Source organism: Nuphar pumila, chromosome 10, assembly GCF_984573655.1.
Source record: "Nuphar pumila chromosome 10, dmNupPumi1.hap1.1, whole genome shotgun sequence".
NCBI classification, from domain to species: domain Eukaryota; kingdom Viridiplantae; phylum Streptophyta; class Magnoliopsida; order Nymphaeales; family Nymphaeaceae; genus Nuphar; species Nuphar pumila.
Window position 1 is genome coordinate 109,219,904 of NC_143258.1, and position 72,089 is coordinate 109,291,992.

At 37.6% G+C, this 72,089-nt stretch overlaps 1 protein-coding gene across 1 annotated transcript; it reads left to right on the forward strand.

Moving 5' to 3' along the window:
- Positions 1-7,052: 7,052 nt before the first annotated feature.
- On the forward strand, positions 7,053-39,225 carry LOC149827856 (FAD synthetase, chloroplastic-like). The gene is made up of 5 exons (XM_090018276.1): positions 7,053-7,228; positions 19,536-19,711; positions 30,375-30,510; positions 38,200-38,375; positions 38,456-39,225. Exons 1-5 carry the CDS (start codon positions 7,170-7,172, stop codon positions 38,947-38,949), a joined length of 1,041 nt encoding a protein of 346 aa, XP_089874402.1. The 5' UTR covers positions 7,053-7,169; the 3' UTR covers positions 38,950-39,225.
- Positions 39,226-72,089: the final 32,864 nt, after the last annotated feature.

Genomic DNA, 72,089 nt, shown 5'->3' on the forward strand with positions numbered 1-72,089 from the left:
TCTAAATGTCCGTTCTTTGATGACTATGTGAGGACAACTTGGACAATCATCGATAATGGGTCAAATTAATTCGGTTTGGATCGTATGACCCGATTTGTCTATCATTTTACATGTTTTAAGAAGTTTATTATGGTTTTTTGCTCGGATATGGATTCAATTACGAAATTATATCGAAAATCATGAATTTTTGCCCTGAATATGCATTTGGAATTGGATTTTTGTCTCAAATATGGATTTTTGCTCTGAATATGGATCTAAAATTGGATTTTTTGCCCCTAATATAAATTTTTGCTATGAATATGGATTTCAAATTGGATTTTTGCCATAATATGAATTTTTGGCCCCAAATATGGATCTTGAATTAGATTTTTGCCCCGAATATAGATTTTTGCCCCGAATATGAATCACAAATTGAATTTTTGCCCCGAATATGAATCTCAAATTGGATTTTGCCCCAAATATGGATATCAAATTGTATGAGACTCTCTCTCTCTCAACGTGATACTAACACATTAAAAACACATTTTCAACTTTTTAATATTGTTAATGTTATCCATAAGTTATATATTTTTTAATGTTTTATATATACCGATATCCTCTCAACATGCTCTCCATATAACTAAAATTTAAAAATATTGCAAGACTTTTCTTACTTCCAACACTTGAAATTCGCTCTACCAACATAAGTGGTGATCATAAATACCGACATTGTTGGCGTAAGAAGGCAAAATAGATTTTTTCAGATTTTACCAGTGCTTATTGGCCATGACCCAGACATAAAATATTGTAATTTATCACAATATTTCCAAGGGCTGATATAATACCCCAAAAAACATGATGTTTTCAAAATATCACATTTTCATCATATACTAGCACAACAAAAATAATTTTCAGTTATTTTAATATTATCTATATTTTTCGAGTTTATATGCGTATATACCATATTTTTCAAAGATTTTTTCTAAAAAAACCAAAAACTTTTAAATTTCATGATTATTCCAAATTTTGTCCATATTTTCCTTTTCTTTTTTGTTTGAAAGGCAAGCTGGGGTTAGGCAGACCCCTACTAGATATCTCTTAAGCCACATGTGGCAGAGGGATTCGAACAACCTTCGGCTTCGCACAAGAGCTCACTTACCACATGGGATACCACCTCAGTTTTTGTTGATATTTTCTTGCAAGAACAAGATTTGCACCAAAACCAACAGGGCAACACTGTATAAGTTGAACCTAACCACATTAGTTTTTGGAGACTCGATTGGACATTGTAATCTAGATTGTGGATTGCTCAAATTCTAGTCATCAAAGGCAAAAATGTGTCACTATCTTCATATAAATAAAAATGTTAGTTGCACATGCACATGCATGTGCTTGCACGTGCACACACACACAGATAGCAGCCAATCAGACCATCACAACTGGCCTCCACCACCACAAACCACAGACATGAAGTTGGTGTCATGTTAACCATGTGAGTATTAGCAAAATCAGCAAGACCAGAAATGTATTAGCGAAATCAATAAGAGATAAATAAATAAATTCTGGCTATAGAATTCACAAATATTGGAGAAATGAATTTACAAGTTCAGAAACCTGATTCAAGACTAAAAGAGAAAGATTTTGCACAGAAGAGACATTTTCTTCTTTGTAATTCTTTCTTAACGGTCGGTTCCACTTAGTGCTTCTAAGTTCTAAGGTTGGTTGATCTTTTCTTTTGTGTTTGCCTGTGATGAGTTGCTAGATAAACCTTGTGCCTTCAACATAAAAACCTATTAAGTATTTGCTTAGAGGTCGATTGCTCTATAATATGGACTTGCAAGGTATCTGGTTGTTCCACATATGGTAAGGATGCTTCATCCACCTGAAAATGGTTGATATACTCACAATAGACGATGCATGCGTAGAAAATTCAATTTAAGAGACCCTTCACTGAGGATAAAATGTGTAAGCTTTTCAAGCTTCTAGAATGCAAGTAAACATCACCTTAGAGTTAATGTTTAGATGCCTATCAATTGCATCGGCTTCTTGTCCAATCCAAGAAGAACTTGAACCAACCTCACATAAATTATTTTCGGTGGCATCAAAATAGTGCAAGAGTTCATCAAGCATTTCAAAACCACTTGAGTCAGCATATGTAAGATTTGAAAGATCATTCATTTTCTAAAAAGGATCCATCTTCAATCAGGATATTAGCATCAGAAGCATCAAAATATGCAAGAGAGTTATTGATTGTTTCAACAGTAGAACAAGGAAAAGATAATTCAATTCCAAGTAATAGCCATCTTCAACAGGTTGGCACACCTTCACTAGATCCGGCATGGAAACATTGTCAACAGGGCCACGTAATACATGTGGATCAACATCCTGCCATTCAAGGAAGCATTGAGCACTTTGATAAAAAAAAATGTTGTATTCATCTAATTCTGGTGCAGGTAGTTTATTTTTGTGCAGAATGCAGGATCCTAAATTCTGTAAGAAATGAAAAAATGTGAATAAAATCTCAATGGCTGTGTTAGAAATTTTCTAGAAAACCTATAGAACAAATCATTCTAACTGTTAGGGGACAAGACTCAAACAAGTAAATATGGAAGGATTAGAACATTAGGACATGCACAGATCATTACAAAGATCAGAATCAACATGATGCACATAAATGAAGCATACAATGTGTTTTGCTCTTATCATGCACAAGGTTTTTTTAGCATTTGTGACCTCATACTCTCATCATTAGGGATAATCCATGTCCAAGTAGGGCAGTTAGCAAGTCCAATAATGCAGTAACAAAGTAGACAATGTAGAAGATCCAACTCAAACAAGATCTTAACAGCTCTTCACAAATTTAGTTAGCATAGACTCATTTTGGGGCAGCAGTGAACAGAAGATCCTAGTTTGAGACTTTATGTGAAAAAAAACTTTCACAATTCATATAGTTCAGCAAAAAGGTCATTTTGCAGACAATGTTGGGATCCACATGTGTTTACCAAACCATGCTGACAACTTGATATTGACACCAACACTTATCACTACCATCATGTTAAAAGTGTATCTTTGAGCATAGCTAGATGGAGCAGATTAGGTCCAACCATTTGCAGAAAGGTAAAAACAACAAAAACATAAATACAAATTATTTATAAAGATATAAGACAAGGATCTCCTCACAATACTAGAAATCACAAACTTCAGTAATATGAAATTTAGATTTTTCAACTTGCAACACTACAGACTTTTACTGTTATACACATACATAGAAAGCCAATTCTATTGACTTAATTTTTAGACAATATAATAAACAAACTGCTTCAAGGTCAACTACTATATTACAAATCTATCCCAAAACGGTTGTTTCATGCTCCATCCAAAGATATTTCTGTCTATAAATATCTCAAGAAACACAAAGAACTAATAGATCTCCTAAAAGAAGTGAGTCAAGCCAGAATGATGGTCCAAACCCAGATGCAATAATTATCACTTCAAAACCTTAGATGCAATAGTTATCAACTACTACATTCTTATTGAGACAAATACAAATCAATCATCCAAATCCATTATGATAACAATTTTCATTCTTGTATGTTTAAGGGATGCTAAAACTGTGTAGCAAACTATCATATGCATTATTGTGGTAGATATCATGCGACAAAGCCCACTATCAGCAATTGACAATATATTCTTTTACTGAAAATAACCTCACAAATCTTACATGACTATGCAACAAAGCCCACTATCATCAAATGGAAGTACACTTTTTTCCCTTGAAAATAACCTAACAAATCTTAAATGAAATCCACACTCAGAAATTTAATTCCACATTTTACTTATTGTAAGGTTACAAAGTGAAAACTTCTCCAAATGACAAGTATTTTGGCAGCAACCGAAGTCAAATATTTTTGGCATTCAAATGCAATTTGTACTTGAGCTAAGAACTATAAAAAATTGTAATCACACTGAAATTCTTGTTTAACTAAAGTTATCAGCTATACATAACTAAGGGAAGCCATCTTCCTATGCAACATTTGAACCTGTCACATAGACAAATAGGCACAAGAACTAAACATAGACATGCTTGGGATGACATGAGGGTTTAGTGAAACTAGGACATGAAAACATGGTTGTACATTATACATACACATCATGTACATATGAGTATTTATATTCAAAATTCTTAATCTAAAGCAATAAAGCATAAATATGATTATCATTCAAAGTGAAAATCCTTGAACCATAATTCTAGATCGTTAAAATTAAAAAATTTAAATAATAAATCACAAGAAAAAAGAAAATGTATGATGTGATTTGCACCACTCACAACCTTTGTAAGTTCCTCTTCTCTCCCACAACAGAATGCATAATATGAAGCTAAAACCACAAGAAAAAAGGAAAGATCCCATGTTTGTCTTCAGACTTGATAAATGAGGCCATTAACACTAGAATTTGAAATTAGGCCATCCAGAGACACATTTCTAAAAAGCACAAACTGCTTGAACAAGTCTTACTTGCAAGATGATGTAAGTCTAATCTAACCCATTCAGTATTTCTATGTTTGCATTCATAATCATCACCATTGATCACAGAACCTCATTGTAACTTTGCATTTGATGACAATACAACACATTTTTCATTTAAATAACCTCAAACATAGCCTTGCTATAATTGAAACTAATAAGAATAATGGTTAATTAAAAAACATAACTAAATGAAATAAATGAAACAAAACCTAAGCAGAAGTAAGTGAATCAAAGAACAAAAAAATTATGGAAGCAAAAAATATGAAACAAATTATTGTGCAAGAACAAATGGGCACAAATTAGACTTCATACCTAAAAAGGCTTGTAAATAAGTTTAGCTATGTCATAGAGGCATTTCACCAAACGCTTGGTGGGCACCTCTCAAACAACCTCAAATAGATTTTATAAGCACATTCAACAACACGAAAAGTTTATGAAATATAAATAATTCATCTTAATAGTGAGTTTCAGGAATTTAACTCAACATATAAGAATAATAAATATAAAGGTCAACCCCTTAGATTCAACAAACAAAAGAACCCACAATCAAACATTCACACGGCAAGTTAAGGTTACATCAATCATACCCCTTCATTCAAAGAGAGAGAGAGAGAGTTACGAAAGAGACTTAGCTCCAACAAGAACAGTGCTGGCCAAGAAGGCTTCTCAAGTTCGTGACCTCAACAACACACAGTGGAACCAAATCTTAGGTCTCGTTCGGCCGTTCCCTCCGAGTGATGTCTCCTCCAATGAAGGTAGCACACACAAAGGGCTGAATCATGAAGGAAGAGATGATCACTCCTTCTTCTTCACGGATTTGATGTTTCTTTCAAAGGCAACCAGCCCCTTTCCCATTGCAGCTCATGTCTTTTTGTATTTGCTGGAATGAAGGCGTATGAGAGAGAAGAGATCAAAATGAGATGAGAGAGCGAGATTCCGATTTCCCTCATCCTCTTCATCCACTCAAATATCTCTCTCTCGTGTTTCTTGCAGAAGAAATGTCATCGTCTTCTGCCTCGCCTCCACTGCCATGAGGGAGAGAGATGCATTGATGGGGAGAGAGCGTCGAGTGAGAGAGGCATGCTCATCGAGAAAATTTTGTTCTTCTCGTTCCTGTTACTTTTGTAACAGGGGGGAGGGTGGAACAAAAAGATCACATGTATAAGGATGCGGCAGACGCACGGAACGCCGTTCGCCGCATCCAACATTTGTTGAAAATTGCCGTTCCAGCGAGATTTCTATCTGAATCACGCTGGGAACAACACATCAAACATACTCTTAGTACCAAAGAGAGATATGAAATTATGGACAACTTATTTACAAATTGTTTATATGTATATATATTAGAGAGTGAGAGAGAGATTATTTAAATGTGACTTTGATTCAATTATAGGTTACTTAAAAACTGTTGAGAGCAATTGCAATAGCTGTTGTATGTCATATTTGTTTCCTTTTTTGGGTCGTATCAAATTTGACATTAATTCAATGTATTTGGTGGACGAGTTGATTTGCAAACTCTCCAGTTATTTAGTTTGTTTATATACATATATAGAAAGTCGTAGATGCCTACCACTTCTGTGCCTTATGGAAGTGGACCAGCCTAAGGGCTTCTTTAACGAGAGCACATGCGATGAGCCTCCATCGCACGCGTCCATCGGCGTCTAGCCACTTGGGTGGTAGGCAGCTACCACCCATTATATATATATATATATATATATATATATCCTAATTTTTCAAATGCGCAATCAGCAGCGATTTCTTTTTACCAGCTGAAATGGCCTTTAGTAACACATAACTATGTTTGATTACCGGGGCTGTTTGATTGCGCATATAAACTTCTTAAACACAGGAACTTGATAAAAAAAGACGGAGCCCAGAACTTTGTGACTAGAAGAAGCTGTCAATTTTAATTTGAATTTGACATACTAGAGAAAGTATGACTTTTTCTTCACACAATTTCAAAATGATTCTTCCTCTTTCAAATCAAACAGGCTGAAACATTTCTTGGATACAGAAGTTACCAGATAAATTTCCTGTAGATCAGAACTCAGTAGAGTTGGGCAATAAAACGGCCCTTTAGGAATAGTGCAAAAACCAAGAAAAAACTCACCCCCAACCCAACACCCATTGTAAAATTTATTAGCACACTGTGTCAATTTTTTTTTGGTGGGCGAAACAAAGGTCTGGTCCGTCTGGATAAGATAAGCAACACAAAACCCAATGCCCAAGTGTGACAACCAATCAAGGGTTTCACAATTTCCAACCCAACCAGAAACCCAGATCCAAACCCAAATCCAAATAGATAGGACCTGATCAGAGATCAGATGAACATATCATCTGCATCTGCATTCTGCAGTGGCCATTTCGGACCCTGAGCGTGTATGAATTGGAGCCACTACAGGGTCCTCACTATCCCACTCCCTGACCCTTGAGCAATGATAAAAGCAACACCATTCGTCCTCTGTTGTGCAGAGCAAGAAAAAGTCTGCTTAGCACTTTCCCCAACAAGGGAAGAGCACTCCGCCACCATGCTGGTGCCGTTGGTCCATGAAGAGATGGGCGTTCCCTGACATGTGAAAGTGCTATTGTCCAAGCCAGGACTTTTTTTAACAAGAAATCTTTGCATTGAAGAGTGTTGTTCTCTCCACCACCATCGTGGGAATAATGGGTTTTGCTTCTCTTTCTCTAAGGCCTCTAGCAGAGCCCCTGCTCTGCAGGAACAGGTGTGGTTCAGCACATTTTCTTGAAGCTTTTCATGATTTACTGCATGCCTGTTTAGCTCTCTCTCTCATATGAATTGGACATGCTGTTAAAGACAATTTCTTCTTCCCTATGCTCTCTCTCTCTCATGGAGCATGAAGTAGTTTTTCATTTGATTGATGAATCGCATCTTCCTCTTTTTATTGGTAAATAGTTGGTTCAGTTGAATTTCATGGATGGACATACCGTTAAAGAAAATTTGTTCTTCCCTATGCTCTCTCTCTCTCTCTTATGAAGCATGCGGTGGTTTCTAATTTGATTGGTGTGTCGGGCCTTCCTCTTTTTATTGGTAATTAGTTGGTTCTGCTAAATTTTATGGATGAGCATACTGTTAAATGGAATTACTTCTTCCTGTGGTCTCTCTCTCTCTCATGAAGCATGCAGTGTTTTTTCATTTGATTGGTGGGTGTCGCCTTCTTCCTTCTTTTATTGGTACTAAATTTCATTAATGGGCATACTGTTAAAGAGAATTGCCTCTTCCTTATACTCTCTCTCATATGTAATGTTTTTTCATTTGGTTGGTCGGTGATTCCTTCCTCTTTTTATCGGTAAGTAATTGGTTCAGTTAAATTTCATGGGTGGACATACCATTAAAGAGAGTTACTTCTTTCATTTTCATTGTCTCTGTCAAAAATGATGGATTTGTTACGGAAGGTGCCACGTTGGCATTGAGGAGGCGTGGTGAGCCTGTAAATCAAGCAGGTACTTGTATTCAGGAAGGTGATCCTGTCATTCAGGAAGAAGGTGGTAATGAGCTAGTGAATCAGGAAGGTGTCCAAGCAGAGCAGAGGCCAAGAGAAGCAGGTATTGCAGTTCAACAATCAAGGGAGGCAAGTAAACAGCACCTGCAGGAAAAAGCCATTCTACAGAATGGCAACTATGAAAAAGGCAAAGGACCAAAATGGCAACAGCAGAGTGGCACGCCCCACATGGTTAGTCATGTTGTCTTTCAAGGAAAGCCTAGCCATGTAGTCTCTCAAGGGAAGTCTCCAAATCTAAAAAATCTGGAAACTAGGAAACTACATTTTGAAGAAAATATACCTACCTACCTACCTTGTAAAGCCTTGTAATGTATTAAAGACTCTCAACCAAAGTCGTGTGACATAGAGAGAAAGAGAGTGAGAGAGAGAGAGAGAAATATAGGAAACCGTGTAAGAGAGGAAGAAAAAAAGGAAGAAGAAAATAAAGAAGAGAAGTAGTTTCATGGGCATAGGCACATATTGTTGAACCATATAAATTCTGTGTGCTTTTTGTGGTGTGATTGTGTGCCTTCAGACTCTCATTATTTTTACATGGTATCAGTGCAAGTACGATTATCTTTGTAAAATCGTCCCTTTCTTGTTGCTTTTCTGTATTGCTTCATAGTTCGCTCAACCTTGTCTTCCAGTTCAAGCATGTCCTCTAGCCTTGCACTGTCTCCTTGTCCTACCATGCAGTGGAATGCTTTTTTAAGTCTTGTTTCCATCAAGCTTGATCAAACAAAGTATCTGTTATGGTGTTCACATATAGAATCGGTGATGTATAGTCAAGACCTAATCAAATTTATTGATGGGTTTCACCTACCTTCAAACCAGGTTTCATTCAAGGTGAAAATAGCTGATCAATTGGCCTTCAACTGGATAAAGGCTACAATGTCTAAGCATGTTCTTGGCCAAATAATTAGGTTCCCTATTGCTCAAGATTTTTGGCTTGCATTGGAACGTTCATATTCGTCCTAGTCCAAATTAAGAGTTCTCCAGTTGAAAAGAGAAAACCAAAATGTTAAGAAATATGATAGGTCCATGGTGGAATATCTTAATCATGTGAAATTTATTGTTGATTCTCTAAGTTCTATTGGTGAAGAAGTTAAAGATGACGATCTTATTCTTTTTGCTCTTAATGATCTTCCTGCCGAATATGATAGTTTTATTACCACAATCTTAGTTTTTCAAGATAAGTTACTTTCATTTGTTAAAATCTTTGACATGCTTCTCACTCAAGAAAAGAGACTTAAGTTGTTTATGCATAAGCAACTACACCAAGTTGAATCGACCTCTACTGCCTTCTTTTCTCAAAGCGATAGAGGTCGTAGAAATAATTTTCGTGGCCGTGGGGGAAGAGGTCCGGATTAAGCAGAGGCCTTCAAAATAATTTCCAATCTCATAAACCATTTTTTAATCAAGGCTCTAACTCCAATCAAGATGGGCGTGTGGTCTGTCATTTTTGTGGGCATAAAAATCACAGTGCTCATAAATGTTATGACATACCCAAGGCTTTCGCGGCTATGGCCTAAGTTCTCCTCAAGAGCAACAAATTACATGATTTCAGAAGATCATGGCATGACTGATAAGAAAAAAATATCAAGGAACAACCCTATCATTGTCAAAAATAGTGCAAGTTTACCTATTACAAATTTTGGTAACATCACTTTTAACTCAAATTCAAAATCTTTTCTTTTAAAGGATGTCTTGCAAGTTCCAAAAATTAAAAAGAATCATTTATCTGTGGCCAAGTTCACTGGTGATAACAATTGTATATTTGAAGCACATTTGATGGGTTTACTCTGAAGGATTTGCAGAAAGGAACTATCCTCAAAAGAAGACTGAGTAGGGATGGCTTGTACATGTGGTATGGATCATCGGTTGGGACATCCAGGGAAGAAAGTGTTGGATACACTTAGGAAAAACAATATTTTATGTTTTGATTCAGACAAACTATCTAGTTTTTGCTCTACTTGCATGGTTGCTAAAATGCATAAACTCCCTTTTGATCATGATGAATTTCATGCTTTAAGGCCCCTTGAATTAATTCATGCTGATTTATGGGGACCTTCTACATGTTCATCTAGAGAAGGTTTTAGATATTATCTACTTTTGGTTGATGATTATTCAAGATTCTCTTGGATTTTTCCGTTATCTAGAAAATCTAAGACTCAAAAGTGCTTTGAAAATTCCAAAAACATTGTTAAAAAACAACTTGGGTATGAGATCAAAATTTTCCATAGTGATAGGGGTGGTGAGTTTCTTAGCAAAAGTTTCTCTGATCTCTTAATAACATGTGGTATTAAAAGGTAGTTGTCCTGTCCGCACATACCACAACAAAATGAAGTTTTTGAAAGAAAGCATAGGCATGTGGTTTAAACCAGAGTTACCGGAGGCGCCTAGGAGTAAGGGGAAGCGCGCTTCCCCGATATGTGTTTCAGAAGAGCGAAACGTCGCGCTTTCGAAATGCGTGGGGAAGCGTCCCTCTTTTTTGGGAAGCGCGCTTCCCCCTCGCTTCCCCATTTTTTTTCATTTTTTCGCTTCCCCCTCGCTTCCGGTTCACTTCCTAGGTCGCTTCCGAGACGGTTCATAATTTTCTTCTAAGTGGTCCCATGCTTCCCCGCTTCTAAATTTTTGAAAGTGCCTCGCTTCCCGCTCCCACTTCCCGTATCGCTTCCCGCTCCTGCTTCCTCGACTGGTAACTCTGGTTTAAACAAGTATGAGCCTAATGATTTATGCTGCCATAAACATGAACTTTTGGGTTGATGCTTTCCGTATAGTGGTTCACATCATAAATAGATTGCCAAGTGCCACTTTAAATGATAAGTCCCCTTTTGAAATAATATTTAAAAGGACCCTATGTTATGGTTATTTTAAGGTTTTTGGTTGCACATGCTATCCTCATCTTGTTCTCTATAACCAGTTAAAACTCTCTCCCAAGTCCGGGCCATGTGTTTTCATAGGTTATGGATCCTGTCATAAAGACTATATTTGTTATGAACCCATATCCAAACATGTTTTTATTTCTCGTCATGTTACTTTTGATAAACACCGTTTTTTGTATGCGGGAACACAAGAACCCACTACAACCATAGAAATGAACTCATGGCTCCGCAACCAAAATTTCAAAGAGCATTTTTCATCTTCGTCACCCATAAACCAGCCTATATACCTCCACCATCATTCCCATGAGCCTACGGTCTTGTCCCATGGCTGTCCGAATCAAACTGAACCCGCTAACCTGTTAAATTGTATCTCATGTTATATACATATATTTTTATATGTATGTAACGAGAGATACATATACATATATGTATCATGCATATATATATATATATATATATATATATTCCTTCATGTAATCCCCAGGGGTATTTTTGTCTTTTTACTATTTTATGCATATTTACATTTGTAAATATGTTTGTAATTTATTTCTCTTTTTTTTTCTTTTCTTTTTCTTTTCTTTTTTCTTTTTTCTCTTTTTCTTTTTCTTTTTCTTTTTCTTTTCCTTTCTTTTTTCTTTTTTGACTTAGTCAACATTGGAGGGGGTCCAACACTAGACGTTGGACCCCTCCAACGTCTAGTGGGAGCCCCTCCAAGGCTTTCTCTTCTCTATAAAAGGGGTTGAACCCCTATTGTAAATGCTATTCAATGCTTGGAGCCTTGTTCTCTAATTGTTCAATAAAATTCTTTATATTTTTGCATTTGTGTTCTTCATTTGTACCTTGGGTACATTTTGTTCTAAGTGTTCTTGTGCCTTTGTGCACATATCCCTTTGTGGAGTTGGAGCTTGGGTTGCACACTACCTCTTTTTGAGATATTTTCACATGGTATCAGAGCAAGGTTGGTGATAAAGGATCGTAGGATTCTTCGTTTTTAGAGTGCCTCGAAAAACATGCCTTCGGTGTTTTGAAGTTTGAATTGGTGGATCTTGCTTCTCCAATATTTTAGAAGAATCTTACTTCAAGTAAGACTTGAAAATCTTTTTGTGGTACGTATTTTTTCTCCACTCTTCTCTCTCTAATGGGTGAAAAAGAGTCGCATTTTTTACTTGGTTTTAAATTAAACGGCTCCAACTATCATGTTTGGGCCGGGAATATGGAGGCTCACATTAAGGGGAAAGGTCTTTGGGGATACGTCAAATGAACCATTTTCGAACCCGAACCTAAGATCACCATTATGGAGAGAGGAGAAATCAAGGTTCTTGATGATAAAGAGAGAGAAAAAGCCTTTGAAGAATATAACAAAAAGCATGAAGAATGGGAGATGAAGAACTACAAAATTCTTTCATGGTTCTTCTCTTCCGTTCAAACAAAAATAAATGCCAATATCTTGAAGTTCAAGAAAGCGTTTCAAGTATGAGAGTATCTTGAAAGAATGTATACTTCAAGAGACTTGTCCCATAAATATTATTTACAAAAGAAGGCATTAACTCTTCAACAAGGTAAAATGACCGTTAGAGAATACTTTGCCGAGTTATCCACGGTTTGGGATGAACTTGCTCTCCAAGAACCTAAATGGAGTGGAGAGGCAATTGAATTAAGAGCCAAACAATTAGAAGATCACTTCTTCAACTTTTTAAATGGGCTTAGACCCGAATTCGAACAAACTAGGTCCTCTTTTTTGTCTTCGTTTTCTTCTCCCCATTGGAAGATATGCTTACCAAACTAAGTGGAGAAGAAACTAGACTGGGGATGAATAAAACCAATCAAAGTGTGTTGGTCGTTCCTTCGAAGGATGAGGATGAGGGTGCTTATGCCGTATCAAGACCGGGGAATAATGTCAAAACATATAAACCCTCTCACTTCAACAAAAATCAAGGAGGAAGAGAAAATGGTGGGCATTATGGAAGAAGAGACTATAGCAAGATCATATGCCACTTTTGTAAAGAACCGGGACACATTAAACCGGTATGTTCTAAATGGAAAAAGATGGTGGCTATGTCTACAACTTTCCAACCAATCAAGGAGGAAGGACCTTCAACCTCCAACCATGACACTTTATCTCTAAATCAAATCATGGAAGCTCTTCAACCTCTTCTCAAGGGATCCGTCTCCGGAGCCGCCATGATCACCTTCTCTCCTCCTGGTAAGACTCTTTGGCTCTTAGACTCGGGTACATCCTTTCATATGACTCTAAATGCTTTTGTTCTTTCTAAATACTCAAAGAATTTTTCCCTTTCTTTTGTTTATACCACGGATGAGACTTCTCTTGAAATAAAAAGAATTAAAGATTTTAAAAAACAAGGATTTTCTATTCCTAAAGTTAGATTTATCCCAAAATTGAATTTAAATTTGCTTTCCGTCTCTCAACTATCGGATCATGGGTGTGATATCAAGTTCTCATCAAATAAATGTTGGATACAGGATCGCCGGTCCGGGAAGTTGATTGGGGAAGACTTTAGGAAGGGAGATCTATACTTCATGGAATTTCTTCAAATTCCAAAACAATCTTTTTGTAATATTGTTCAACATAAAGATATAAATGTTTGGCATAAACGCCTTGGGCATCCAAATATTGCCAGGCTCTCTCATTTACATTTTGCTAAAACTTTATGTAAAGGCAATTTCAATTGTAATGATTGTATTCTTGGTAAAATGAGAAGCTTACCTTTTGGACAAAAAACTATGTTTTCATCTAAGCCTTTTGAAATTATGTATTCGGATGTATGGGGACCGACACCCGTAGTATCTAAAGGAGGTTTTTCATATTATGTTATCTATGTTGATGACTTTTCAAGATATAGTTGGATTTAATTCCTCAAGCATAAACATGAGGTTTTTTCTACCTTTAAGGTTTTTCATATGATGATACAAAATCAATTCAATAGTAAATTACAAATTTTTAGAATAGACTCCGGAGGAGAATACCTTTCAAATGCGTTCAAAAGTTGCATTGAAAATAATGGAATCGTTCATCAAAGGTCTTGCCCCAAAACACCTCAACAAAATGGACTAGCCGAACGAAAACATAGACATATAATAGAAACTATAAGGACCTTACTCATTTCTTAAAAAAATCCAAAAAGATTTTGGGCCAAAGCGGCTCTTGCATCGGTTTATCTCATAAATCGACTTCCTTCAAAAAATCTGAATCAAATATCCACTTTTGAAACCTTGTACAAAAAGGAACCCGACTATAATAGACTAAGAATTTTTGGTTGTAAATATTTTGTCCTCACCGATAAGAATGATAAACTATCTTCCAAAGCTATCCCTTGTGCGTTTTTGGGATATTTCGAAACACAAAAAGGATTTAGGTGTTATGATATTAAAAACGACAAACTGTATATCTCAAGAAGCGTAACCTTTTTAGAAAATATGAGTGGTTTTGAAGAACATAAAACTCATGAAGATAATGCCGACTACTCTTTTTTGTTTGAGTTATTATCTAGGAACAAAGATTTATTTAGCGATAATGAATTAAATGAGGATGAAGACTTAAGTGAAAGTATTCCACAACCCATTCAACATGAAGAAGAAATAACAATTGAACCAATTACCTATACACGTAGAGATAAAAGTACTTTTAGAAGTGCAATAGAGAAGTATAGTGACCTTAGTGAACCTTCCAACCACTCTCGAAGAACCGAAAGACCTAGGAGAAATCCTTCTAGATTTATATCCTATGAATCCTTCTCCCCAAAACATAGGGCATGTCTCAGTTCCATTCACTCATATCAAGAGCCTAGGAATTTTGAAGAAGCTAAAAAAATGATAGAATGGAGAGACGCCATGGATAACGAACTTAGAACCCTCAACAAAGCTAAAACTTGGACCTTTCAATATCTTCCAAAAGGAAAGAAATCAATAGGATGTAGATGGGTTTTTAAAGTCAAAACCAAGAGTGATGACACTCTTGAAAGATATAAAGCCCGCTTTGTTGCAAAAGGATATAGCCAAGAATACGGTATTGATTACGAAGAAACCTTTGCATCCGTTCCTCGGATGGTCACTGTAAGATGTTTGATCACCATTGCATCTATTAAAAAATGAAATATTTACCAAATAGACGTTAAAAATGCTTTTTTAAATGGGGATCTTAATGAAGAAGTTTACATGGATTCTCCTCCTGGCATGGACATACCAAAGGGAAAAGTCCTTCGTTTGCAAAAAACACTCTATGGTTTAAAACAAGCTCCTAAGGCTTGGTATGATCGATTTAATGAAGTTATGATTCAAGAAGGTTTTTCTTCATGCTACACTGACACTGCTCTGTTTGTTAAAAGGTTGAATGCAGGAATTGTGATTTTATTACTGTATGTTGATGACATGTTAATAACTGGTAGTGACATAAAGGGCATCAAAAGTATTAAAACTACTTTAAAAGAAAGGTTTGAAATGTCAGACTTGGGGTATTTGACATACTTTCTTGGTATAGAGGTAGCCTACTCTCATGGAGGCTATTTCTTGTCTCAAACTAAACTTGCATGTGAGATTCTTGACAGATCAGGTATTTCTGACGATAAAATCTGTGAGACTCCTGAAATTGTGGGATCAAAGATAAAGATCAATGATGGGATTCCTTTGGAGGATCCTACTCCTTACCGACAACTTGTGGGGTCTCTAATGTATCTTAGCATCACAAGGCCAGACATCTCGCATGCCGTGCACACTGCAAGCCAATTCCAGCATGCTCCTACGTCTGTCCATATGGGCGCCGTTCTCCGAATTGCCAGATACATAAGGGGAACCTTAAATAAGGGAGTCTTTCTTTCCTCGTCCTCTGAGTTAAATTTAATTGTATATATTGACTCTGATTGGGGAGATGACCCAAATAACCGTCACTCCACTATAGGTTTTTGCATTTTTTTAGGTGAATTCTTAATCTCATGGAGATGCAAGAAACAACAAAAGGTGTCTCTATCATCCACAGAAGCAGAATATTGAGCCATGACATCCACAACCATGAAAATTGTGTGGATTCATCAATTCTTACAAGACATGGGGATTCATATTCAAGGACCCACTAAGTTATGTTGTGACAATAAGAGTGCAATCTACATTGCCAAAAATCACACATTTCATGAACATACAAAGCATATTGAGATGGACTGCCACTACGTTAGAGAAGCATACTTGCAAAGAGTTATAGATCTTCCATACGTGACCTCGGAATATCAGTTAACAGATTTCTTCACTAAGGCACTCTGCTCTCCCAGATTCAACTTTCTTCTTGACAAACTCTCGGTCATTGCGCTCTAAGTTTGAGGGAGGGTGTTAAATTGTATCTCCTGTTATATACATATATTTTTATATGTATGTAACGAGAGATACATATACATATATGTATCATGCATATATGTATATGTATCTATCGTTATATATATAAAAATATATTTTCCTTCATGTAACCCCAAGGGTATTTTTGTCTTTTTACTGTTTTACGCATATTTACATTTGTAAATATGTTTGTAATTTATTTCTCTTTCTTTTCTTTTCTTTCTTTTTCCTTTTTTCTTTTTTTTTTCTTTTCCTTTCTTTTTTCTTTTTTGACTTAGTCAACATTGGAAGGGGTCCAACACTAGACGTTGGACCCCTCCAACGGTTAGATTTCTAACCGTTGGAGGGGCTCCAACGTCTAGTGGGAGCCCCTCCAAGGTTTCCTCTTCTCTATAAAAGGGGTTGAACCCCTATTGTAAATGCTATTCAATGCTTGGAGCATTGTTCTCCAATTGTTCAATAAAATTCTTTATTAAGTGTTCTTGTGCCTTTGTGCACATATCCCTTTGTGGAGTTGGAGCTTGGGTTGCACACTACCTCTTTTTGAGATATTTTTACATAACCAAGCAGAAATGCATCAGTCGTTATATGAACCTGAACCTAATCAGCCGTCCACTCAAACTGAGTCCTATGAAATCACTACTGAACCCATTTTAGACATCCCCACTTTCAGTGATGGAATCAATCTTGTGGTTGATATCTCTTCCCAATTTCTTTTACAGACTCATTATATGATCACTCATTCCCAAGATGGCACCAGCAAACCTAAAACCTTCACTAGCAAACCTAAAACCTTCACTGATTGTCTTCATCTTATTTCTCAAGCTCTTATTACTGAATTAACTCAAGATGAGAGAGAAGCTTGTAACCATAAACAAGCTTTTCAAGATCCTAGGTGGGTTCAAGCCATGCAAGATGAGATGGGGGCTCTTTACAAAAATCATACATGGGCTTTAGTGACACCAAAAGAACAACAAAATATTGTTGAATGTAAATGGATTTACTGTATGGAGTGTCATGCTAATGGGACTATTGCTAGGTATAAGGCTAGACTCGTCACTAAAGGGTATATAGTCAACAAGAAGACATTGACCATTTCGAAACTTTCAGCCTTGTGATCAAGTCAACAACTATTAGGGCTGTATTGTTGTTGCCTCTGGTCAAGGATGGAAAATTCGTTAGTTAGATGTTTAACAATGCATTTCTGCATGGTTTCTTAAAGGAAGATGTTTATATGCCTCAACCTGGATTTGAAAATAAAGAGTTCCCACATCATGTTTGTAAACTGACCAAAGCGCTCTATGGTCTTAAACAAGCTCCTCGAGCTTGGTTTGAGAGGCTCCAAAAATTATCTGATTAGTTTAGACTTTGTGGAATCCAAGGCCGACTCATCCATACTCATTAAACAGACCAATGACTTGGTTTTGTATGTTCTTGTATATGTGGACAGCATTATTATTACAAGCAATTCTCACAGGGATGTTGAGTTTTCCATAAAAGATCTAGGAGAGCTGCATTTCTTAGGAATTGAAGTTCATAAAGTTTTTACTGGTCTCTTGCTCTCACAAAGAAAATACATTTATGATATACTGACCAAAACTCAAATGAATAAATCTAAGCCGATGGTCACCCCTGCTTCTCCCAACGCGAGTCTATCCAAATTTGATGGTGAACTCATGATTGATCGGACTCTTTATCAAAGTGTTGTTGGGGCACTCCAATATGCTACTCTTACAAGACTAGATATTGCCTATGCCGTTAATAAAGTTTGCCAGTTCATGCATGAGCCCACTTTAGATCACTGAAACCATGTAAAAAGAATTTTGTGATATTTAAGGGGGGACACTTAATTTTAACCCGCAATTCGTTAAGTCCAACTCCTTAACTTTATCTGCTTATTCAGGTGCAGATTGGGCTGGTTGCCCTGATGATAAAAAATCCACCAGTGGATATGTAACTTATTTAAGTCCTAATGTTATTCCATGGAGTTCCAATAAGCAGCACAGCCAGATCTAGTACTGAAGCTGAGTATAAAGCTCTGGCAGGCGCTGTGTTTGAACTCATGTGGTTGAAAATTCTCTTAATGGAGTTAGAACTACATCAACTTTCTGTTCCAACACTGGTGCAACAACTTTGGAGCTACTTGCCGCTAATTCTGTTTTTCATGCTCGTACAAAACACATTGAAATTGACTACAACTTTGTATAGGAAAAAGTGGCTAAGCAAGATATTGTTGTCAAATTTATTCCTTCTGAAGATCAACCTGCAGATATTTTTACTGAAGCTATTGCAAGTCCTAGGTTTTGCAAAGTTCGAGGCAAGCTCAATCTCCATAAATTGGAGATTGGCTTGAGGGGGCATGTTAAAGAAGGTGCCTCATTGGCATTATGGAGGCGTGGTGAGCTTGTAAGTCAGGCAGGTACTTGTATTCGGTAGGTGGTAATAAGCCAGTGAATCAGGAAGGTGATCCTGTCATTCAGGAAGAAGGTGGTAATGAGCCAGTGAATAGGGAAGGTGTCCAAGCAGAGCAGATGCAAGAGAAGCAGGTATTGCAGTGCAATAATCAAGGGAGGCAAGAAAACAACACCTGCAGGAAAATGCCATTCTACAGAATGGAAACTATGAATAAGGTAAAGGACCAAAATGGCAACAACAGAGTGGCATGCCCCATATGGTTAATCATGTTGTCTTTCAAGGAACGCCTAGCCATGTAGTCTCTCAAGGAATCCAAATCTAAAGAATCTGGAAACATGGCTAAAATGGATTTAGTATACAATTAGGAAACTTCATTGTGAATAGAATATACCTGCCTATAAAGCCTTGTAATGTATTAAAGGTTCTCTCTACCAAAGTCGTGTGACAAAGGGAGAAATATATAAAAATGTGTAAGAGAGGAAGAAAAAAAGGAAGAATAAAATAAAGAAGAGAAGTAGTTTTGTGGATGTAGGCACACATTGTAATGAAAATGCAAAAAGAGTACAAGTGGGTGCCTCTTATGGGCATACAAGAACACAAGAACATACACAATCAAGACCACTTATGGGTCAATACAAGAGTACAACCACACAAGCCGCTTAAGAGCTAAAACACAAGTAAAAAATATAAGAATATTATCAAGAGAATGCTTGTGAACAAAAAAACCCACATGAAGATTTCTGAAACATGAAAATACAGTGGCATTGGTATGGGTGGCAACTTTATTGCTCCTAGAGAATGGAAATTTTTGAATGCATTGATTTTTATTGTGATGCTTCTTGGCATTTCATGTATGTCAATTTACAAAGTGTTTTTGTTATTGTCTTGTATAGCTCATGCATATGTTGCAGACAGAGAGGCTGCTTTGCTGGTCGTAGGATGCTGAACAGATCATGCTTTTCCATGAAGATTACCAGCTTGTGCCACTCTCAGAGTGCATATATGAATTCCAAAGAAGTGGAGGGTAAACTTCTGATAAATTGTGAACCGGACCAGGAATGTGTACTTGGTGGGTATGAGTTTTGCTTTTTCCATGATTGTATGCTTGTGCTGTGCTCTTCTTTCTTTTGTTCAGTTTTTTCCCCTTCTCTTATGCTGATTTCCTTAAGATAAGGGGTTTATTGGTTTTTGATAGATGGAGTGAAAGAGATTGATACCTGAAAGAAATTGCCCATCTGTTTTAGTTTGTAGAAAAGGTTACAAGCCATTCCTAACTAGAAGCTATGTCACATAGGTACTGGTGTGGGTACGTGTATGGAGGGTACGACACAGCTATTTAAAAAAATGCGGGTACGGGGACACGGCTATATATATTAAATATTGCATAATATAAAATAAATTCAAAATAAACTGAATATAATCTAAATATATATGCTATATCTAAAATATATATTATATACTGAAAATATAAAGTTATAAACTGAAAATATAATTATAAATTATAAATTGAATACAAACTTGAATGTACGGAGGGTAAAATGGTGTGTCCAGGTGTCGACGCGTGTGGACACCGGGACACGCATGTCGACATGGGTACGGCAGATAAAATGGAGTGTCCGTGTGACATAGACTAGAAGGTTCAAGGTTCTATAGGTTGCCCCCTTGGCTGATACTTTACAATCAGATTTAAAAATCTGTTTTGTTAGCTGTTGCAAGCAAAGTGAGGATGTATCTCATACCTGAATAATTGGATTTTTGCCTTCGTCTCATACTCTTCACCATGTGTTCTTTAGAGATGTTTTGTCTATATTCTGAATAATCTTCCTATGCCCAACTTATTGACTGGTGTAATTGAGAACATTTCTGGACAGCACTTCTATCTTTCCAGCTGCAAAAGTGTGACGTAATTTTTCTAAAACAGTTATACCTAATTAAGATGTTTTTCATTCTTTTAATTTCCTTCTCTGAAAATGGACACTGAGGCTGACACAGAAATATCTCCTTTTCAGATTTTTATTTGTCATGGAGTTATGTAGAGCTACTAATCTTCCAAAGTCAGGGGCATATGCAAGCCAACTTGAGCCTGAGCCTGGGTTTTGTGAGCCTAGCTTGATAAGCAATCAAGCAGAACCTACTTGTTTGAGTCGAGCTCATGCTGAAGCCCCAGACTTTTCTGAACTTAGTATATGAAAAATAGAGGAGAAATGGGAATTCAATTATAACCCTCCTCATCCTAACCTACAGAAATGCCTGCTCAAAGAACATTAGCTTTTATAGTATGAGTATCACTGATAGAAACTCTATCTGTTTATTTTATTTGCTTAATGAGCCACAACACATATTACATATGCTCTTAAATATTATTAAACATACATAAATACTATTAATAGGCCCTGTTAATGCTATTGCTAGACAGTTAAAATTTAACAAGCTCATGTTCTTAAATATTCTTAGACATACATAAATACCACTAATACACCCCAATAATAATATTACTAGACCTACTTAAAATTTAACAAGCTCTTGATGAGATCATTATGCTTTTGATGAGCATAGGTTCGGGTTTGCTTAGGCCCATTTATTAAATCAAACAAGAAAAACCATAAGAGAATTACTAGAATAGAATAGAAAGATAAAAGAGAAAATAAAAATAGAAATATGTGGCCGTATAAAGAAAATGTTGTAATTATCGTGTCGGAACTGGTATCAGATGGGCCTTAGATACGTGTGTATCACACCACATCGTAAGACACAAAAAAAATTCAATTTAAAAATCACAAAAAAATTGAAAAAATACCAAAAAAGGAGGTTGAAGAAAAAAGAACATGAATATAACCATTATGAGTAATTAAACATACACATGCAGTCTAGCATTTAACAAAAGTCACAAGCATGATTGTTTGATATCAAAGTCACGCATTATTTTGATAACAAAAGTCACAATAATCAGCTACACAGTTGGATTTCATTCCTACTTCCAAAGTCTCCCTCGTTTTGTTATACTTAAGTCCTAATAAATTTCTCTTTGCACACTATGATCTACAATTAGTTTCTCTATGGAATTTAGGATGCTCTTCACCACTTCTCTGTCATATAGGAATGTGGGGGAGAATTTGATGGCAAGATTCAAGTAATAGGCAACATGAAGTGTTGATGGAGTTGGTCAGTCCACCTCTCATCAATCACCTTCCAAACTAGCATATAATAATCTTTTGCCCTTGAAATCATCTCTCAATATGCTCTTTTGCACTGTCCATATCATCATACAAGTAGGGCATAGTTGGCCTCTCATCAGTGTCCACTCTCCTCAACACTTTCACAAGTGATACCGTCATCCTAAAAAATATACTGCACCTTTTTCAAAAGTCCATAGATAAGACTATCTCCACTATCTCAGCCCCAATAGGTTTCTACACAATCTTTGTAGCATTCCACTCATCTAAAGCAAACATTTACTTCAATTCATTTTGATGAATGACAAGACTCTGAACAATCAAAACATTCATAGCAAACCTTATTAATGCAAGGCATATCAACTCAGACCTCTTGGCAAACCTCCTCATCAAGTTTAGTATGTCCCAATGATTATAGATGCATTTTGTTACTTTCTTGCACATCTCAATGATCTAAAAAATGCCATCAATCTCACCAATATCTTCAAGCATGAGATCAATGCAATGAGCTACACATGGGCACCAAACAAAACTGGTATAGTGATCCTCCATCACCTTTGTAAAGATCACAAGCAACTCATTTGTCATCTTTGTCCTGTTAAAATATGTAATCTCATATCTCATATGTAATCTCATAGGCAGCTCATGTATCTCATATGTAATCTCATAGGTAGCTCATGTAATCCCTTGTAATATTTTTCTTTTTTTCTAGTTAGTTTTTAGTTTGATTAGTTCTAGTTAAAACCCAACTAGAACTAACTTAAATCCCCATTTTAGGACCCTCGTAGGCTTCACCTTTTTGACTAGTAGAAAGGCCTTTTTGACCAAGTCAAAAGGGTGCAGCTCCAAGGGAGCCGTTGGACTCCCAACAACTCTAATAGAGCCGTTGGGAGTCCAACTACTCCCTTGAGGCTCCTCTCATTCCCTCTATAAATATGGGGTTATTCCCCTTGTACAGATCATTCTCTTGAGTGTGGGATTTTATCCCAAGTTTAATAAGGGTTTATTTTTTCTATTTTTGTTGTGAATACCCTCTTTCGGGTATGGTGTATGTTTTGTGTTGATGCTCTCTTTGTGAACCTTTGCGATTCTTGTAATCTCATTGTGAAAACTTGTTGAGAGGTATTTTTTATGGATTGCATTTTCTTACATGGTATCAGAGCCAGGTTGGTGGACGTGCATTGGGAAGCATGCCATTCAAGTATTTCTTCAAGAAAGTGAAGGCTCTTTGAAGAATTGATTGTGTGTAGCCATGAAAAGCTTGGAAGGCTACCCATTCTTGTTTTCGTGGTAAAAATACTCCTTTTTTCTTATTTGTTCCTCTCTTCTCCTTTCCTTCTCAAGATTGTAAAATGGATGACAATGATAATGTCACCATTAAGCCCATAAAATTAAACGATTCAAATTATGTAACACGGGCTTCTATCATGAAGCACCTCATTTGGGGAAAAGGTCTATGGGGCTTAGTTGATGGAACCGACGAGGAACCTCAACTAACTCTCACCAAAGAAGGAAGTAAATAAGTACCTCTTTTGGAAGTTAAAAAAAATAAGGCTATCTCCACGTATAAGAAAAATTGGAAAGAATGGTGAATGGGTCACGCCAAGATCATGTCTTGGCTAATCTCTAGTGTGGATATAAAGAAGTGTTCAAGTCTCGCAAAATTTGAACACGCCAATGATGCATGGGAGTATCTTAAGAGAATGTATTCTCTTAAAGACATTGCTCATATTTGTAACTTGCAAGAAAAAGTTCGGAATATGGTTCAAGGGGAGAAGAGTATTAGGGAGTACTATAATAGCCTATCCGAGCTATGAGAAGAGTTGGCTCTTCTTGAACCAAAGTGCCATTGCCCACAAGATATTGAGCTTCACCAAAATCAAGTAAATGCAGAGCATTTCTTTCAATTTATCAATGGGTTGAGACCCGAATTTGAAACAACCAAGTCCGCTCTTCTACATCGGAGAAAGGTTTCCTCTATTGAAGATACAATTGGAGAGTTAAGTATGGAAGAAAATAGACTCAAGAAGCGAGTCACCAAGAGTGATGATGATACAATTCTAGCTGTATCAAGACTAGGCAATCACATTCGCACTTACAAACCACCACATATTGGAAGGACGAATAATGAAAGACAAGGAGGTGATTTTGAAAGAAGAAAAGTTATTTGTTATTACCGTCATGAACCAGGACACGTTAAAACTTACTGTCCAAAGTTGAAAAAACCTTATGAGAAGAAGGTAGCTACTGTGGAATCAACGAAAGAATCAAATGAAACGTCCATTGGAAACATGTCTCTAACTCAGCTGGTAGAGGCACTACAACCTCTTCTCAAAGGAGCTTCTTCCTCTGCCGGAGCCGCCATTTCTTCTGTTGGCATCTCCGATCCAGGTAAACCTCTATGGCTTCTTGACTCTGGTGCTTCGTTTCACATGACACCAAACATAAAATTGCTTTCTCAATGTAATAACTCAAGTTGATCTAATGTCTTTACTGTGGATGAAACAACTCTTGAAATTAAATGAATAGGGAATTTCAAAAATAGTTCTCAAAACTCAAAAGGATTTTGTATTCCAAAAATTAGATATATTCCTAAACTAAATTTAAATCTCTTATCTATATCTCAGCTAACTGACCATGGGTGTAATGTTTCCTTCTCTTCTCATGCTTGTCGGGTATAGGATCACCGGTCAGGGAAGCTGATTGGGGAAGGCTATAGAGAAGGAGGCTTGTAATACATGGATTTTTTGGAAATACCCAAGAATACATTATGCTGCAATATTAAAAAATTAGGCTTGGATCTTTTGCACCAAAGATTTGGTCATCCTTGTATGTCCAAGCTTCATTTCTTTCCAAACATGAAAAAAATTTATAATCTTGAAACTTTTAAATATGAAAAATGTATTCTTGGAAAAATGAAAAAATTACCTTTTCATGAAAGAACCTTTGTCTTTACTCGACCACTTGAATTAATACATTCTGATGTTTGGGGTCCTGCACCAGTTGTGTCAAAAAGTGGTTTTTTGTATTATGTAATTTTTGTAGATGACTTTACACAATATACTTGGATTTATTTTCTAATACATTCTGAAGTGTTTTCATTTTTTCAAATATTTCACAATATGGTCAAAAACCAATTTAAAAACGATATTTCAATATTTCGTACTGATTCAGGGAGAGAATTCTTGTTGACTGAATTTAAGGAATATTTGAACTCATATGGGATTTCACATCAAAGATCTTGTCCTTATACTCCTCAACAAAACGAGTTAGCGGAAAGAAAGCAGAGGCACATTATAGAAACCTCTAGAACTCTTCTCTTCACACATCAAGTCCCTAAAGTCTTTTGAGCCGAAGCTATTTTAACTGTAGTTTATCTTATTAATAGAATGCCCTCATCTTCAATAAATAATATCTCTCCCACTGAAAAACTTTATAAACAAACTCTAGATTATTCTAGACTAAGAGTATTTGGGTGCAAATGTTTTGTTTTTACATATAAGAATGACAAATTTTCTCCCTGTGCTATTCCCTGTGCCTTTTTAGGATATGCTAGTCATCAAAAGGGCTACATGTGTTTCGTTCCTAAAAATAACAAATTATATGTTTCAAGGAATGTGTCTTTTCTAGAAAATGAAAGCTTTTTTGAAAATATAAAGTCTACTGAAATAAATGAGTATTCCTTCTTGTTGGATTTAGTTCCAAAGAATAGTGAAAGAGAAATTGATCTAGATGATCAGACGGATATGATTGATTCTGATCCAATTAACGATAGTCAGGATTGTATTCAATACTCTAGGTGAGGAAACTTAGAAAGACGGTGTGCCCTGGACAAATATACAAGGGAACAAGAAGTTGCTTCTTCTAGAAAATCCACTAGGATCTCGAAAGTTCCTGAAAAGTTTGTGTCTTACGAGTCTTTTTCACAAAAACATCAAGCCTTTATTGCCCTAATTCATTCATATGTAGAACCTCCCAGTTATGATATAGCCAAGGATCAACCAAAATGGGTCGAAGCTATGAAAGTCGAATTAGAAGCCTTAGAAAAGGCAAACACTTGGACCATCCAAGATCATCTTCCAAACAACAAGAAACCTATTGGTTGTCGCTGGGTATACAAGGTGAAAACTAAGAGTGATGACACTCTTGAAAGATTCAAGGCCAGATTAGTGGCAAAGGGTTATTCCCAAGAATATGAAATAGATTACGAAGAAACCTTTGCCCCAGTAGCTAGAATGACTACTGTTAGAATCCTAATAGTTCTAGCATCGATAAAAGGGTGGCATATTTTCCAAATGGATGTTAAAATTGCTTTTCTAAATGGAAATTTAGCGGAAGAAGTATACATGGATCCACCACCAGGTTTGAATGTTCCCAAAGGGAAAACTCTTCGCCTAAACAAGGCTTTGTATGGTTTCAAACAAGCTCCAAAAGCTTGGTATGACAAGTTTAGTAAGGTTATGCTTGGTTTTGGTTTTAGTTTTTATCTTACTGACACAACTCTGTTTGTTAAGAATTCTAATGCAGGTATTATCATCCTTCTACTCTATGTTGACGATATGATCATCACCGGAAGTGATAAACATGGAGTTTATGATATTAAAAGATTTCTCAAAACACACTTTGAAATGAGTGATTTGGGTTTCTTGAAATACTTTCTTGGTATAGAAGTTGCATACTCACCTAAGGGATGATTGCTAACTCAATTTAAGTTTGCATTGAATATTATTGCCAGGTCAGGTATAAAGACACATTGATACTCCTGAAATTGTGAATGTCAAGATAAAGATTGATGATGGAGAACCACTTGAGAATCCAACTCCATATAGACAACTTGTTGGGGCTCTATCGTATCTGTCCATCACAAGGCCTGACATTGCACATGTCGTTCATATAACCAGTCAATTTCAGCATGCCCCAACTTTTGTTCATATGGGCGCAGTTTTGCGCATTATTAGATACATTAAAAATTCTATTTCTTGAGGTTTATTTTTATATGTTTCTTCTAATTTAGGATTGCTTGCTTATACTAATGCAGATTGGGGTGGTGATCCAAATGACCGCTACTCAACTACAGGTTTTTGTGTCTTCTTGGGAGAATCCTTGGTGTCATGGCGATGCAAGAAGCAACAAAAGGTCTCTCTCTCATCAACAAAAGCTGAATATAGGACAATGGCCACAACCACTATGGAATTAGTCTGGCTTCGACGTCTTCTTTCTAATATGAGAGTTGAAAGTTCAAAAGCATCAAATCTGTGTTGTGACAACAAGAGTTCTATCTACATTGCAAGCAATTAGACATTTCACGAACGCACCAAGCATATAGAAATGAACTGTCATTATGTTCGAGAGGATTTTTTGCGCGGCACCATCAATCTTCCCTATGTTGCTTCAGAATATCAGTTGGCCGATTTCTTCACCAAGTCTCTCGCTGCTCCTAGATTTCACTTTCTCTTAGGCAAACTTTCGGTTATCCAACCGTAAGTTTGAGGGGGAGTTTTAAAATATGTAATCTCATATCTTATATGTAATCTCATAGGTAGCTCATGTATCTCATATGTAATCTCATAGGTAGCTCATGTAATCCCTTGTAATATTTTTCTTTTTTTCCAGTTAGTTTTTAGTTTGATTAGTTCTAGTTAAAACCCAACTAGAACTAACTTAAATCCCCATTTTAGGACCCTCATAGGCTTCACCTTTTTGACTAGTCAAAAAGGTGCAGCTCCAAGGGAGCCGTTGGACTCCCAACAGCTCTAATAGAGCCGTTGGGAGTCCAACTACTCCCTTGAGGCTCCTCTCATTCCCTCTATAAATATGGGGTTATTCCCCTTGTACAGATCATTCTCTTGAGTGTGGGATTTTATCCCAAGTTTAATAAAAGTTTATTTTTTCTATTTTTGTTGTGAATACCCTCTTTTGGGTATGGTGTATGTTTTGTGTTGATGCTCTCTTTGTGAACCTTTGCGATTCTTGTAATCTCATTGTGAGAACTTGTTGAGAGGTACTTTTTGTGGATTGCATTTTCTTACATGTCCTACCCGACATATCAATAAATTTAAAAAAACATTACACATTTAAGACAAGAAACAAAAAAAATGAGCAGATTTTGCTGTCTCCTATCTATCCATCTATCTGCCATGATGGTTCAGCCTGTAGTCTTCTAAGACTCTCTGAACTCACCACACCACTGCTTTACTTCTGCAATAACTTGCTCAAGAATCCTTTGCCTAAATCCCTAATAAGAAGGCATCTTGTAACTAAGCCCTATATTGGCTATTGCATCAGCCATAACCTGAAAATTAGGGTGGCAAAATTTGACACGACCCGCCAACCCGCTTCTTAGCAGGGTTCGGGTTTGGCTTAAATGGGTTCGTGTCATAAACGGGTCGACCCGCCTAACCCGTTTATTAAACGGGTCGGGTTCGTGTTAAGGGTATGCCAACCCGCCAACCCGGCTGACCCGTTTAATAAACGGGTTAGGCGGACGGGTCAACCCGTTTACTCGAACCCGATCCGCCAACCCGTTTACCCGATTCCGACCCGCCCGCTAACCTGCCCGCCAACCCGCCCGCTAACACGAACCCGACCCGCCCTGTTTATTAAACGGGTTAACCGTGTCGTGTCGGGTTACCCGTTTAATAAATAGGTCGGGTTCGTGTTTGCCACAGCCGACCCGTTTAATAAATAGGTCGGGTTTGTGTTGAGGTATGCTGACCCGCCAACCTGACCCGATTGCCACCCCTACTAAAAATGATGAGTTTGTAGCATTGAAGGGTGTGCAAGTTTCATAAAAAAAAATGCTCGACTGCTAGATTTGCCTGCTCGATCATTTGCTTGGAGGTTGTGGTAGAGCGTATATCTGGTTGGGCTCCTGGGTTCGTTCTAGGCAGGAAATAAGTACCAATCTTATATCCTACACTCGCAAAGCCCCTCTCTCCTCCCCTCCTTCCCCTACTACTACCGCCACAGGTGGTGCACGCCCAGTACCACTACCACTACCATCTGTCGCCACCTTCATGCCCTTATCCTTCTGATGTTGTATCATCTCCGATGACTCCTTGGTAGGGCCACTTACACTGTAGGTTGCCTCTGGAATTTCTGGGTCTTCCCATATCCAACCCCCAATTTTTGCCGACTCCTGTTTCTCATTCTCTTCCTTTGGTTTTCTTGCAATAGCTCATTCATCTACCATTTCATAGCTTCTGACAACTGTCTACAATTGCATGCGTTCACATTTTGCTTTGTGCTGGATAAATGATGCTTTATCTTCGAAATGCCTCCATGAATCTCCGTTGTATCTGTTGAGCAACTTATTTTCTTTATAAACCGGTGTACAATCTTATGTCGAGTGTCTTGATGTAGCTATGCTCCAAACACCTTCAATCAAATCTCTAGGGTTCAGTTTTGAGGGTTAGAGGCCAAAAACACGTTTATGTAGGATGAAAATAGGCAGCTTTATGGTAAATCACACTTCTATGGCTCGATTTTGAAGGTTAGAGGACAAATAAGTGTCTGATGAAAATGAATGGGTAGGATGAAAATGAGTGAGATTTAAGGAGAATTACACTTTTAGGGATCAAATTTAGCAAAAACCCCAAATTTTAAGGTGGATTTGACTAAAAAATGAATGGGTAGGCATAAAAAAGTCATTTGAGGAGAGAGAATGCAAAAAAGGGGTCAAAATGAACCCTAGGGTCTTAAAAATGACCCCCATAAGTGGCCGGTCAACCATTTTTTCGGCACCAAAAAAAGTACTCAACTTGTACGATACACCATATATCTTACAATACGGTTCGATACAGACTGATAATCGTGATTATTATGGTATAGGGGGGATATCGTATCAGTTCTCCTGCCAATACATCGTATGGTATCATATTGTACGTTATGATACTGATAACACTGTATAAAGCTATTAAAGATTTAAGCTGAAGATGGAAGATAAGGAAAGGACAAAGGAGAATAGATGGTACAAAAATTCAAATCTGAAAGGACTGACACAATGGATCAGCTTTCACATAAATCCAAGGAATGAGGATCAAAAGAGAATTTTGCAAGCTGTCGCATACATCCAGTGTGCTCCTGAAATATTTAGAGCTACTTTTGAATCTTGACAAGTCAATGGAACCCCATCTTGGCTGTCTGCTTCACTTTGCTTTCAAACATGATAATATGTTTAGTTGTGCACAATTTAGTTCTTACAATACAACAGTGAGACATCATCTGATGTGTGACCGAGTTCATGGAGCATCACAGGACTAGGCTTTGATCTAGTTGGAAGTGTAGTCTAGTAATTACCTGTTTCCAAAATGTCAGGCAAAACTGTGTTTCCAGAAGAAAGAACCCGAGTGTCCAATCTTATTTCATGTAAATTTGCTGAGCACAAGATTGCATGCCTGGTTGATTGACAAATTTTTTTATGTCTGAGAAAATCAATGAATTAACGTTGTTTGAATACCTGTTTGTGGAATTTATGTTTATATGCGTAAGATTCACTTTACACTCCAATTCCAATTCCTTGAACCTACTGAAATTTTACATTGTTCATTTATTTAATAGGTGGTATTGTTGCTTTGGGAAAGTTTGAGGCCCTTCACATTGGGCACAGAGAACTTGCAATACAAGCATCAAAGGCTGGAACTCCTTTCCTTTTGTCGTTTATTGGCATGGCCGAAGTTCTTGGTTGGGTGCATAAGTATGCTTTATTCCTTACTCTTGCTCATTATTCCTAGCTTCTTATTTACAGTTCAGAGTTTATTGTCATAGTTGTGTCTGATATTATGGAGCACTTGTGTGCATGCATTACTGAAGTACAGTGGCATTTTTCGCAACTTTCATGATTAAACCCTGCACATTAATTGGCTGTTTTCAATGTTTAGGAGCAATGTAGTGTTATTTCTCTTCTTTCACCATGAAGATACTCCAAAGATTACTTCTCTTTATTTCTTTTCTGTTTATGTGGCCCACATCCAACCGGATGTAGTTATGGGTAGTTATTTGGTGCAGAACATGCGGCATAAACAAAAACAAAATGATAAAAGGTCAGATGCATAGTTGAAACATAATACACTAAAAAAAACTAATGAAAAATGAATCCAGACAAGAGAACGGTTTGGGCTGAACTCTCACGATTCCCAATATGGGAAAATTGTGCCTCATTATGACTATTATATTCACTTTACACTAAAATACATCTTTACCAAAACACCCTTATTAATACAAAATACAAGAAGACTAATAAAGGGTATTTTAGGAACACTATATAATAAAATACAATAGGAAACTAGGAGATGTGAACAGTAATGTCGTGAACAATGATGTAAACAGTAATGTCGTGAACAATGACATGGGTGATATGGATCTGGATCAAGATTCAGATCCGATTACCTCAAACCTCATGCTTTAATAGCCTCCCTCAAGTTGTACATGGTTAACAACCATGGACAATTTACTTCTTAAATACCAAAACCTATTCTTTATGAGGCCTTTAGTGAATAAGTCAACCACTTGGTCTTCAGTTTGGACATAGCTGGTCTCAATCTCCTAATCCTCCACTTTCTGACGAATAAAATATTGACCAATTTTGATATGTTTTGTCTTTCCATGTTGAATGTGATTTACTGAAATCTTGATAGCTCCTTGATTATCATACAACAAGAGTGACTTGGGGATGACTTCTTCCAAATCGTATAGCATGTGCCTAATCCATGTCATCTCAGCTGTAACTGCAGTTATGGAACGATATTCAGCCTCTATACTGGACCTCACATCGGCCTTTTGTTTTTTACTACTCCATGAGACCAAATTTCTTCCAAGGAAAACACAGTATCAAGAAACAAATCTTCTCTCATCAGGATCTCCTGCCCAGTCAGCATCTGAATAAGCCGTAATCATTAACATATCTTCATGTGGTGCCTTATTTTTGTAGAGCAAGCCATCTTCAACAGTGCCCTTTAAATATCTCAAAATATTGTTCACACCCTCCATATGTGATGTTCTAGGCTGATGCATGAATCATCACACCTGATTAACATCAAAAACAATATTTGGACGAGTGAAAGTGACAACAACAACAACAACAACAACTACGCCTTCATCCCAAAACAATTGGGGTCGGCGATATGAACCAAAAAAAGAAAATCATTCTGGGTCTTCCACATGAATCCTTCTCCTCCAATCATTTCTATCCAATGCCATGTCCTCGGTGAGGTTCAAAGTATTCATATCCTTTCCTTTCATCTCCATCCAAGTCTTCTTAGGCCTACTCCGACCACTTTTAACTAATATATTTTCCCATTTCTCCATCTTTCTAACTGGAGCATCATTAGGCCTTCGCCGAATGTGTCCAAACCACCGTAAACGATTCTCTCTCATCTTATTTTCAATGGATGCAATGCCTACCTTCTTACGTATCTCCTCGTTTCAAATCTTATCTTTTATTGTATTTCTACACATCCATCTAATCACAACTACACTCATTTTTTGAATATGATGTCTCTTGGCAGCCCAACATTCCGTACCATATAGTAAAGCGGGCCTAATTGTCGTCCTATAAAACTTTTCCTTCAACCGCAATGGCATTCTACGATCGCACAACACTCCAGTTGCACTTTTCCATTTCATCCACCCAACCTTTATCCTATGATTTACATCTCCATCAATTTCTCTATACTTTTGAATGATAGATCCCAAATATTTGAAACAATCATCCACCGGTATTTCTTGCTCACCAAGCTTCACTACACTCCCATCACTACTTCGTTGCTTACTAAACCGACATTCCATATATTCTGTCTTACTCTTACTCAACTTAAAACCTCTTGCTTCCAATGTCTGTCTCCATAATTCTAACTTAGCATTAACCCCAGATCTAGACTCATCAATCAAAACAATATCATCAGCAAACAACATACACCACGACACATTTTCTTGAATTGATCTCGTAAGCTCATACATCACTATAGCAAATAGGAAAGGGCTTAATGCAGATCCTGAACTGTGTTGGGTCATGAAACAATTCTCCATCATTTTTGCCCAATATCTTATGAATGAGAACTGAGGATGCAACAAGTTTACATTCTTTCATGCCCGTTTTATTTAGGAGATCCATCGTGTATTTGTGCTGAGTTAAAATAAGGGAATCATCTTGCCGATCTACTTCTATCCCAAGAAAATATCGTAATAGACCAAGATTTCATCATAAACATGCCCATACTTCTGAGTGAATCCTTTTGCTACTAGGTAAGCTTTATATCTCTTGATAGTTCTATCGGGTTTATATTTTATTTTATACACCCATTTCAAACCAACTGCATTTTTATCAAGCAATCTTTTCACTATCTCCCATATCTGACATTCATGTAAGGCCTACATTTCTTCATTTATAGCTCCTATCCACCTATTTGACTGCACTGCATGCTGAAATGTTTTGGGTTCTTGCTGTTGTCCGATTTGAGTAAGGAAGCACTCAATATCTATGCTGAAATTTTCATAACTCACTCATCTTTCAATCGGATGTCTCACCCTGCTTGATCTTCTTATTGACTGAAGTTGTCTCTCTTGATCTAACAATGGTTGTTGTTCTTGCAGAATCGATTGACTTTGATTATGCCTTGTATAAACACATTCCTCTTTGAATCTTCCTTATGTGCTTTCTACAATGCCTGAATCAGTTTCTATGTCACATTCTAATTTGACTGATGGATCTTTTAAGACATCTTGACTTTGATCAGGAAAGAGATCTGGCTGTTGTACCCTATCATTCATGGCTGAAAATAGACTATTGTCTAGCCAAGACTAATATACTTCAATATTATTCTTGTCCTGCAAAACATAATAGCTGCATCGATCATTATAAAAGTTGCACTCATCAAACACAACATTTCAAGATATTTTAATTCTGCCTGACTTGGAATTATATCACCTATAACCTTTGTAATCATCAACATATCGAACAAAATAACAAACATGGGCTTTATCTTAAAATTTGTTTCTCATTTGACTGTCCACTTGAACATAACACACACATCCAAATGCCTTTAACTCATTATAATTTGGGTTCTTCCCATATAGCATAAAATAGGGAGAATTGTTTTGCAAAAGTTTCATGGGCAATCTGTTTATGACGTATACAACTGTATGAAATGCCTCAGTCCATAACTTTATGGGAACTTTACTCTCATGAATCATGGACATTGCACTCTCTATAATATGACAATGCTTTCTTTCAACAATACCATTTTATGGACATTGCACTCTCTATAATATGACAATGCTTTCTTTCAACAATACCATTTTATTGAGGTGTCTGTGGGCATGAAACTCTTTGACCAATTCCATTATTCTGTAAAAATTCAACAAATTCCTTTGACGAGTATTCACCACCACCATCACACTGGAGATTTAGATTATTTGATGAAAATTGAGTACCAACATAGGCCCAAAAGGTTTTAAACACACCAAAAACATCAGACTTATGCTTTAAGAAAAATATCTAAGAGTAACGAGAATAGGTATCAATAAATGATACATAATATTTGCTACCAGAAGAGGAATGGTCCTCATGAATCAAAAGGTTGCGAAGCTCTTTTATTATATGAATTAAATGGCAAAACATGACTCTTACAAACTTGACAACTAGGATATTGATTATCACAAGACTCTTCACTCAAGACAAATTTGGGTAACAATTTATTTGAAACTAGTCTTTCAAAAAAAAAAACTCCACCACAATGACTTAACTTACTATTGCAAACATTTGACTAACTAGACTTTGAAATACTGAAAATACATGCAGAGGACGCAGGCATCGAGTGACTATCCAATGTAGCTCGAGCAGTCAAGGGATCTTCTTTGAAGATGTACATGTTGTCACATATTTCTTCCTCAGCCAACGTCTTCTTCATTTGAAGATCCTTGACATACACAGAAGATGAAGTAAATTCAACATACGAATTGGTATCATCAACAAGCTTAGAAACAAAGACTATATTCTTTTTTATATTAGGAGAGCACAATACATTTAACAACTGGACAAAATGTGATTTAGACAAAGGACAATATCTCGAGAGTGTGTAATGGGGTGACATCTACTATCTCCACTAGTAATGTTATTTTTACCAGAATAAGAAATCAGTTTGAAAAATTTACCTGCGTCACTTGTGACATGGCTGGCAGTTCTTGAATCAACGTACCAAACACCCTAATCGTTTTGCTTAAAACTGAGTCCGAAAAGGCCAACCAACAAAAGCTTCTTGTCAGGGTCAGTTTGCCTCTTGTTTTGCCCTTGATTCTTAGGTGAATATTTATCTTTAACTTCAAGATTGTACTTCAGATCATCTTTGAACCAACACTTTGCTTTTACATGTCCTTTCTTGTTGTAAATATAACATGTAGGAATGTTATTATTGAATGCACCTCTTCCTCCAGGAGAGATGTTGGGAGTAGGAAGAATTCCTCGGCCTCCCTGATTGTAACCTCTGTCTCTACCACGTCCTCCTCTATGCTCACGGCCTAAAAAGGATCCTATAAACAACACATCATGGGAATCTACTTTAGTTTTTTTTGTATCTGACATCCCCTTCAACGACATCTCATAACTGAGGAGTTTGGCTTTCAGGTTATCAAAAGTACAAACGGTCCTAGTATACTGTAAAGCAGTGGACAACACATGAAGTTCGGGTCCTAAGCCAACTAGAGCTTGCTGAATTTTGTCCTTTGACACTTGACATCCAATTAATGTTAGCTGATCTGTAATGGACTTGATCTTGTTGAAATATTCCATAACATACATGGATGCCTCCTTCAACATCTGAAATTCTCTTTTCAAATAAATGATCTTGGTATCTGAAATCTGAGTAGGTTTGCTGTAATGTATTCCATAATGTCATCAAAGTGCACTCATCTGAAATTCCCACCAATACTTCCTGAGATAGGGTTAAAATGATATAGGCCACTAAGGCTTGATCTTTCTTCATCCAATTGATAAAATCTGGATTCCCAATGGTCCTGGTTGTAGTTACAACCCCTTTGTCATCTTTATCTTTCTGCATAAGAAACTCAGATGGAGCATCAACTGATCCATCGAGGTGACTAGTGAGATCCTAACTCCTAATAAAAGAAACAATTTGTCTTTTTACGTAAGGTAGTTGGAGTTATTAAGTTTTTCAGAAATTAATTAGCCAAGAAAGTTAGAGAGATGAATCCGAAGAGGAACTTGAATCCATGACAGGTGAATAAAGAATCAATGCAAAAGGAACAAAACAGGGCAGCAAATAATTAAAGAAGAAAATGAGATAATCAATAACCAAGATGTAGAAAATTAGCGACAATAATTGGCAGCAATAACAATCACGTCCACTTTTTTTTTTTGCAGAAAGGAACGTCAACAACAAATCAGATACGCTGTTGCAAATAGAATATCTTAATATAATCATGCGTCAAGGTCAACTTGAAATCTTTTTTTTTTGCTGAATGACGCAAAACAGGAATCACTAGCCTTAGGTGACGTCTATCTGTTTTTCAGATCTGCTAAATCTAGTTAAACTAGAAAGATGTGACCTAAAATACAAATGAGCCGAAATTTATAAAAAAGATTCCAAATCCAAGATCTTAGAGAGAAAAGAAATAGTCAAGAAATACACAGATCTGATTTGAAGATGAAGAAATAATGAAAAAACGAAGATAAAGAGAGATTAGGAAATCAAGAAATATGTAGATATGATTTAAGAATCAATAATTAAGAGAAGAGACAAATTTGAGAGAAAAGGAAAGAAAAGAGAGGAAGAGAGAAAAGAATAGAACACTCAAGTGTTACCTGAAGAAAGAAAGATCAAATTTTAAAGGTCACCAAGATTTTCTAGCCTCACTCCGGATCATGACTCTGATACCATGTTAGATTTAGGTTTTCTGAGAAAGGTTTGGGCTGAACTCTCACGATTCTCAATATGAAAAAATTATGTCTCATTGTGACTATTTATATTCACTTTACACTAAAATACATCTTTACTAAAACACCCTTATTAACACAAAATACAAGAAGACTAATAAAGGCTATTTTAAGAACATAATATATAATAAAATATAATAGGGAACTAGGAGACTTGAACAGTGACATAAACAGTAATGTCGTGAACAGTGACACGAACAGTAACGTCATGAACAGTAACATTGTAAACAGTGATGTGAGTGATATGGATTTGGATCAAGATCTAGATCCGACCACCTCAAACCTCATGCTCTAATAATCTTGACTTGAGAACTGAAGGACCAAATAGTTGCTGCCAGAATACAGAACACATGAGAACTATAGAGTTTGAAATGCATACATGGAAATGGACCAAATGTGGACATGAAATGTCGTGAGTTATGGTTTTCGCATTTTTCTTGTTTAATTAGCAAATTATGAATGTAATAGAATTCTGGTTCTTTGGAGGCCAGTTTCTTTAACTTCCTGTTTTTTAATTTTCTGTTCATTTTTTGTTTTTTATTGGTTTGGATTTTATAAATTTGGGAATGCCATAAAAGCTTTTAAATTTATTTTTTTAAAGTTTTAAATATTAAAAATGGAGTTCAGGATGGTGGTCTGGAAGTTTTTAAAATTTTTACTATGGCATGTAAACTGTAGAAGACCTTGTGTTATTTCATATAAAATGTGGAGAATGATATCAGAAAAATCAGTAACTTTTATAGGCTTGAATATAATTTTTTCTCTCTAATAAACAGCAATTATGCATGCATGTACAGAAAGAAAGGCACTTATGTGGATGTGCCTGTTTGTGCATATGCATGTATCCTCCTGTGTATGTGCATTAGCAAAATAGGGGATTTTTTAATTTATCTGCCTTTTTATAGTAATATTGTGGTAGTTGGGGTCCAAGTTCCTCTGTAGTTGGACATATTCTTTTTTTTTTCTTTTGCTTTGTTAAAATAGAGGTTGTTGAAGAGGGTAAATACTACTAATTTGGTTTCGATTATAAAGTTTGAAACTTTGAATATGAAAATTCTCCAAAGGTTTTTTATCCAAATTGCTGTTTGAATATGCATACTTGAATGTTTTTAGCAGTTTCCTCTCAAGTTAAAAGTCATTGTATCTGGAATTCTGCATATTATAATCCATCAAAACCTTGAAGTACATGTCCATGACTGATAATTTAAAAGAAAAGCTAAGAAATGAGTTCTATCTTTCCTTCCATCCATTCTTCCTGCAATAGTGTTTTGATATATAATCTGCATTTCACATTCCAACAAGTTGAGTGCAGTTTTAAAGAGGTAGCATTAGTTACGGGAAATTATCATATGTGGTCAATTTTGGGAGCCAGAACCTTCAGCTTCCATTCTCTAGACATCTCTTATTGTGGCTAATTTGACAAATTTTCCTGTACAGGGCACCTATAGTTGCAAATTGTGACAGGAAGCGAGTGCTTGCTTCTTGGGCACCTCTTTGTGATAATGTGGTACCACTGGAGTACCATGTTGATTTTTCAAATGTCAGGCACCTTAGTCCACGAGAGTTTGTGGAAAGGCTGTCCAAAGAGCTTGGAGTAAGTGGAGTTGTAGCAGGTACAGAACTTTTTTTTTCCGTTCTGCTTATGGCAATTAAATATGCATGCTTGTATAATCCTTTTGAGTCATTTTGGCAGGAGAGAATTATAGGTTTGGCTATAAAGCGGCAGGTGATGCATCTGATTTGGTTCGCCTGTGCAAAGAATACGGGCTTGCTGCTTACATTGTGAAATCTGTGATGGATAAACTCCAGAGCTGCAATGGTGTAAGTGCGATCAATGGTAAAGAGAAAGGCCAGGTTTCATCTACTCGTGTCCGGCATGCTCTTGCTACTGGTGATGTGGACTATGTGTCAGAACTGTTGGGAAGGAAACATCGTCTTGTTATGACCAACCCTAAGGGGCATGCTGTCATGGGAAATAGGTTCTCACTACCTATTTCATGCTTGATGAACCAGCCTCCAAAGGAGGGCTCTTACAACAGCACTTTGTATGTAGATGGGTTTGTTGAAGACTGTAACATTGTCATTGATGCTACACATATACATATTGACATGGATTCCTGGCTGCCGTTAAAGGATAACTCTCTAATAAGCATCGAATTCAATGGCAGCACCTCGAGGGAAGACTGAGGGTGGGATTGTGATAGACATGATTGTTCAATTCGCAATGAATCTAGTCGCCTCATCCCTGGGTAAGCTTTGAGTAATGAGAATTGTGGTGTGACTGGTAAATTTTGAATTATGATATTTATGGTCCTACTAAAGCTGATTGATCAGCACTGGAAGGGGAAAAGATATCAAAGGATTTATGGATGTACAAAATCTTAAGCTGCAAGCTGGAGTCCCTAAGGCATCGCGTAGAGTGCATCTTAACAAATATAATTATGAGATGAATGTCTTTTGCAATTCTTTTGTAAAGCGTGCAGCAAGAAACAGGTGCTTCTATACTGAAAGATTTCCTATAGGAAATGTCTCTTCCTTCAGCATACCCTAGCTATTATATTATTCAATCACGTGTCAATTTTAGAGATGCATAAGAAATTAATGGTTTCAATCACGTGTCAATTTTAGAGATGCATAAGAAATTAATGGTTTTCTGTTTCTTATAATGTTTAGATTAGCCATTTGGTAAATGATTTTGGTTGTCATTGATATTTCTTTAGTAAGTCCCATTTATTACAGAATATGGGTAGTCCTTGATCTTTGAAGGGCTCCAAATGAGTGACTGAATCTTCTTCTACGTGGGTTTCTCACTGGTGCGGGCTAACTGCAGAATGCATGCTGCTGTATTGTACTTTTTATTTCACCTGACATAGTTATGTAAAGGAGCAACCCAGCAATTTTCTGTGTAAAAACTGCTTGATAAGCATCAAGCATCACAGGGCTTTGTTGTGATATGATCATTTTGAAATTCTATATCTGTATACTTGAATCATTCTTCGTTGAGGATGGATTCAACAATCATCTGACATAGAATCTTATATCTTGCCAAAGGATCACCTACTTTAGTCCAAAGCTTACATAAACATGTGTATGCATGTGTTCAATGCATATATACACAACTTTGCTTGTGGATAGGCTAACATGGGGATCCTGTCTTGATTAAGATGCCGCAACTCCTAACTAGGTCCTTGTACACATACATATACACATTCACATGCATGCAACAAAGGAATGCAAAAGTAAATGAGAAGAATCCTAAGCCACAGAGGAATGATTGGAATACACTTATTGAAGTGGCAGAAAGCAATTTTATTTCTTTTCACCAAAATGAAAAGCTGATCAGGATTGCTGTTTTGCAATCTCTTTTCATGATATTTATCTCATTTATTTTTCATTTCATATTCAGATAGACGAATCTGTACAATATTTGACATGTATCCATCATCAGTTTGCCTTGAAGGCTACGTAGTCAAATTTGTACACCAAAATGTTCCCATACGGACCACAAGCCTACTAATAAAAGGAAAAAAAAAAATTCTATGACCACAAAGGGCCAAGACAAATTGATCATAAAAGTAACACTTTTCGTTTTTGACGTTTTAGAAGTGTTAGATTTTTTTTTTTTGAAGAATGACATTTTAAAAGTATTAGAATTGGTTCAATTATTTCCAACACCATATAGGCTTCGTGATTGGAAGCATACCCATGTGCAGACGTGTGCCACCATATCTACCATTCATCCTTTCTATGTTTTTCTCCATTCCAGAACTCTACTGAAATATCTAGTCCCCAATGAAAGAGAACAAAAATTGTACGTCTATTTATCAAAGCAGATGTAAACCAGAGGAATTAATGCAATATAGGCATATTAGTCTTATTTTGAAACAAGATTTGATACCCTTTATGGATCACCATCTTAATCCATGCTCTACAAATGATTCTGTGCTAGCTGATACTACAGTCAGCTAGCAGAAAAGCTCATGAATTTCATGTGCTCATGTACAGACTACATAATGAACTGTGCTTGGATACAAAATAAAGTGGGGAAGGAGGTCAGCTAGAGACTGCTGCAACCAAACCCTACATGATTTGGCATTTGTATCTGATAAAATAGTGTTTTGTATATGTGTGCGTGTATATATATATATATATATATATATATATATATATATATATATATATATATATATATATATATATATATATATATATATATATATATATATACACGTGTGTGTGTGTGTGTGATGTATGTACATCATATATGAATATATATTAGTATACATATATATTATCATAGTTTGTAAAATAGGGTATTTATGCATTTTTCCTTTCTTTTTGTGTTTTTTTATTGTTTTTTGTATTGTAATAGGTTATGCTCATTAGGGGCATTTTTGTCCTAGTTTTTCTAGCTGTTGGGCTAGCCTGCCTATCCCAACCGCTAGTTGAGTTAGCACTCTTCTTTTATATATATATATATATATATATATATATATATATATATATATATATATATATATATATATATATATATATATATATATATATATATATATAGTTCATCCAACATTAAACTAGTTGGGTTTAACATTAGATAAATTCAACCATATTAAAATAACTAAAATACCCTTAACAAGTGATTTTTTAAAATATATTGTTACTTTTTTAGGTCAAAAAAGTAAATTTGATGGATTCATAAAGTTGTTGTTTGGAAAAGGTGTTTGACTTTTCAATTCTCTTCAAGTTCAAAAGACCTGTAATGCCCAAAAAATAGCCTTGCATTTCTAAAAGTATCATTCTTTTAAGAGAATTTTAGTTATTTTATAACGTTAAATTTATCTATTGTTAAACACAACTAGTTCCCAATATTATGTTATGTTTCTCTTAAGCATGTTAAGATTAATAAAATAATATATTTTCATTGGGCTTGGGATCTTTAGTGGATTGTATTGTGTTGCACTTAGAAGCTTGTATTGCCCTTAGTGGCCTAGTGCTTGTGCACACTTTTATTAGCCTATTATAGCTTTGTATTGTACTTTTCTTTGTTATTTCATTACATGATATTAGAGCCTTGAGCTCTTGAGATCCTATTGTATTTTTCTTTTCTTCTATCACTCTTGTTTGTGGTTTATAGTTGCGGTAAGAGGCTACGTTGAAGTGAAGGTGATTTTATTCGATCGTGGCTCTTAGATCAAAGTGCACATATTCAATTATGGCCAATAAAGAACCTATGACAATGATCTTATTCAAGCTTAATGATGCCAACTATCTCGTGTGGGGCCACTGTTATGGTCCAAAATATAACAGGGGATCTAGATCCAGTACCCATGATCCAGACACTACCTACAGAGATCTATAGGAGTTGACCAACAGTGTGTGGGTCTCAGGGTGATGGTGTGACAGTTGATGTGGCCTTCCCAATTAAAGAAAATCTAATTGATTCATAAGCCTAGTCAGAATAGGAGAAGCCGAGCACGTGGCATCACCAGGAAGCAAGTCAATTAGCAGAGGGAGCCCCACATATGGGGGATGTGAATCCAGAGAGTCCTAGAAGACGTCCCCCCTTCTAGAAGATGAATGGATAGCTTTTAATAAAGAGTTCTTAATTAACTAACTTGATTAGTATAGAGTCTTAATAAAATAAGAGTCCTAGCATAAAGGAATTATTGACTTTTCTTAATTAAATAAAGTGTGGCTTAATTAGGATTCAACCTCAGCCCCATCTACATAAGGAGGTCTACAATAGTTCATTTGATTTATGAATTGAATTTGAAGTCACACATCTCTCTCTTTCTAGCTCTCTCTCTCTCTTCTCTTTCTACTCTCTCTCGTCTCTTATGACCCCATGGTCCTCTCAGAACCCCTCTACATACTAAACCACCGAAGGTTGGACATCCAACCCTTCATTGAAGCCTGAGCTTCCTCCAACCCTCGTACCATGTATTTTGCTCTTCTAGTGAGTCGAGTGACGTCTCCACATTGCAGATCATGTGTTTGAGTTATAGAACGTGTGAGACCTCATACCAGACTTCTACTAACCTTCCATGCACTTATACCAACCTTCATTAGCCTTAGTCTAGCTTTCGTTAACTTTCTAGGTCTTAAAAGTCATCTTGTTGATTGCTCGAAATGACCAAAATTGCTAAACTGATAGATCCTAATCACCAACAGCCTTTTCCTAAGTTTAAGTCAAATCTCAGACTCTCACACACATCCCTAGGTGACCCTAGAATCCCTAGATCAGAGCATATCAGTTATGAACCAAAACTATACCTAAAACACTTACTTAATTCAAACTGCATTTACCCAATTTAGCTGATTAACCATGTTTCTCTCAGTTCTCTCAATCTGCAACTACGATTACCCTTAGATCTCTTCTCCATCGTGTCAAGTATGTTTATTTACTCCTAACAAATGAACCACATATCCCACATTCAAATAATCTCAGGTTCAATCCTCTTGAGTTCGTCAGGCTCAAATTAACGTACCCATCTGTTACAAATTCAGATTTAGTTTCCAGGCCTTCTTCCGAACTCTCAAATTTGGATATCTTGGAGGTTCTAACATTTTGGTATCAGAGCGAACATAGCCAAATGGACCCTCCACCCTTTAATAATGATAAAACAGAACAAATCCACAAGAATATGAAATAAACTCGGGTGATCACTAAATACAAGCCAAACATTTTTGGCAATGGTAAGTGACCATGAAACAAGAAAACCACTTGAAGCGTATAAAGAGGTTAATGGTAGACTTTGTGGGTCATATTGAAGCCCTTACACTCAACATGTTGGGTCAACCAGGGCCCTAAACCTTCGTATTTGGTAGTGGATGCATGGAAGGACCAAATGGCTCAATTCTCGGGGAGCCACCCCACAACTTCGCACAATGAGTAAGAAATCTCACTTCGAAGAACCTTTCTTTTCAGGTGAGAACGTGCATGAGTGAGTTTTCAAACTCAAGCACTTTTTCACTTGTCACAACGTGGCCCCCAAGGCATGTATTATCAAAGCGATCACCCGTCATGAAGGTGACATCCTTCAATGGTACGAGTGGTTGGATCTCGTATATGAGAAACCCTCTTGTGAGGAGTTGGTTAACCGAGTGATGGAGAGATTTGGGCCCATGGTATTGGTGAATCACCATTTGGAGCTCAAAAATCTCAAGTAATGGGACAACTTGGATGATTACCAAGCGGAATTAAAAAATCTATGCACTCTTTTGCCCTATATTGACGACGAGACCTTGATAAGGTCTTATGTTGATGGACTGCAGGAGGATCTTCACATCGAGGTCCTAGCTACAAATGTGAGGAGTCCAGAGAAGGCCTATAGGGTGTCTAAGTTTTAGGACGAGAAGCTAAAGAGTCCAAGTCACGCAGAGGCTGAACCGACCTATTGACAGTCGCGATCATTCTTCGAGAGGCCAAAACAAGCCCGATTCATCCAAAGGGGTGAAATTAGCCCCTAAAGTGGAGCCCATCTCCTGAGCACAATGGAAGGATCACATAAAAAATGGGTTGTGCTTTAACTACAGCGAGAAGTGGTTCAAAGGCTATATGTACAAACACTACCACATCATCTAAGTAGTAGAATCAGATTCTGAAGATGATGAGCCACCAAATGATCAACCACCAGATGAGGTTGATAGCGAGGATGAGCCTGGCCACAACATATCCTACCATGCACTTTTGGGCATCTCTACGCCCAACTCCATGCGGATCCACGACCGCCTCAACTCGTAGAAGGTAAATGTTTTCATCGACACTGATAGTATGCATAATTTTATTCATGAGAGCATAGTTCAGAAAATCGGGTACAAATTCAAGAAACACCCTACCTTTGATGTAATGGTTGGCAACATGACTAACCTTAAGTGTTTAGAGGTATGCCCCAATAACTCCAAAAAGCTAAATTTATAGTGGATCTATACATCTTACCTATCTATAGTGTAGACGTGGTTCTTAGAATGCATTGGTTACGAACTTTGGGAAAAGTAGCATGAGACTTCTCCAATATAGAGATGTCTTTCTAGAAGGATAGAGGGGAGGTGAGACTTGATGCGATCATACCTCCTACAGTGGAGGAAGTGCAACATAAGGGAGCATTGAAGTTGCTTCGAGGTACCCAAAAGTGCCTACTTGCTCATCACCCAAGCGAAATAGCCAAAAAATGCCTTAGTTCCCTTGGACATTTTTTCAAGATGATGAACTTGTTGGCTAAATTTTTTGATGTATTTGCTGAGCCACATGAGTTGCTCCTTAGATGTTTTCAAGACCATCATATACCCTTGAAAGAAGACATGAGACCCATGAATGTGCAACCCTATTCGTACGCTCATTCCAAAAAATATGAGATTGAAAAACTTGTGAGAGAAATGTTGGACCAAGAAATTATCTGTCATAGTGTGAGTCCTTTTTCCTTATCGGTACTCTTGGTGAAAAAGAAGGATAACACATGAAGGTTTTGCATTGTTTACATAGCCTTTATCACTGTGAAGGACAAATTTTTGATCTCGGTTATCGATGAACTATTTGACAAATTACACAATATTGCTTATTTCAGCAAGCTAAACCTTTGTTCTCGGTGCCAACAAGTGCATATGGCCATGATGATGTTCATAAGATGACTTTTAAGACTCATAAAGGTCTATATAAGTTACTGGTCATGCTCTTTAGGTTGACCAATACACCTGAAACTTTTCAAGCTATCATGAGCAATGTTTTCAAATCTATGCTACAAAAGTTTGTGTCTGTTTTCTTCGACGATATATTGGTGTATAGTCATTCTTGGGGCACACATATGCAACATGTGTGTGAGGTTTTGAACACACTATGAAAGCATCACTTGTATGTCAAGATGTCTAAATGCTTCTTTGGACAAGAGCAAGTGAGCTATCTTGCTCATATTGTCTCAGGCCAAGCCATCTGGGACAATAAAAAAAAGTTAGATGCAATGCAAGCATGGCCCAATCCACAAATCGTGTAGGCACTTCGGGGTTTTCTTGGGCTGACCAGGTACTACCAGAGATTTGTGAGAAACTATGGTCTCATAACCCGGCTCCTCACCGCTCTGTTGAAGAAGGATAGCTTCACATGGACCGATAGAACCACCAAAGCTTTCAAAATATTAAAGGAAGCCATGTGACAAACTCTCATTCTTGCCTTGCTAAAATTTTCTAAGGTTTTGTGGTAGAGACAAACACGTGTGATAGTAGAGTAGGTGATGTCCTATCGCAAGAGGAACACCCCATTGCATTCATGAGCAAAGCTTTGCCCAACCAGAGTCGTGCCTTGTCTACCTACGACAAGAAATGCTTGCTACGGTCCTTGTAGTGGAGAAGTGGTGTCCCTACCTTTTTGGGCATAAGTTTATCATGGAGACCGACCACCAAAGCCTCAAGTATTTTTTGGGGCAACATATCTCTACCTTCAGCCAACTATTTTCTATCATTTTGAGGATACACCGCTTTTGCACACATTTAATACTATTGAATGTGATGTATGAGGTAAAACATGTAACACCCAAATAGGTCATAGTAAAATCCACAAGATTGTATTTGAGTTGGGTACGAACCTAGATAGTCATCTTAACCATACAGTTAGAGGTAAGATCTTGTTCTATAAAGGATAAATCTACTTACCATCGAAAAACAATGTGGTGTGAAACTTATTGCACAAGGTACATGACACGCCTAGTGGCAGACATGGGGGCATGTCCAAGACATACCAGATGATGAAAGTCCTCTTTTATTTATAGGACATGAAGACTTGTGTCCATAAATATGTGAGACAATGCATAGTTTGTCAAGCCAATAAGTATGAGACAATGAAATCGTTCGGGTTGTTACGGCCATTGCCGATCCCTGAGCGAGCGTGACAAGGTATTTCTATGGACTTCATAGAAGCCCTACCATTATGTGAGCAGAAAGCAGTCATCATGACAGTGGTGGACAAATTCTTCAGGTACACCCACTTTATTGGGCTGCCACAAGAGTACTCGACCGAGTTGGTAGCCAAACAGTTTGTGAGCCACGTGGTTAAGCTCCGCAGAATGCCCGAGAGCATTATGAGCGATCGAGACTCGATCTTCTTGAATCAATTTTGGATCACATACTTCAAAATTAGTTGGACAAAATTAAACTAAAGTATCGCTCACCATCCAGATGAATAGACAGACAAAAATTGTAAACAAGGCGGTAGAGACCTACATTCGTCGCTTCTTGGGAGACCGTCTGAACAAGTGGCACCACTTTTTGCCATGGGCGGAGTATGCGTACAACACCAATCATCACTTGTCCATCGAGATGTCTTTGTTCGAGGCATTATATGGGTTTCTTCCTGTGAACACCCCAAATTTTTCAAAGTCTTGTAAAAATGACCCTTTTGCCCCTAACCCCGTTTTTTTGAGAAAATCAAGTTATTTCTTCAGATTTTTGGATTAGATTCCACATTAACATATTCAAAATCAACTTCGGGTCTGAACTCAGTATTTTAAATCCAAATCTGAGCTCCGTTGTCCGATTTCCAAAATAAAAGCACAAAAATACCAAAAAATGATTTTGAAAGGCTCGGGCGGCTCATCCGGCACTCTGTTGGATCCTCGACCCTATATTTTTCAATTCGAGGTTGTAAACCTCGAATATTTCTCAAAAATCCGGACATAAATCCACTTTTGGAAGAAATCTTTCTCAAAAAGTCGCCTTGAGTTCTCAGAAAAACCCTCTTTTGTAAATATTTTACAAAAACACAAAAAATTAGTTTTAATTTTCGTTTTCTCGTAAAACTTTAGGATTTCATTCTAAAAATACAAAAAAATAGAAAAATAACACAAAAAACCAAAAAAATTTGAAAAAAAAAAAAAAATTTACAAGAAAAATGAAGGATTTTAAGCCTTGTGAAACCATTTTGCTGAAAGCCTCATTTCCCAAACCCTTTTTACAAAAAAAAAAATTCCTAAAGGGAGTCCTCTTATTGGAAAAACAGAGAATTCCAACAACCCGCTCCCGCGCGCTCTCCCCTCCTCTCTCCATCGTCCGATCCACAACAAACTTTCTTCTCTCCCTCCATTCATCTTCAACCGATTCCCTTCCTCTGGAATCTTCCTCCTCGTCTTTAAAGAGGACACTCGGGAGACCCATTGAGGGAGGCATTTTTTTTTTAGATCATTTCTTCACTTCAACCCATCCAGGACGATCGATCGAGCATCCGCCTTCACCCCCACCTGCATACAGCATCTTCCTTCTCCCTCTAGTGCCTCCCTTCTAAGCCACTGAAGAAACTTAGAATCCGTTTCTTCAAGCTTCGAAGTCTCACAATTGCAAACAAGGTAAGGATTCTCCATTTATCTCTGGCATCCCCTCATCTTCATAAAGTTTTAATGCATGCTTTAGAGTTCATTTTCCCCTATTTTCATCTTCGGTATCTGTATTTCTTCGCCTGAGTTTTAACTTTTAGTAGTTATTCCTGTTTAAAGTCTACAATGGATTTTCGATCTTTTCTTATATGTCAATGACCAACGATGTCTCGTCGGTTCATCTAGGTGTTTGGACTTCAATTTTCTCTTTATTATCATCTTACCTCTTTTATTTCCTATAAAATTTTGCTTATAATATAATTTTGTACTGATCTTTATCTCTTTTCTCACTTCTGAGGCATTCGTGATAGGATCGGCCTGCTCTTTCTTAGCAGGATCGATCTATTATTTGCTACAGCCATGGAATATACAGAATTCCAACATTTTTTTTTTATTTTCTTTAGCTTAGGCAATTTGAACATCTACTTGTTCGGCATTTCCCCTTTACATTTTTTTTATTCCCTTTGTTATTGCTTCTTCCTTATTTTTACTTTTTCCCATTCTCTTCTGTGGTTGATAGTGTCATTACTGATCGTTCTTTGTCCTTTTTTTTGTTTATTATTTGTGTTTATTACAAGTTTATTTTTATCATTTCGTTTTTACTAAATTCGCACTTCTATCGGTATTTCACCTCCCCCCCCCATTTATTATAATCAGTGAAATCTTTTCTTAGATCCTTATCCATGTCACTTGTTGTTCTGCATTTTGGGTTCTTTTCAGATTATCATATTTATCTCTTCAGTTTTCGTATTAACCAAAATATTTCATATTTTATCTTTGCATCATTTTTTTTCTTTCTTTTATCATCAACCCATCTTTCATATATACCTCTGCCCTCGTTAGTTGTAGATGCTAGCATGTCATCCGCTACTGCTTTCTTTAACATTTGGTGTTGCTGTGCTATCTTGCCTTGGTCGTTTTTTTTGCATCTCGTTAATTGGTCACCTCTCAATCGATTTATTATATATCTTCCCCGTTACCATCCATCCGTTGCTATGTAATGCATAAAACCCCCTGTGCCTTGCTGTTATATTTCCCTCTTCATCAGCATCCAATTCTCTATGTCTCTGTAATCCACCATCCATTGTCTCCAGCCTGCAGGTAACCTATCATCTCAGCAATACCCTTCTGATTTTGTAGTTGTTCCATCTATTCTCATTGCACCAACACTGCACGCCACTTAATTTCAACCTGTTTAATCTGAATTATGTGTTGGATCCATGCCTATTTTGCATCGGTTCATATCTTTTGTTCCATATCGTTGCATTTTTTTGCTTAAGATACTTCCATGCTTAGGATGTTATCATGTTGAATGTGCCAGCATCTATACATTTTTTTTTTCTGTGGTTTAAATCTTACATGTTAATACTAGATATTGCTTAGTTTGAGGTCCATAATATTTGATCTACCATCGATGTCAAGAGGCATATTGCATTCTCTGTTTTTTTTTTTTTAGCCTTGGTGATAGAACAATATATCCTAACTACACTTCTTGTTATATTTCTGCACATTGGCATATCTTTCTTTCAAATCCCTGAGGGCAAACCATCGTCTCATGCACCTTCACGAAACCAGTGAGAAGGGCATTGAAAGGGCTCAAAATTAGAGCCCAGAAGCAGGAACAAGTGCGGTTGCAGAGGAAACTTGCAAAATGCTTCTATTAAGGGGTTGCAAAATGCATGTTTTAGAAAAAAAGGTTTGCTGGTATGAGCATGGTCGGTATCCCTCTCTCTTAAATAAATGAAAAAAAAAGGGGCAAAAGTGTTGTGAAGGCCTGGTGGGATCTCTTTTTTTTTTGTGATGGTCCTTATGTTACAAAGGCTTTTGAGCAACAGGCATTGGACCAACAATAGAATGAATCCATAACTGCTGCTTCAAGAGTATTTTCTGAAGAAAACATGAGACTGACTCAAAATTATTGGCGGTAGAACAGGAGACACTTATTTTTTCTTATCACTGCTTGGGTTGCTGGCTGATAATGATTTGCAACCAGTTGTGGTAAACTCTCTGACTGTTGTGAGGAATTCACAGGTAACAGGTCCAAACCATAGCAGGAAACTGCTAGGAAGCTCAGGAGATCTAAATTTTATTTACTGATTAGATGGTAACCTCAGTTGTTTTTAACCATCTGAGACTGAAATGCTTCTTATATTCATTAGCAGTCTTTGTAACGTTCCATTTTAATAATGCTTACTGATATAAGATTGTCCTGGAGTAAGCTGTCTTTCAGTAGTCATATGAACATGATTTCTAGAGATTTCTTTTTTTTCTTTCTTTCTCTTTTTTTTGGGTTCTACAGAATTATGCATTTACATACCCACCACCTTCAACACTGATTTCTAGCCTTGATTACCCATCTTCCGATCAGCAATAATTGATAAAATGCACAGTAGAAAGTTTCTTTCCACTATCACTAGAGTTATAACTGTGCAGTATCTGTCTTCACTTTTGGGTTACAAATTCACACCAAACAGTCCTGTTGTTTGATATTTATCACCATTATCTGTTGTATTCACTATCTGTAACAGTCACTACCCACAACAGCACTTTGCTTCACCCCCCCCCCCCTCCATTCCATTTTCCAGCTGCCTCCAGCCTTAAACATACTCCAGCCGATTACTACCAGCATCAATAATCAACCAACCACTAGCACTTCATGTTCCACCATACCCACAGTTCCCTTTTCAGCTGCTACAACACCTTTTCATCTACTGCCCCTTTTGGTTGCAATAATGGAGTTGAGATTATCTCACTCAATGATGCAGAATATGTTGGAGAGGCTTTGATCCTCCTACCTGCAGAAATTTGTAAATATTGTTACAATTCCTGATTTAGGAAATTTTAGGTGCTTTAGCTGCAAGGTCTTCATATGTCTCATATTTATTGTCACATACAAACATATACATATATATGTAGACATGTTGATATATATGTCATTTTTATTCTTCCCATTATAAATATCTTGCTATATGAGCCTCTCTACCATCGATATCCACATGATATGTGTAGATTTTTCTTCCCTTTTCATACTAACCCGGTTGTTTTGCAGGAAACATGTAAAAGATATCATTATTTGGGGTTGTACATTTGATTTTATCCATTGTAATAGTTAGGTTGGAATAAGAATTTACATTTCTTGCTTTAGGTAGAATGAACGAGCATTATAGAATACCATGAATGGTTTATTCCATGCATTTTTCCTCTATTTCTCAAAATCCCCACAATGGTGAAACACGAATGGCACGTGCACCATTTCGTAAGAGGTAAGTTAATTCTAAGTTGACGATTTACATCAACGGCCATAGTCGGGGTGTGAACAAAACTTAGAATTCTTATCTTTTACGAAATAACATTGGATCCACACTGGATCCACTTTCAAAATCCATCATATTTTCTCAAAATATTTTTTTCTTTTGTCAGAATTTAACTTAGGATTAACTCAAAATATATACCAATGGCCATAGTCAGGGTATATTGAGGGTTAATTTCATTTTAAATTCTATAAAAGCACCAAAAGGGTATTTTATCCTTCACTTGAATTTAGATATGACTATTATATAATACATTCAATGACCATAGTCAGGAATGTATTATATCATTAGTCTTGTTTAAATTCATTTGAAGAATGAGATATGATTTTCAAATTCCAATTTCAAACTTATTCAAATTCATTCATCATATAGGATAGAATTACATCATATTTTTCAAAATTCTTTTCCAAAATCCAAGTGATCTCAAATATCTTTCTCAAGTCTATAGTTTAAATTCATTCTTCTATCTTATCTCAAAGATTTAAAATTCCAAGTTCAAAGTCCAATTTGACTTTGAAATTTCAAAATTCCATCTTGACTCATTGAAGCTCCAAATTCAAAGTCCAAATTGACTTTGAAGTTCATTCAAATTCTCAAATCAATTTTGAAATTCCAAAATTCCAACTCAATTCAACATCCAATTTCAGAGCTCAATTTAAACTTTGAAGTTTCTGATCCATCTTTTGATTCAAAATCAAATTTTCTTCAAGTTTTAAATCAAAGTTGAGATTGATTCTGAATCTCAAAATCCAAACTTTCCTAAAAGTTCCATCTGGGTTTTTCAAAATCCAGATCCATCTTCAAAAGTCCCATTTGGACTTTCAAAACCCAAATCCAAAGACAAATCCTAATCTCAACTTGGATCCAGATTTTCAAGTATAAATTTCATTCCACTTTGGATCTCCCATCACGGATCCAAATTCCATTTAGGATCCAAAACCTTATTTCACTTTTGGATCTCCGATCACAGATCCAAAAATTCATCCAGATCTTCATTTCTACCATTGGATCTCAGATTCGGATCCAAAATTCCAATTCTTAGGATCCAGAATCCAACCCTACATTGGATCTCAGATTCAGATCCAAATTCTAACTCTTAGGATCCAGAATCCAACTCTACTTTGGATCTCAGACTTCATATCCAAAATCCGTTCTTTAGGATCTAGAACCCAATTCACCTCGGATCTCGGATTTCAGATCCAAGTCCAGTTTAGGATCCAGAATCCAATTCTACTTTGGATCTCAAACTTTAGATCCAATTCCATCTTAGGATCCAGAATCCAATTCTACTTTGGATCTTAGATTTCAGATCCAATTCCATCTTAGAATCCAGAGTCCAACCTTATTTTGGATCTCAGATTTCAGATCCAAATACCATCTTGAATTCCAACTTTCAAATCAATTCTATTTCTCAAAATTCTATTTAAATTTCCCACATTTCATTCTGATTTCAAAGATAAAATTCAATTCCATTCCAAAGACTTAAAATCCAAATTTCTAATTCAAAATCCATTTATGACTTTAAAATTTTCTTTCTTCTCCTTTCCTCTCAATTCCAAGATCATATTCCAAATCCAGACTCATATTCCAAGCTCTTGAATATTTTAAAACTTAGAACTTTAATCTTAAGTTCTAAGTTAGAAATCATTTTCTTCACTTTATCAATTTCACTTGGAATTCTTCAAAATATTTTCAAAAAGAGCATACATCTTTGCATTTGCACAAGCATGATTCATTGTGCATTTAGACTTAGGATAAATATTTAGATAATTTCTTTGCAAAGCAAAAGGCATGAAATTCGACCCTTGGTTCGATTACCCCTGGTAAAGGCACCAGGAACGGTCGAACCTCGTACCGACGAGCGGATCCCGTCTCCCGATTTTCCCGCAAATATTTCAAAAACGGAGGCGAGTTATTTCAAAATATTTTCAAAATTAAAGTCAAATGAGACCCGCCAAAGAATTCTTCTTCTCTTCTCTTCTTTCTCTTCTCTCTTTCTTTCCGTCTTTTATCTTTCTCCCTTCAAAAAGGAGGAAAATAAGAGGTAGGAAAGGAAAAGAGAAGGAAGAGAGAGAACATTATGAGAGAGGAAAAATTTTGCGATGATCACAGATTTGGCGACCGTGATGGGACCCGTCTCCGTCCGATCGAATCATGCCTTTTCTTTTGCTTTGATATTTTCTAAGTCTTTATCCTATATATGTCAGCTTCATTTCCATGCAAACCTTAGGAGCCTAGACTCTGTCCTAAAGCTGACATCATCGCATATAGGATTTAAGAATGGTTTGGTAGGACCATATTGAGGAGATCATTCCATGCTCACATTAGACTTAGGTCTGAAATACAACCCTCCTCAATTCTAGGGATTGAATGTAAAAACAATGAATGCAAGTGTATGCTTCTCTTCATTTTAATCTATCTCTTTAGGACTTGCATTAGAGCCATCTGATTTCTTACATGTTGAACATATTTTGAAAACCTCCTTACCTATATTGTCCCGGTCTTCACGTTGCTGGGCTGTCTCACTGAACCATAGTTCGGGAAAGAGCCTCACAACTGGACCACTTATTTGGGTTCGCGCCCCCCTACCACGTACCTAAGGGCCATAGTCCGAGGTATATCGGTAGGTGCTCAAGGATGTTGGGAAGCCATTACCTTAGAACCGGAGAAATATTTCTATGCCACGTACTTCGAGTTTCGGCTTGGGTATATCGGCGTATCTTGATCGGAATCAGATAATTTGAACCTTAGAGTTAGGATTAAGGTCCTACAAGCCATTTTCAATATTGCATTTAGAGTCAGCCATTAGGGAGGGCTGTATGCGCATCCTTGTTTATGCAGCTTTGGTTGTGTGATATTTTCTCATATATGTATATCAGACCCTTTTTCAAAAACCCTGGGTGTATTATTCAAAACTTGCCCTTATTTCTAAAAATCCCAGGTGTATATTTCTCTCTACCTACAGTTTCTTTTTCTCTTCTAGATCAAATTTTCTTCAAAACCTTGGAAAATTTCTTTAAAATTTTATCAACCTTTTCAGAAATTTCCAGGTTGATTCTTTAAAGAGTCTATCCATAAGTCCTGCATTCTATCTAATTCTCCTTATTTTCTTTGCCTCAGTATCTCTCCGATGGCATCTAAAACTCCCGATACTATCTTTCCTTGGGATCATGTCCTCTATCAAATAAGGGGTGGAACCCCAGATCTGCGGGTCATCCAGTCTCGTACTTTCTTCCCACGGTGGTATTATTCTTGGTTCGCCACCTTCTCACGTATGTTCCCAGATCACTTGGATGACTGTGGGTTGGAGATGGCATCAGCAGTAGGCAAGCGAGTCATCAATGGAGCGTTGATTCAGGCCATGGCAGAACGATGGAATCCACGCACCTGCACATTTTGGTTTCCATGGGGAGAGATGACTCTACTGATGGACGAGTTCAACGACATTATGGGATTGCCCGAACCAGATGGTCAGCCAGATGATCCTGTCGAGCAGCAATTTTTGATCAACATCAAAGGGGTAGATGTTCGAGAAGCCTTAGCAAGAGCAACAGGGAGCAGATCCTGGCCCCTCACCGAGATTGGTGAGAATCAGTTCATCGACTTGTTTGAATTATATCAAAAGTACGGAGCCTACAAAGAGGTTGACACTTTGTCCCGAGCAGCGAAGGACAGAATACAGCACGCCATGATCCTGTGCACAGTGGGGTTAGCCTTCTTCCAAGATGGTCAGAATTTTATAGACATCAGAGTTGCCCAGCTCTTTCGGAGATGGGGAAGCAAGCAGACCCGTCAGCTCTCAGTCTCCATGGCCGCATTAGCCTTCCTTTACAGAGGTTTGGCTCGATTCGCTCTTGGGGAAACCATTCTGGTAGAAGGATGCACTTATGCCTTGCAGTCGTGGTTCCTACGCCACGTTCCCTCAAAAGCCAGTTCTTTCAGGTTCAACAGTAAGCAACCAAAGACAGTCATCCAATGCCGAGCTCTGATCGAGAAGCTGCATCAGGAGGAGATCACCTGGGATTTCTTTGACAGAAAAGAGACTGTTCCTCGATACACTTATGCTCGTGACAAGCGCTACAAGTTGATGGGCCCTTTCTTTTGTGTCGATTATCAGCCGGAACGATGTCTGAGGCAGTTTTCACAGCGGCAGGTCCGTGCCAACACCCGTTTTCCGACAGGCAATGTGTCAGAATTCAACCTGCAGTCGGATCAGTGGTTTGGGGCATATCATGTCGCAAAATATACCTGGAACTCCTTTATTTCTCTATCTATATTTCCTGGGCCAAATGTATCATCCGAATATCAAGAGTGGTGGCAAACTGTCTGCCCACCCTCTCTTTTTCCTTAAAAGTTACAAATATCAATAAAATTTTAGTTTTTGGCCAAAAATGTTATTTTCTGTATTTTGTTTGTAGCACAAATAAAAGTCACAAAAACTTGAGTGACGACCTGATCCCAGGTAAAAGGGATATTCCTCCCGCATTTCTTCAAATCTTATCATGGTTGACGACCTCGCCTAGGTAACAAGGCACATTTCTCTGTTATCATCAAATGGTAACACAATAATCACAAATCATGCGATGACCCAATCCCGGGTAATGGGATAATCTCTTGAAATTGTCTACCAAATTCCCTCATTTCTCGCTTTCTCTCAAAGAAATTATGATTTTCAAAAAGCTTCCCCATACTCTAACCATTCCCATATTCTGCAGGAAAGCTTAGGCATCTGGAAAATGGTTCAGACAAGGGCTGACAAAAGGGCTGCTCAACAACACAGTGACAACGAGTCAGAGGAGATGAATTCTCCTAGATTGTCCAAAAAGCATGACTCCGGAAATGAAAGCGATGTTGATCCGGCCATGTACCGGGTTTTTCAGAAAATGATGACTAAAATGATGGCCGAGCAGGCTAAGGCGGCTCCAAAGAAAGCGGCTTCTAAGACCAAAGCTAAGAAGAAGCCCATGAAAAAGCCCGTCAAGATCAGCAAGCAAAAGATACAGCGTGACAGTACCTCTGAAGATTCTGAGTCAGCAGAAGAAAACTCTGAAGAAGAGCAGTTGATTTACATCCCGAAACATCTGCGGCAGTCTAAGAGGCCGGTAGAGGAGCCAGTGTCCGTGAACAAGCCCAAATATGGGGCCCCCGCAGAAGACTCGATCCAGGCATTGACAAAAATCGTCAAAGACCTGCAAGTCCGGGACAAAGGAAAAAGGGCATACACTAGGCAGGATTTCTACCTTGGTTTGGAAGGAGACATCAATTTGGAGAATCTCCCCCGAAAATTCATTAAATTCGATGGATCCGGAGACCCCAAGGCCCACCTTGCCATGTTCTTCGCAGAATGCGCCCGGTTCAGCGAAGACAACCGTGCCCTCTTCCTCTGTTTTCCCCGCAGTTTGGAGGGAATAGCCGCCAAATGGTATGCCGAGCATGTCAATCCCATCGAGTTAAGGGATTTTGACAAAGTCGTCAATATGTTTGTGGAACGCTTCCTATTCAACACGGAAGCTCTGCCCACCCTGAACCACCTGTGCAACCTGAAACAAGAGCCCAATGAAAAGGCTAGGGATTTTATCCACAAGTGGAGAAGCCTGTGCAACAAAATGAGAAACCCTATCTCTGAGGAGCATGCCCTCCAAGTCATTCTCAACAACTTCTCCCAGCCCCTAAAAAGCCTCCTCTTCCCATATCCCTCCAAATCGTTTATTGAACTGACGGAGCGAGCAGAATGGCTCGAGATGGGAGTAGAGAACGGGATGTACGAAGGTGTTGCCTTAGCCAAAAATGTGCAAGACCCAAAGAAGAAGGCACACTTCACCTACTCCGCCGAGGCTCCAGGGGATGATCAGGGCAGTAGCAGCAAACAGGGCAGTGGCAGTGGCACGAAGCCCGAGCAGAACAGAGGAAGGAAAGGGAAATTCTTCAAAAACAATGATAAGCCTCTCCCGACCGGTCCTCAACAAAAGGGGGACCTTCAAGAAAAACCTAAACATATAAACTGGAGCAGGGATCAGAAGTTTACTCCCCTCGACCAGCCACTGGAGAAGATTTTGGAATATTTGTTGTCTCACGGGATGGTAAAACTTCCCAAGGTGGCAGATCCACCAGTGCTCATGGGAAGATTTAAGGAACAATACTGCAAATTCCACAGAGCGATGGGCCACGACACTGAGTACTGCTTCATCCTGAAGCATCTGATTCAGGATTGTATTGATAAAAGCATCCTCATCGAGGATGAAGAAGAGGGCAAAATGGACATTCTGTCCGCCCCATTCCCGAAACATTCAGTGTCAACCGTTTCAGAAGGTTCTTTTCTCCCGCAGAGTCACATACATCCTTGCTCCAGCAAAGAAATAAGTTTGCAGCATCAGGTGGCGGTTCTACATCAGAATCAACCTGCATTTCAGAGAGGGGATATCCTCTCATTTTTAAATATTAGAAACATGTCAGTTGAGAGTGGAAAGATCCAAGTTTTTCCAAAAAGATTTGTGAAAAGGGAAGCCTGCATAGAGAAAGCAGAAACCTCGGAAGCAGCAGAAGAACGGGCCAAAAGCCTTCAGAAGCCCATCACAGCGCTCTCCAACATCTCCATCTTTGAGTTGACTCACGACTCTCCCCAGCATAAAGAAAAACTAGATGATCTATTAAGAAAGATCAAAGTAAAGCCGGGCACCACGCCCGAAGACATGGCGCAAATAGTAAACCAAGCAATGACTAACGCGCCTATTACCTTTTCAGATGAGGACTTGCCTAAGCCTCATTCATTCCACAATAATGCATTGTATATAGTGGTCAGGACCAGGGGCATGACTGTCCCGCACGTACTCATTGATGGAGGCAGCAGTCTGAATATTTGCCCAGAAATGACAGCGAAAGCATTGGGATTAAAGGAGGAAGAATATGTGCCTGATCCCATCACCATCTATGGCTTCGATAATCATGGGCAAACTGCCAAAGGCAAAGTCTTTTTGGAAATCTTCATCAACTACTCAGTGCATACTGTGTTGTTCCATGTCGTCAATGTACCACCGACTTACAATCTTCTGTTGGGACGAACATGGATCCACAATGCCAATGCCGTTCCATCAACTCTCCACCAGTGCATCAAGTGGTCTAAGGGTGGAATGATCACCACCATTTTGGGTGAAGATCCTGAAGAGAGGCTGCCACAGCCTATGATTCCTCGTCCGACATTCACAGCTGATATTCCGAGCATCCGAGAAGCGGATGAGATCAATCTCAGTGACAGTCTAGAGATGCTGAAGCTAAAAGATGTCATGGAAGAAGAAAATGTCGCAGCCACGGTCCAATGGCAGGGACCTTGTTTCTTCAAGTTAGGAGGACGCATTGATTACGCCTCCTTCAAAGATCACCCTCTATTCCACCAGTTCTCCAAAGCCAGAAAGGGATTTGATCTGCTGATAAAACATGGATATCAGCCATTCCGGGGCATAGGAAAGAATGAAGATGGTATAGTGGAGCCAATCGTTCCTACTCAGCATTCGGACAATTCAGGGTTGGGGTTCACCGGCCAGGATTCCAGCAAAAAAACAGTTTTTGTCAAAGGAAACAAGTGAAGATGATGCCTTAGTTTTCCTGCTTTCTTTTATTCTCTTTTTTGTAGGGACAATACAGTCCCATCTTTTGTTAAAATCTTGTAAATACTTTACTTCAATCAATGAAAGATCAAAATTTTCTTTTCAAATATCCATCAATTCCTTCTTATACTTTGTCTATATCATCACTCTTGCTTTATATAAAAATTCTTTATTTGACTCATCATACTTTCTCTTAAAAACAACCTCTTTTTGGCATTTTCAGGACCATTAAACTCCTGAATCAATGACAAGACTTGTTATCAATCCCAAGTATCTAAAATTGGCAAGGTTTCCTGAGATGAAAGACAGAGCAGAGGCCAGTCAGGCAACAGAGCGGACTGAAGAGCCAGCTGAATTTGATTCCACTATTCAGAATTTACCAGAATTTGCTCACATTCAGAAGCAGGATGAACCATCAGCCTTGGTTCAAGATCCAACTGAGGATATCAACATTGGGTCGGAAGATGATCCGAAGATTCTCAAAATTGGGTCGAGCCTAAGCAAAATTGAAAAAGCTAGACTCATCCAATTCCTCCAAAGGCATCAGGAAGTATTTGCCTGGACTTACGAAGATATGCCAGGGTTGGATATCAAACTGGTTGAGCATCGACTCAAGTTGAAACCAGAAGCCAGACCAATCAAGCAGAAACTGAGGAAATTAGACCCTCGAATTGAGCAACAAGTCAAAGAAGGACTGGAAGATTTATTGAAAGCAGGCTTCATCCGGGCCATTGATTACCCAGATTGGTTGGCAAATATCGTAGCAGTCCCTAAAAAGAATGGAAAAGTTCGGATCTGCATTGATTTCAGGGATCTCAATAAGACCACCCCGAAAGATGATTATCCACTTCCTAATATTGACCTCTTGATCGATAGCACAGCAGGTCACGCCATGTTTTCTTTCATGGACGGATATTCAGGTTATAATCAGATCAAGTTGGCCGTTCGTGATCAGTCGAAGACCTCATTTACTACTCCATGGGGAACCTTCTGCTATACAGTTATGCCATTTGGGCTCAAAAATGCCGGGGCGACTTATCAAAGGGCAATGGCCGTTATTTTCCACGATCAAATGCACAAGAATATGGATGCGTATGTGGATGACATTTTGGTTAAGTCTAAAGAAGAAGAGGATCACCTCGATGCTCTTAGTCAAGTTTTTGAAAGACTTATTCTTTACAAATTGAGGCTTAACCCTCAGAAATGTGTTTTTGGAGTAGAGTTCGGCAAACTGCTCGGCTTTATTATCAGCAAGAAAGGAATCGAGGTGGATCCGACTAAAGCAAAAGCCATTATTGACATGCCGCCTCCAACTAATCTGAGAGAGCTGCGAAGCCTTCAAGGGCGTATTCAGTCTATTCGCAGGTTCATCTCCAATTTGGCTATGAGATGTGAGCCTTTTAACCACTTGCTGAGAAAAGAAGTTAAATTTGAATGGGGATCAGAATGTCAGCTCTCGTTCGAGCGCATCAAGCAGTATCTCCTTAATCCACCAGTTTTAAAGCCGCCTAAGCTAGGAAAGCCTCTCTTGCTATATATTTCAGTCAATCAAAATGCCTGTGGTGGATTCCTCGCTCAGTATGAAGAAGGCAGTTTGACAGAGCACGCCATCTACTACGTGAGCAAAACATTCATTGATTATGAAAAGAAGTATTCTCAGATGGAGAAGACTTGTCTAGCTCTGGTCTGGATGTGCCAGAAATTGAGACATTACTTATTGGCTTCTGAAATCAAGTTTCTATCGAAACTTAATCCGCTCAGATACATTCTTGAACAACCTTTTCTCACTGGACGAATCGCAAAGTGGCAAGTCCTGTTGATGCAATATGACTTAGAGTATGTTTCTCAAAAGTCGATTAAGGGCCAAGCGATCGCAGATCAGTTGGCAGATTTCCCTTTAACAAAAGAAATTAAAACAGAGGATGATTTTCCTGACGAGCACATCTGTAATGTCCAACAGCCCCCAGTTTGGAACTTGTTCTTCGATGGCTCTAAAAATATGTCTGGCATCGGGATTGGAGTCCTGTTGATCACTCCAGAAAAGGAAATGATCCCTTATTCTCTTAAGCTTGGCTTCCAATGCACTCATAATATGGCCGAGTATGAAGCTTTAATACAAGGCCTCAAAATTCTGCAATGTTTCAATGTCAAGAGAGTGCACGCCTTTGGCGACTCACTACTTGTTGTCAGTCAAGTTAACACTGAATGGCAAGTGAAAGATCCCAAATTGATCCCATATCAGAAGATCGTCTTAGCTCTTGTTGACAGCTTCGAAGAATTTCAGCTCAATCACATCAGAAGAGAGCATAATCAGATAGCCGATGGCTTAGCCAGTTTGGGCTCCATTTTATCATTCAAAGGTGGTGAGTCATGTCGCTCTTTCGAAGTTGGCAGACTCGAACAACCTGCTTTCGATTCAATTATGCAAGTAAATCAGGTCAATCAGAAAGAGAAGCCTTGGTATCAAAATATCAAGAATTTCATTGAGTTTGGTGAATTTCCACCAGAGATGCCAAAGAGGGAGCAACGTGCAATCCAGCGTATGTCCACCCGATATTTCATTCTCGCCAATATCCTCTACCGCCGTGGATTCAGTTCTGAGTATTCAAGGTGCTTAGACAAAGAAGAAGCTATGGAAGTTATCCAAGAGGCACATGAAGGGATTTGTGGTGGCCATGCTGGCTATCAAACTCTCGTCAAGCAGATCGTTCGAGCAGGATACTATTGGAATACCATGCAGCAAGACTGTCATGGATTTGTGAAAAAATGCGTCAAGTGCCAATTACACGCGCCTTATATTCATGCTCCGGCCACATATCTACAATCAGTTGTTTCTCCTTGGCCATTTTCTATGTGGGCTTTTGACGTCGTCGGCCCGATTACTCCTTCTGCTTCCAACGGCCACAAATACTTCCTAGCTGCGACAGAGTATTTCACGAAATGGGTTGAAGCTGTTACTCTACGCACGGTAGAAGGCCGCCATGTGGTTTCTTTTATTCATAAGAACATCCTTTGCCGCTTCGGCATACCACATGATATTATCTCAGATAATGGAACCCATTTCAAAAATGAGAGGATGAAAACATTCTGTTCTAAATTCAGAATTTCCCATCACTTCTCAGCTCCTTATTATCCTCAAGGGAATGGCCAAGCAGAGGCCACCAATAAGATCTTGATTCGTATTTTGGAAAGAACTGTGAGGACAGGTCGAGATTGGCACGAGAAAATTCATGACGCACTTTGGGCATATCGGACCACCATTCGGACTCCGACTAATGCCACTCCTTCAGAACTCGTTTACGGGACTGAAGTGGTGTTACCTCTCCATATCCAAAAGCCCGCTCTCAAATTCGCTTCTCTCTTAGAATTGCCACTTGATCAGTATCAGCAGCAGAGATTGGTGCAACTAGATTTACTGGATGAAAAGAGGCTCAAAGCAGCAGAGCACGCTCAAGCTTATCGACAGAGGATAGCTCGACATTATGCCAAGTCTGTCATTGAGAGAAAATTTCGAGTTAACGATTTGGTGCTCAGATCGACAGCTCATCTCAAGCATCGACCACAAGGCAAGTGGTCACCCAGTTGGGAAGGCCCTTATGTGGTTAAGGAAGCTTTGCCCCGCAATTCGTATCGTCTAATCAATGCAGATGGGGTGGAGATGCCAGGTCCCATCAATGCTCTGCATTTGAAGAAATTTTATACTTAGAATTTTCATTCAAAAATCTTTTGTACTATTCAAAGAGCCATTTCAATAAAAATAATGATCTTCTATCAATTCTTACATTCTTCTCCATGATACTGGGGCATTTTATTTTTTTCCATAATCATCTTCTTCCATCATATGCAGGCAGGATTAGACGAAAGTTCTTATCCTCAAATTTTGATAATTCTTAATTGGTCCTGTGATTTTTATTGTCTTTTCATTTGATTCATTTTGCTTTGATCAGATTTACATCAAGCTAATGCTCGTTTATGTCAAGTTTTAACAAATTTTCCAATCTTATTTTCTCTACTTTTATCTTCAAATCACCCCTTTCAGGATAAGGGATAAACCTGATGCCTCCTTTCAATGAGGTATTCTTCCTTTTATTTTCCCCGTTCAGGATAAGGGGATAAATCCTGAATTTTCTTCTAAAAACTCATTTTGAAAAATCTAAGCTCATCTTCAAAACCCAGTTCTCGCACTGATTGTTTTCAAACTTTTCAATCATATATAGAAAAACCCGGTTCTCACACCGGTAACCTTCTAAAATCAGTCTTCTGACCAAAGACCTTTCTCCTTCTAAATTCAAGTTCTGACTTAAGTATTCCCAAAACTTCATGTATTTTTCAAAAGATCCAGCTTTTGCCGGTCATGTATTTCCCAAGGATCCAGCATCTCGCTGGTCATATATTTCCAAAAGATCCAGCATCTCGCTGGTCATGTATTTCCAGAGGATCCAGCACCTCGTTGGTCCTGTATTCCAAAAGATCCAGCTCCCGCTGGTCGTGTATTCCAAAAGATCAAACCCTTAGGGTGCGACTCCTCAATTCTATCATTTCAAGGTCTTCAATTCTATCAGTTTCCCAACCTCTGGTTGTAATATCCTCAAAGTCTTATCATTTTCTCAACCCTCGGGTTATAATCTCCCAAATTCAATCACTTTCAAACCATCAGATTAAATCCTTCATTCTCAAAATCCAGTATTTTTCACTGGTCGGGATTTGAAATCCAGTTTTCATAACTGGTCGGGATCTGAAATCCAGTATTTTTCAACTGGTCGGGATTTGAAATCCAGTTTTCATAACTGGTCGGGATTTGAAATCCAGTTTTCATAACTGATCGGGATTTGAAATCCAGTTTTCATAACTGGTCGGGATTTGAAATCCAGTTTTATAACTGGTCGGGATTTAAAATCCAGTTTTCATAACTGGTCGGGATTCGAAATCCAGTTTCATAACTGGTCGGGATTTGAAATCCAGTATTTTTCACTGGTTGGGATTTGAAATCCAGTGTTTTCACTGGTCGGGATTATCAAAAATCCAGTTTCTCATAAACTGGTCGGGATTTCCAAAAACCTAATATTATCAGTACAGTTTTCTAAAGACTGATTTCTTGCACCATTTCTTTAAATTACAGCTAAATGTCTCATCAAAATCCATATTGAGTGATTATTTCATAAGAAATTCGTGAAAACTTTGCCAATTTGCTAAAAGCATTAGTTGATTCTAAAAGTCTGACTGCACGAAAAGAATTTTCTCAGATTACCTCTTCTATTTCCTTCCAAAAAAGGTGAAACTTTTCGCGAAAAGAGGTAAAGTTCAAATCTTTTCCTGTTGATCAACCAAAAGGATGTAAGAAATGTCCTTGATATGATCAGTGAAAGAAATATTCGATGATGTTGAAAAGCCAGAAGAGAATTGATATTGATCTTGGCTATGACGCATGTTTTAAAAATGATTTTCTGACAATCAGGCAGTGGAAATATCTTGAGCTATAAAGAATCCACTCAACCCATCCCTTCTCATTTTCGTTTAAAAGTTGCAATCGAATATCCGCAAAAGGGATCTCTCAATTGTCGTCAAGATGAAGGCGAATTAAGCGAGTAGACCCCCGGGGCCAAAGAAGATTTGAAACATCTCCAAGATGACGGAGTTTGTGACGGATCCTTCCAGGGAAAGTTCAGATCACCGTCGAGATGAAGGCGAGTGTGATGAACCTACCAACAAACCCTAAAAGATATTTGATTTCTGCTATCGTCTAAAGACCTTTTGAGCCAGTGAGATCAATAGAACCCCTGAGATAAAAGAAGGATCGGAGCATCTCCAAGATGAAGGAGTTTGCAACGTACCCTTCCCCGAAAAAGAGAGAAAAGTCAGGACCCATCCAGATGAAGGATGATGTGAAAAACCGAGAAAGCCCAGTGACTCAAAAAGGGTGCAAAAGATCATCGTGGAAAAACACCCGGATATCAAACTGCCGAAGTTGCCAGAAGTCATCTTTTCTCGTGCAAAATTCTTTTATCAATATCTCTTCATTTCTCGCTTTTATGAAATTAAGAATATTTCTTCTATTCTCATATCAGGGAAATGGATAGCTTCCTTGAAGAAAATCATCAGTGCTAAAAAATTTGAATCTGACTCTTAGAATTGAGGAGTTAACCTCATTTGGGGGAAATACTCTAGGTAAAAAAGGGCATATCTTTTGCACATACATGCACATTTCCAAGCATTTGAATCAGCTATAATTTTATCCTATCGGCAAAATTTCTCTAGCCATTTCAAGAATGAAATAAACATTCAATATCCATTTTGATGCAACTTAGCGTTGTCTATATCTTCCAGAAGAGTTGCCTCATCCAGTGGAAGCATCTCTTCCTGTCCCATCACGGTTTTCTCATTAAAAGAATTCCGTAGGGACGACCCACTCAGGATAAGGGTTAAACCTGAACCATTTGCAAAAGATTCTTTGATTTCAAAAGCTATTTCAGTCTCAGCAATGAGGCGCACCATTTCTTCTCCCTTTTCAAAGCTTTAGGGAACCCTATATTTCCTCCTTTCACAAAAACCCCTATCGGATTTGTTCGTCCAAATTCCGAAGGTCCCATCGTGCTTTCTCCATTTTGAGAAACCCATATGGTAGATTTCCTATCCAGATTAAGAGTTAACCTGGAACCTCGCTTCGCGAGGTATCTTCCTTGCAGGTTTGGGTTAAACCTGAGTCACATTCCAATAAGATTCCTCGTTGTTGAAGAGATGTTTTCTTCCAGTCCCACCATAATTCTTCCCATCAAGGGACCCATGCTTCATATATTACTCCAAGAAAGGATCATACCCAAGCTTCATTTTCACGAGGCCTCCTCCAAAATGTCCCATCAAGGTCCTTGTGTATTTCTTTCCTCACTTCAAATTCATTTCTTGATATATCTTCGTCCCATCCAGGTTAAGGGCTAAACCTGAATCATTCCAAAAAGAGTATCTTGTCTCACCCATGAGACCTGATCAAAATTTTCATTTCCCACCATTTCAGAATTTTCACCTAAAAGTCCCATCACGATTTCCTCGTTTTCTACTCGATCATATCATCTTCGAGGATTTCGTCTCCCCACAACCATTCAGGATAAGGTCTTTAACCTGAGAAGTCATATTTTCAAGATAATTCTTCCACACCCAGTTCAGATCTGCTGACTGGGGCATTTTCAAAATTTGGAGTGTTGTCTTTGCCACTAAGCTCGGCTCTCAACCGGCTTAGTAACAAAGAGGGGCATCTGTGAACACCCCAAATTTTTCAAAGTCTTAAAAAATGACCCTTTTGCCCCTAACCCCGTTTTTTTGAGAAAATCAAGTTATTTCTTCAGATTTTTGGATTAGATTCCACATTGACATATTCAAAATCAACTTCGGGTCTGAACTCAGTATTTTAAATCCAAATCTGAGCCCCGTTGTCCGATTTCCAAAATAAAAGCACAAAAATACCAAAAAATGATTTTGAAAGGCTTGGGCGGCTCATCCGGCACTCTGTTGGATCCTCGACCCTATATTTTTCAATTCGAGGTTGTAAACCTCGAATATTTCTCAAAAATCCGGACATAAATCCACTTTTGGAAGAAATCTTTCTCAAAAAGTCGCCTTGAGTTCTCAGAAAAACCCTCTTTTGTAAATATTTTACAAAAACACAAAAAATTAGTTTTAATTTTCGTTTTCTCGTAAAACTTTAGGATTTCATTCTAAAAATACAAAAAAATAGAAAAATAACACAAAAAACCAAAAAAATTTGAAAAAAAAAAAAAAAATTTACAAGAAAAATGAAGGATTTTAAGCCTTGTGAAACCATTTTGCTGAAAGCCTCATTTCCCAAACCCTTTTTACAAAAAAAAAAATTCCTAAAGGGAGTCCTCTTATTGAAAAAACAGAGAATTCCAACAACCCGCTCCCGCGCGCTCTCCCCTCCTCTCTCCATCGTCCGATCCACAACAAACTTTCTTCTCTCCCTCCATTCATCTTCAACCGATTCCCTTCCTCTGGAATCTTCCTCCTCGTCTTTAAAGAGGACACTCGGGAGACCCATTGAGGGAGGCATTTTTTTTTAGATCATTTCTTCACTTCAACCCATCCAGGACGATCGATCGAGCATCCGCCTTCACCCCCACCTGCATACAGCATCTTCCTTCTCCCTCTAGTGCCTCCCTTCTAAGCCACTGAAGAAACTTAGAATCCGTTTCTTCAAGCTTCGAAGTCTCACAATTGCAAACAAGGTAAGGATTCTCCATTTATCTCTGGCATCCCCTCATCTTCATAAAGTTTTAATGCATGCTTTAGAGTTCATTTTCCCCTATTTTCATCTTCGGTATCTGTATTTCTTCGCCTGAGTTTTAACTTTTAGTAGTTATTCCTGTTTAAAGTCTACAATGGATTTTCGATCTTTTCTTATATGTCAATGACCAACGATGTCTCGTCGGTTCATCTAGGTGTTTGGACTTCAATTTTCTCTTTATTATCATCTTACCTCTTTTATTTCCTATAAAATTTTGCTTATAATATAATTTTGTACTGATCTTTATCTCTTTTCTCACTTCTGAGGCATTCGTGATAGGATCGGCCTGCTCTTTCTTAGCAGGATCGATCTATTATTTGCTACAGCCATGGAATATACAGAATTCCAACATTTTTTTTTTATTTTCTTTAGCTTAGGCAATTTGAACATCTACTTGTTCGGCATTTCCCCTTTACATTTTTTTTATTCCCTTTGTTATTGCTTCTTCCTTATTTTTACTTTTTCCCATTCTCTTCTGTGGTTGATAGTGTCATTACTGATCGTTCTTTGTCCTTTTTTTTGTTTATTATTTGTGTTTATTACAAGTTTATTTTTATCATTTCGTTTTTACTAAATTCGCACTTCTATCGGTATTTCACCTCCCCCCCCCCCCATTTATTATAATCAGTGAAATCTTTTCTTAGATCCTTATCCATGTCACTTGTTGTTCTGCATTTTGGGTTCTTTTCAGATTATCATATTTATCTCTTCAGTTTTCGTATTAACCAAAATATTTCATATTTTATCTTTGCATCATTTTTTTTCTTTCTTTTATCATCAACCCATCTTTCATATATACCTCTGCCCTCGTTAGTTGTAGATGCTAGCATGTCATCCGCTACTGCTTTCTTTAACATTTGGTGTTGCTGTGCTATCTTGCCTTGGTCGTTTTTTTTGCATCTCGTTAATTGGTCACCTCTCAATCGATTTATTATATATCTTCCCCGTTACCATCCATCCGTTGCTATGTAATGCATAAAACCCCCTGTGCCTTGCTGTTATATTTCCCTCTTCATCAGCATCCAATTCTCTATGTCTCTGTAATCCACCATCCATTGTCTCCAGCCTGCAGGTAACCTATCATCTCAGCAATACCCTTCTGATTTTGTAGTTGTTCCATCTATTCTCATTGCACCAACACTGCACGCCACTTAATTTCAACCTGTTTAATCTGAATTATGTGTTGGATCCATGCCTATTTTGCATCGGTTCATATCTTTTGTTCCATATCGTTGCATTTTTTTGCTTAAGATACTTCCATGCTTAGGATGTTATCATGTTGAATGTGCCAGCATCTATACATTTTTTTTTCTGTGGTTTAAATCTTACATGTTAATACTAGATATTGCTTAGTTTGAGGTCCATAATATTTGATCTACCATCGATGTCAAGAGGCATATTGCATTCTCTGTTTTTTTTTTTTTAGCCTTGGTGATAGAACAATATATCCTAACTACACTTCTTGTTATATTTCTGCACATTGGCATATCTTTCTTTCAAATCCCTGAGGGCAAACCATCGTCTCATGCACCTTCACGAAACCAGTGAGAAGGGCATTGAAAGGGCTCAAAATTAGAGCCCAGAAGCAGGAACAAGTGCGGTTGCAGAGGAAACTTGCAAAATGCTTCTATTAAGGGGTTGCAAAATGCATGTTTTAGAAAAAAAGGTTTGCTGGTATGAGCATGGTCGGTATCCCTCTCTCTTAAATAAATGAAAAAAAAAGGGGCAAAAGTGTTGTGAAGGCCTGGTGGGATCTCTTTTTTTTTTGTGATGGTCCTTATGTTACAAAGGCTTTTGAGCAACAGGCATTGGACCAACAATAGAATGAATCCATAACTGCTGCTTCAAGAGTATTTTCTGAAGAAAACATGAGACTGACTCAAAATTATTGGCGGTAGAACAGGAGACACTTATTTTTTCTTATCACTGCTTGGGTTGCTGGCTGATAATGATTTGCAACCAGTTGTGGTAAACTCTCTGACTGTTGTGAGGAATTCACAGGTAACAGGTCCAAACCATAGCAGGAAACTGCTAGGAAGCTCAGGAGATCTAAATTTTATTTACTGATTAGATGGTAACCTCAGTTGTTTTTAACCATCTGAGACTGAAATGCTTCTTATATTCATTAGCAGTCTTTGTAACGTTCCATTTTAATAATGCTTACTGATATAAGATTGTCCTGGAGTAAGCTGTCTTTCAGTAGTCATATGAACATGATTTCTAGAGATTTCTTTTTTTTCTTTCTTTCTCTTTTTTTTGGGTTCTACAGAATTATGCATTTACATACCCACCACCTTCAACACTGATTTCTAGCCTTGATTACCCATCTTCCGATCAGCAATAATTGATAAAATGCACAGTAGAAAGTTTCTTTCCACTATCACTAGAGTTATAACTGTGCAGTATCTGTCTTCACTTTTGGGTTACAAATTCACACCAAACAGTCCTGTTGTTTGATATTTATCACCATTATCTGTTGTATTCACTATCTGTAACAGTCACTACCCACAGCAGCACTTTGCTTCACCCCCCCCCCCTCCATTCCATTTTCCAGCTGCCTCCAGCCTTAAACATACTCCAGCCGATTACTACCAGCATCAATAATCAACCAACCACTAGCACTTCATGTTCCACCATACCCACAGTTCCCTTTTCAGCTGCTACAACACCTTTTCATCTACTGCCCCTTTTGGTTGCAATAATGGAGTTGAGATTATCTCACTCAATGATGCAGAATATGTTGGAGAGGCTTTGATCCTCCTACCTGCAGAAATTTGTAAATATTGTTACAATTCCTGATTTAGGAAATTTTAGGTGCTTTAGCTGCAAGGTCTTCATATGTCTCATATTTATTGTCACATACAAACATATACATATATATGTAGACATGTTGATATATATGTCATTTTTATTCTTCCCATTATAAATATCTTGCTATATGAGCCTCTCTACCATCGATATCCACATGATATGTGTAGATTTTTCTTCCCTTTTCATACTAACCCGGTTGTTTTGCAGGAAACATGTAAAAGATATCATTATTTGGGGTTGTACATTTGATTTTATCCATTGTAATAGTTAGGTTGGAATAAGAATTTACATTTCTTGCTTTAGGTAGAATGAACGAGCATTATAGAATACCATGAATGGTTTATTCCATGCATTTTTCCTCTATTTCTCAAAATCCCCACAATGGTGAAACACGAATGGCACGTGCACCATTTCGTAAGAGGTAAGTTAATTCTAAGTTGACGATTTACATCAACGGCCATAGTCGGGGTGTGAACAAAACTTAGAATTCTTATCTTTTACGAAATAACATTGGATCCACACTGGATCCACTTTCAAAATCCATCATATTTTCTCAAAATATTTTTTTCTTTTGTCAGAATTTAACTTAGGATTAACTCAAAATATATACCAATGGCCATAGTCAGGGTATATTGAGGGTTAATTTCATTTTAAATTCTATAAAAGCACCAAAAGGGTATTTTATCCTTCACTTGAATTTAGATATGACTATTATATAATACATTCAATGACCATAGTCAGGAATGTATTATATCATTAGTCTTGTTTAAATTCATTTGAAGAATGAGATATGATTTTCAAATTCCAATTTCAAACTTATTCAAATTCATTCATCATATAGGATAGAATTACATCATATTTTTCAAAATTCTTTTCCAAAATCCAAGTGATCTCAAATATCTTTCTCAAGTCTATAGTTTAAATTCATTCTTCTATCTTATCTCAAAGATTTAAAATTCCAAGTTCAAAGTCCAATTTGACTTTGAAATTTCAAAATTCCATCTTGACTCATTGAAGCTCCAAATTCAAAGTCCAAATTGACTTTGAAGTTCATTCAAATTCTCAAATCAATTTTGAAATTCCAAAATTCCAACTCAATTCAACATCCAATTTCAGAGCTCAATCTAAACTTTGAAGTTTCTGATCCATCTTCTGATTCAAAATCAAATTTTCTTCAAGTTTTAAATCAAAGTTGAGATTGATTCTGAATCTCAAAATCCAAACTTTCCTAAAAGTTCCATCTGGGTTTTTCAAAATCCAGATCCATCTTCAAAAGTCCCATTTGGACTTTCAAAACCCAAATCCAAAGACAAATCCTAATCTCAACTTGGATCCAGATTTTCAAGTATAAATTTCATTCCACTTTGGATCTCCCATCACGGATCCAAATTCCATTTAGGATCCAAAACCTTATTTCACTTTTGGATCTCCGATCACAGATCCAAAAATTCATCCAGATCTTCATTTCTACCATTGGATCTCAGATTCGGATCCAAAATTCCAATTCTTAGGATCCAGAATCCAACCCTACATTGGATCTCAGATTCAGATCCAAATTCTAACTCTTAGGATCCAGAATCCAACTCTACTTTGGATCTCAGACTTCATATCCAAAATCCGTTCTTTAGGATCTAGAACCCAATTCACCTCGGATCTCGGATTTCAGATCCAAGTCCAGTTTAGGATCCAGAATCCAATTCTACTTTGGATCTCAAACTTTAGATCCAATTCCATCTTAGGATCCAGAATCCAATTCTACTTTGGATCTTAGATTTCAGATCCAATTCCATCTTAGAATCCAGAGTCCAACCTTATTTTGGATCTCAGATTTCAGATCCAAATACCATCTTGAATTCCAACTTTCAAATCAATTCTATTTCTCAAAATTCTATTTAAATTTCCCACATTTCATTCTGATTTCAAAGATAAAATTCAATTCCATTCCAAAGACTTAAAA

Bases quoted from the DNA above. Each gene is read 5' to 3' on its own strand.
- LOC149827856 (XM_090018276.1), top strand. From the start codon at position 7,170: ATGGGTTTTGCTTCTCTTTCTCTAAGGCCTCTAGCAGAGCCCCTGCTC. The intron at 30,511-38,199 runs GTATGCTTTATT...TTTCCTGTACAG, and splicing joins GTTCTTGGTTGGGTGCATAA to GGCACCTATAGTTGCAAATT. The intron at 38,376-38,455 runs GTACAGAACTTT...TCATTTTGGCAG, and splicing joins AGTAAGTGGAGTTGTAGCAG to GAGAGAATTATAGGTTTGGC.